Source organism: Pseudochaenichthys georgianus, chromosome 15 (genome assembly GCF_902827115.2).
Source record: "Pseudochaenichthys georgianus chromosome 15, fPseGeo1.2, whole genome shotgun sequence".
Taxonomy (NCBI): Eukaryota; Metazoa; Chordata; class Actinopteri; order Perciformes; family Channichthyidae; genus Pseudochaenichthys; species Pseudochaenichthys georgianus.
In genome coordinates this window covers 13,520,603-13,589,606 of record NC_047517.1, presented here as the reverse complement: position 1 = coordinate 13,589,606, position 69,004 = coordinate 13,520,603, and the positions used below count along the sequence as shown (strand labels likewise).

The following is a 69,004-nucleotide window of genomic DNA, read 5'->3' as shown; positions in this document are numbered from 1 at the left end:
GGTGCCATCTCCTGGGTCCCAGATGTAACGGTGGATTCGGGAGGGCCCGGCTGACTCCCACTCCTGCTTCCAAGCTGCTGCCAACCATGCACCTCTGGAGATGTCCTCAGAGGTGGAGTTGAGCATCTCTTGAGCTGCTATGTTGTAGGGGTGGCGGGACTTGAGTCTGTTTGGAGGTGCTGGAGTTATTGTGGTGTTGTGCAGGATGTGCCAGTCATACTTTTGTGCCTTCCTGGCCAGGGCGAGGGTGGCAGCCTCCCGTCGGAGGCCGGCCGGTGCTATTCCCGCGAGGACTGGCAAGAGGGACACAGGGGTAGGCTTTAAGTATCCAGTTATTATTCTGAGGGAGGTATTGATAGCCACGTCGACCTTTCTCGCATGAGGGCTTCTGCTCCAGACTGGGGCGCAGTATTCCGCTACAGAGAAGACCAGGGCTTGAGTGGATATTCGCAGCGTCTTAGCGGAGGCTCCCCAGGTTGTTCCAGCGAGGCGGCGGATCAGCGCGACCCTGGATGTCACCTTGGCCTTGACTTCTTCCAGGTGTTTTTTAAAGGACAATGCCCGATCCAGACGCACTCCAAGATACTTCGGGGCTTGCTGGACCTCCAGACATTTGTTGTCGACGCGCACCTCAAGTTCCCTCCTGGCTTCTCTGGTGCTAAGGTGGTATGCCGCTGCGACTGTTTTCCCGACGCTGAGCTGTAGGCGCCACCTTCGGAGGTATGCTACTAGTGTGCCCATGTCTTCGTTAAGACCCTCTTCCATCGCCTTCCACGTTGGTCGGCTCAGCATGATGGCAAGATCGTCTGCGTAGCCATACTTTCTGGATGCTGTATCAGGTAGGTCGTGGATGTAAACATTGAACAGCATCGGCGAGAGAACAGACCCCTGCGGTACCCCGTTCTTCAGTCTTCTGAGCCTACTGCACTGGCCACTGCTGGTCTGCAGGATGAAGCTACGGTTGGAAAGTGTCTCCATGATGAACTTCACCATGTGGCGGTCCGGTATTGTCCTCAGCAGCTTCAGGTGGAGTCCCTGGAGCCACACAGTGTCATATGCAGCAGTCAGATCTAAATACAGGCGGGACCTGCTGCCTCCGAACTTGAAGTAAACAGAGCTAGCTCAGGCTAAGAAGCTAACATGAAATACATGCATACCAAGTTACTGCTAACAGTGTAGTTTCCCTATATAAACGTTACATTCATAATCAAATGAGACAATCTGCAAGAGAATTAGCTATATTTTGTTATTCTTAATGCTTGTCATTCACACGTTGAGAAAAGACGGACTCCACCGCCCGGACCTAACGGAGCCGCAGTGGGCTAGCTCCGGGACGCCGGCTGGAGCTAGCCCCCTGCGGCTCCGTTAGCTCCGGCAGCCACCACTGGGATAATTGAGTCCCCTATTAACATTTGCTCCCGTTTAGCATTATGGGCGTCATAGCCATCGACTATAAAAGTCTTACCCAAGGCTGAATCATAAACTAAAATGTATATGTATGCATAAAGGGTTACGTCCTTAGCTGGCTAATAAGTAACAAGCTAAGCTACCAAGCACACAAACACCTGCGAACGGCGTTAACATGTATAATATTATCATTTTAGACTTCTTGGAAGTTCTGTTAGTACATTCAAGCGCACAGCACGACATTTTAATTGTCTGGTATTTGTAACAATATTCCCTAAAAGGCACAATCACCACAAACACGGCTAAAGCTAAAGGGTCAAGTACAGTACTATGACTAACTAACGTTGTAGCCTCTATGGTTGTAGCCTAGCAGAGTGGACAAGTTGCTGTTAGCTGACAGTGAGGCATGTGTGTCCATCAACGTGACCACGCCCTAATTTATGAAAAAACGTTAAGACCTAATATAAATAAAAGGGTCGTGTTAGAAAACAATTCACTCACAGATTCATAATCATGAAGGTGGAATCTAACTATATCGATAATAATATTTATTGCATCCATGAGTAGAAACATGTTTTTTTCTGCTGTAAAGTTGCGCATTTTAACATGGGGGTCTATGGAAATTGCTCCTTTCTGCAGCCAGTCCCTAGCGGCCCATGTATGAACTGCAGTGTGTGGCACTTCCTTATTGGCTTCCCGGCTGTTCCCCAGAGTTTGCCGCTTGCTAAATTCACCTTGTTTCCCTTTGTTTATAATATTATCACCGCTTTGTTTTGAAATCACTTCCGTGAGTTTCGCCCCGCCCCTCGCTCCAATGACCATTAGACCATTTAGTAAGGTAAAAAGCAAAAAGGCCTCTCAAACGCTCTTCCGTTTACGTGTTTAATAAAGAAAAACAATTGGACGGTAGATACACGGATTTCAGTGTATGCTTTGGTCATTGGATTTTCTTTTCACAAAAGTATATTCAAAAACAAAAAACGACTGGATATTTCATTTTCGGCGTTTTTCTTTATCATGGTCAAAAAGGGATTTACTAAACTTAAAACATGGGATGATTTTCATTTTCTACTTCTCAAAACAAAAAATAAATCATTAGAAAACAGAAACAAAAAAACTACCGTTTTTTCAGATCCTGCTACCGGAAGTTACCTTACAAAATAAGAGCGCAGATGAGGTCAGAATCCGTGTATCTACGGTCCATTTGTTTTTCTTTATTAAACAAGTAAACGGAAGAGCCAGCGCCGTATAGATAGCATTTCTATTATAGGGATCTGCCTATACCTATGGCCTATACCCTACCCTTAACAATCCTGTATGTTTTTCAAACTTGATTAGTTCACCCTGGATGGTTAAACAATTAAATGCACTTTTCATCTTTGTCCAGCAGGGGGCACTGTGATACCTCACAAAACTGTCTGTATACTTTATAGTTATACATATAACATAAATATAACATAAATATAATATATATATATATATATACATATATATATACACAGTCTATGAGTTATACATACACATATTGCGGATAAAAGGAGAAGACGGATTTCATTAGTGATATTGATATATTGATATTTCGTCACATTGACAGTAATCAATCTCAAGTGGTTTGCTAAAACAGAAACAGAAGTTTGGATTTCATTATCTACCCAACTGCCCAACCTTCAGGAAGCCGGGATTTAAAACGTTAGCTGAATAAACAGACTACTACTAGGAAGTAAACATGACACACACACTATGCTCCTATATATAATTCCTCTTCATTATAAGATGCTTCTGTTGAAACGTGGCTGAGTTCTGCTTGTTATACTCTAAATAATAACATTACTATAGAGACATGCTTACAAGGATGCATGTTTACAAAATAACTGTAAAATAAGTGATCAATTCAAAAATATTAATAAAATGCATTTAATTGGAAATTCAATACAACTTTACTGTTAAACAATGGCGGCGCCAGTGATTTTATTTTGGGGGTGCTGTGGGGTAGCTTGACGTTTCATAGAGGGTGCTCAAACATTTAGGGTTTCCCATTAATGTCCCGGGCGCTACAGTTGCATTTTCTAATGCAACACTCCCCACACGCACAGTATACCCACGACTGTTACAACGAAGGCTCGATAATCAGCTCACATATTCGTAAGCAGGGGTAAAGTGCAATTTTTTTTTACAAGTAGGGGGTGGACCTAATATCCTCTAGGGGGGTGCGGGGGCATGCTCCTCCGGGAAGATTTTTTTTTTTAAATATTGAACTTAAATGCATCAATCTGGTGCACGTTGAGAGCAAAATCAAGAGATCTATGGATACATCTCTCAACACTATGAAACAGAACTGTAAACAGATTTTCTATTTCTTTATGGATATTTTACAAATCACTCCCCTTTGAAACTGTATTCTTGTTTTACTGTCATATAGTATTTCATACCTGTTTTTCTTTTATGCTCTTATTTTTTTATATCTATAATGATCATATAAACGTGTGCCTCAGAAATACTTATTTACATTAATCGTGACCAAACCGTTTTGAGACCCATTGAGATAACTTAGACTAAAGTTAACTATCTAAACACTCAGTCCTTTAGTTCACCTGAGCTGAGGTTATCTGAGACTCTCAGTCTGACAGGAGAGAGTTCTCCCTCCACCTTGTTGTTGAAAAAGCTCCTTATATTCGTTAGCGTAGCTAGCACCAGATGCTAACCACAACGATCTCCGGTACCAGTGCGTGCTCTCTCTCTCGCTTGCTCGCGCACGCACACAAAATGGCTCGTGCCACACACACACAGAGCAGAGCTTGAATGAAACACAGAGGCCCAGAAGTAGGCTACTTGTACTGGACTGTAGCATATTATTTTCGAATCAATCCTTTTTCAAATTATGAATTTCACACATAAAAAAGAAAAATACATACATTTCTTGGGGGTGTTTAGGGGGTGCTATGGCTATCCTAGCGCCCCCCTGGTGCCGCCACTGCTGTTAAGCTGTTACTTATAAATTAAATAGGCTTTATTTAACTTTAAAATACAACTACTATTACTATTATTCATTAATCACATGTATATACTTTTAAAGGTAGGGTATAGGTAAGAATGGAGAAACCAGCTCGAGTGCGCTAGAATTTGAAAGTACGCAGCCGAAAAAAACCTGCCCCTTCCTTCAGACTTCCTTACAGAGCCCCTCCTCCAACACACCCGAACGCGCACATGACCAATGAGGGCACAAGATAAGTTTGTGCACAGATGGAAGGCTGACAGGCAGGTAGGCCATCCAGTTATTTTAGCCGGGCCGGCTCAAATGATTGGTCGTGCTTTTTACAGCGCCACGGCTTCCACAGAGGAATTTGTTTATGTATTTATTGTCAAAGCATTTAATATATTCATTGCTATCGGGATGTTAAGAGCATTCCATGGAATATAACAAAAAGTGTTTCTGAAGTGAATTACCTACCCCACCTTTAATATAAAGTATAATTGTATTATTTTATTGAAGTAGGCCTATATGGGGATTAGACCGTTTTACTGTGGACATTTCAGTTGACCAGGAGCTTATTTAGCGCCTTGAAGTTCCACATTTTGTTTAAAATTAAAGAATTTATTCTAACAGGTTCTTTATATTCATTATGATACAGTATGTTTTGCATTCATAAAGAAAACGTGGGGGTGTGTAGCCTAAAAAGGGGGGAGCATTAAGGGAGGCAGTGGGGACTTTTTGCAGAGATGGGAAGTAGATACATTTACTCAAGTACTGTACTTAAGTACAATTTTGAGGTACTTGTACTTTACTTGAGTATTACCATTTTATACTACTTTATACTTTTACTCCTCTAAAATCCAGAGGTAGATCGTGTACTTTTATTCCACTACATTTCTTTAATACCTTTAGTTACTTTGCAGAATTGGATTGACAATGTGAAATATAATCAAGTGTTAAATCAGACTTTAGTTCCACCTGGAGTAAATTCACAAGCTACCCTGTGTATAGCAGTATACACAGTCATTCAAACTAGCTGCACCTTTACCAGCTTTGAGAACACTTTCATGATCAATCATTATAAAACACATCATATATTATTCTGAAATGGACCAATCTGCACAATCACTACTTTTACTTTTGGTACTTTAACTATATTTTGATGCTAATACTTTTGTACTTTTACCTAAGTAACATTTTGAATACAAGATCTGAGTACTTCTCCCACCTCTTTGCTAGTTTAAGCAACTTTTGGAGCTAGTGTTGCTAGCTCCTTTCATTGCAAAAATAATGCCACATTGGGCTTGTTTTAAAAACAATTCTAATATGTAACATTGTATTTAACTTTCAATTATTTTTTACATCCACCCTTTACATTAGTTTGTCACATGGGACACTAATAAGTATTTTCTATATATTTCTCCTTTTATTGGTGACATAGCAGCTCTGAGATTTTACCTATATGACGTGTCAACTTGGTTTTGGATGGATTCCCCTTGTAGCTTTCAGCATCAAATTAGGTGTTGAGTGTTGCATTAACCCTGTAGTATGGTTAGGGTGGAGGGGGTTGACTCCGCTGCTCTGAGTGTAAAGAATGCTGCTATGAGCGAAGCAGTGGGTACAGAGGTGTGTGCTGTGGCTTGAGGAGGGAATCCTGTGATGTCAAGATAGTGTGTGTGTGTGTGTGTGTGTGTGTGTGTGTGTGTGTGTGTGTGTGTGTGTGTGTGTGTGTGTGTGTGTGTGTGTGTGTGTGTGTGTGTGTGTGTGTGTGTGTGTGTGTGTGTGTGTGTGTGTGTGTGTGTGTGTGTGTGTGTGTGTGTGTGTGTGTGTGTGTGTGTGTGTGTGTGTGTGTGTGTGTGTGTGTGTGGGTGGGTGGAGAGCTGTTGCAGAGCTATTTCATTAGATTCACTGGGGGTAGGATGACGGAAGATGCCTGTGTGATGCCACAATGTAGGTGTGTGTGAGTGGGGCTGCCGTTTGTGGCATGACGGTGTCAGGATCCCAGGCGAAAGGTGGGGATCTGAAGCCTGTGATGTCGAAGTGGGTGGGAAGGCGCTCAAGCTGATGAGGGTCCTGGTATTTTTGTGGTTTGTGACCTTTTGTACTGTGTGGTATAACAAGGTCAAAGAATATTAAAGATCACATTAAGCAAATCTATACAAATGAGCTTGAGAAATACATTACATGGTCGAAATCATGAGAATCAATCAATGTTTATTTATATAGCCCAATATCACAAATGTTACATTTGTCTCAGTGGACTTCACAGTTTGTACAGAATATCAGTATGACAATACGACACCCTCTGTCCTTAGACCCTCACATCGTACAAGGAAAAACTTCCAGAGAAACCCCACAGTTTAAAGGGGAAAATGGGAGAAACCTCAGGGAGAGCAACAGAGGAGGGATCCCTCTCCCAGGACAAACAGACGTGCAATAGATGCCGTGTGTAAATTGAAAAGATAATACATTTGCAACATAGGTAGTCCAAATGTTTGGAAATGAAGTGTGTATAATAGGAAGATGAATCCACGACGGTATCCATCCAGGACTTATGATCCAGGACCACAGCCACGACTCAAGATCCAGGGCTCGCGATCCAGGACACAGGACCGCAGCAACAGGATCATCCATGACTCCGGATCCCGGCGTATATAGACACCAAAAAGAAAGACATTTGGGGAAGCTGGGTTAATCGGAATATGAGAGTACACAGGTATAGACAGAGAGAAGGAAGAAGTAAGATGTCCCCCGAGAAACTAAGCCTATATCAGCAAAACTAGGGGCTGAATCTAATCAGCCCTAACTATAAGCTTTATCAAAAAGGAAGGTCTTAAGCGCACCCTTAAAAACGGATAGGGTGTCTGCCGCCCGAACACAAACTGGAAGCTGATTCCACAAATGTGGAGCTTGATAAGAAAAGGCTCTGGCTCCCATTGTACTTTTACAGACTCTAGGAACAACCAACAACCCTGCATTCTTGGAACGCAATGCCCTAGTAGGGCAGTAGGGTATAATGAGTTATTTAAGGTAAGATGGCGCCTGCACATTAAGGGCTTTGTAGGCGAGAAGAAGAATTTTAAATTCTATCCTGTGTTCTATAGGGAGCCAGTGTAAGGCAGCCAGAACAGGAGTAATGTGGTCCCTTTTCCTAACTCTGGTTAGTACACGAGCTGCAGCATTTTGAATCAGCTGAAGCAACTTGACTGACTTCTTGGTACACCCTGATAATAAGGAGTTACACTAATCCAGCCTTGAAGTAACAAATGCATGGACTAGTTTCTCTGCATCGTTTTGAGGCAAGATATGCCTGATTTTTGCAATGTTACGTAGATGGAAGTAGGCGGTCCTTGAAATTGATTTTATGTGGGCGATTAAAAGGATAAATCATGATCAAATATAACACCAAGATTCCTTACAGTCTCACTGGAGGCCAAATTAATGCCAGTTAGTATATCGTTAGATAATTTGTTTCGTAGATTCTTCGGGCCAAGTACAATAACTTCAGTTTTGGTCGTGTTTAACATCAAAAAGTTTAAGGTCATCCACGTTTTTAAGTCCTTGAGGCAGTCTTGAATTGTATTTAGATGATTAATTTCATCAGGCTTGATTGATAAATATAGTTGAGTATCATCCGCATAATAATGAAAATTTACAGAATGATTCCTTATAATATTGCCTAACGGAAGCATATATAATGTGAACAAAATAGGTCCGAGCACTGAGCCCTGTGGCACTCCATGGCTAACTTTGGTTTGCGTGGAAGATTCATCGTTGACACGTACAAACTGAGAGCGTTCAGATAGATAGGACCTAAACCAGCCTAAAGCAGTTCCCTGTATGCCAACTAAGTGCTCTAGTCTTTGCAATAGAATATCATGGTCGATAGTATCAAATGCAGCACTGAGATCGAGCAAAACAAGAATAGAGACAAGTCCCTTGTCTGAGGCTATTAGAATATCATTTGTGACTTTAACCAGAGCTGTCTCTGTGCTATGATGTGTTCTAAAGCCAGACTGAAAATCTTCAAATAAATCATTGTTTTTTAAGTAATCACACAACTGTTTTGCGACTGCTTTCTCAAGAATTTTTGAGAGGAACGGAAGATTAGAAATAGGTCTATAGTTGGTGTTACGTGCCAGGCAGGCTGTACATGTGTGGTTTTCTTTCCCTCCTGTGTTTCTCTCTTCTCCCTGTCTTCTGCACAGCTAATCAGCAGCTGATCGGTATCTGCCTGTGCACCTGAGTCTGATGGCTGATCACCCTCAGCTGGCCTATCAGCAACCAGGGCCGACCATAAAGGAGGCACCCAGGAAGTCTTCTCTCTCTCACTCTGGGCCTGTTGCTGAGGAAGGAACACGGCTGTGTTTAGCAACTAAAGCTATTTGAATAATCTGAACTTTGCTAATGTGTGTGTGTTGAGAGGTGGAGGAGTTAGGTAAGTCTGGGGTACCCTGTACATTTCTCACCACCGAGCTAACTATTGTTTAGACACACTAGGTAAGCGGATTGTTGCCACCCCTGTATATTGTTTTGTCAAATTCTTTGTAGTTAGTTAGTGAGGGTTTTTGTTTGAGTTTGGTTTCAAAGGATAGTTGTAGAGATAGGCCTGGTTTTGTTATGCTTGTTTCTTTTGTTTGGCACAATCCTTTGACTCCTCCTCCTCCTCCTCCTCACAAACAGAGTTTCTGTTTAATTGTATTATATGATAGGTTACAAGGAATAAACCTTTTGTCAACCTTTACTCTGACTCTCTCATAATTATTGGTTGTACGTTATTGTCTCCAGGTCCCCTAGACCTTAGTGGGGACGTAACAGTTGGCTAAAACCTCTGGATCCAGGTTGTGCTTTTTAAGAAGCGGTTTTATCACTGCTACTTTGAATGATTGTGGAACATAGCCTGATAAGACATATTCATAATATTTAATAAAGAAGTGCTAATTAATGGAAAAACTTCCTTTCAACAGCTTAGTTGGAATTGGGTCTAACATGCACGTTGATGGTTTAGAAGAGAGAATCATTTAATTTAATTGTTCAAGGTTTATGGCTGAAAAGCATTCTAGTTTACTATCTAGTGTAATATTAGAACTTACGTTTCCGGGAGCTGTTGATAACACTATACTGGTCAAAGGCAAGAGGTCATTAATTTTGTTTCTAAGAATAACAATTTTATCGTTAAAAAAGCACATTAAATCATTACTACTGAGTGCTATGGGAATAGAAGGCTCAATCGAGCTATGGCTCTCTGTCAGCCTGGCTACAGTGCTGAAAAGAAATGTTGCATTATTCTTATTCTCATCTATTAATGAAGAGTAGTAGGCTGCTCTCGCTTTACGCAGTGCTTTCTTATATTCATTGAGAGTAATATGCCAAATTAAACAAGATTCTTCAAGTTTAGTGGAACGCCATATCCTTTCAAGTTGTCTCGACTTTTGCTTTATTTTGCGGGTTTCGGCATTATTCCATGGAGCTAATCTATGTTTTATTTTCTTCTTTTTCAAAGGAGCAACGGAGTCTAATTTTATTCACAGCGCATCTGTAGCACTATCAACAACATGATCAATTTGGGGTGGTGTACATTTTGTATAAGTTTCCTCCCTTACATGCAGACATACTATCGAGTTAAGTATTGGTGGAATCTCTTCCTTAAATTTGGCTATAGCACTAACAGATAGGTTTCTGCTGCAGGAGCTTTTAGTCTAGTAACAGTACTTCAAAAGTTACAAAAGTTACTAAGAAATGGTCGGATAAAGCAGGATTATGCTGTTCGACTAATAGTTGCTCAATTTCAATACCATAAGTCAGAACAAGGTCGAGAGGGTGATTATAGCAGTGGGTTGGTTTATTTACACAGAAACCAACAGAATCTAATATAGAGTTAAATGCAACAGTAAGGCTATTTTTATCATCGTCAACATGAATATTAAAGTCACCTACGATAATTACTTTGTCTGTTTTAAGAACCAAAGTTGATAAAAACTCAGAGAATTCTGATAAGAATTCTGAATAAGGACCTGGTGCACGGTACACTGTAACAAATAAGATTGGCTGCAAAGTTTTCCAGGTCGGATGCGTAAGACTAAAAACGAGGCTTTCAAAGGAGGTATAATTTAATTTTAGTTTAGTATTGATAATTAAACTTGAGTCAAAGATTGCTGCAACTCCACCTCCTCGGCCCGTGCCTCGAGCAATATGAGTGTTGATATGGCTGGGTGGAGTGGCCTCATTTATGCTGACATATTCTTCATGTCTCAACCAAGTTTCAGTGAGACAGCATATATCAATATTATAATCTGATATTAAATCATTTACCAATATTGCTTTAGATGCTAGAGATCTTATGTTTAAGAGACATCATTTAATCTTCCTGTTTTGTTGCACTGTAGTAGTTGTTACATTTACTTTTATTAGGTTATTATGTATGACACCTCTATTAGGTTTTACCTTAAATTGTCCTTGGGCAGACACACACACCGTTAATATTGGGTATTTCATTGGGTTCGGTATTCCTATGGATGACTGCCTAGGAGAGAGCGCGGAGAGAGCGCGGAGAAGCGTGTAAGACTGCGACTCCGCCTCCTGGTCTCAACTCCAGTTTGTCATGGATTAAGTCCACAAAGCCCTGAAATGTTTGCCGAAATGAGATTTGCACCTTTCAAAGTAGGGTGAATGCCGTCTCTCTTAATCAGACCAGGTTTTCCCCAGAAGGCTGTCCAATTATTTACGAAGCCCACATTGTTTGCTGGGCACCACCAAGACAACCAGTGCTGAAATTATGACATGCGTCAATACATGTCGTCATTGATCAGATTGGGGAGGGGACCAGAGAAGATTACGGTGTCCGACATTGTTTTAGCATAACTACACACCGACTCCACATTAAGAACACTCCTCTTCGATTGTTGGATGCAAATATTCTCCACTGCTTTGGTTTGAAGCTTTCCAACAGTTTTTGGAACCATTCATGGCCACAGAGGTTTTGCTCCCATCATGAATATTAAAAAGTATACATGGTAACCGTCAGTTTGCAAAGATAAAGTTAGGCATTGACCTCAAATGGTCATGTTTCCCATTAGGACCCTCACAAGAGTTTTCAACAGCCCCAGACAAAGAGGACTTCAAATATCTGTAGATACTTTCGGACAAATAGTTCAAGAAAGATGTCTTCAAAGTCTTTCAGGTCAATGACCCCTTAGCTAAAAGATAGACAGAGCAGGGACCCCCTACTAAATGTGTAACAAATTGGGTTTCATTGAACTAAGTCTTTATCAATTGACACATTTGTAATTGCTAACAATAAGCTATTAAAATAATAATTTGTAGCTGTAAATGACGGAGACTGGTTCTCCCCACAAATCTGCATTTGAAGGCTCATGGTTCATGTATATATTGATATTGATTTAGGATAAGTTAAGGCATAGAATGGATGGAGTTTTCAGTATAAACTCTTAAATTAAAATAATCTGATGACCTCGTGTTGAAACTAGAGGCCAGTGCACCAGTATTCTTTCAGTATTCTCTCTATCTATCTAACAATCAAAGGGCAGTCTGACATTTGTATGTGGCAGCCTAAAACATACCCTGTATATTCTTAAATAGTTTAAACCACAATAGATGGTAAACACAAAAGTGACGCGATAAAATAGTTTAAGAATCCCTAAAATGTCCTTTATGCTCTTAATCCATCTTACATTTATTTTCCTTAGCACAGATTGAACTAACAGGTCCAACCTGACCTATGACTTAATTGAACGCAGCATTCCTTTACTCGCTCTGAAGTTCCACTGTTCCTGACTGGTTATGGTGTAGTTTTTCTGGGCAGCACGCTGGATTGGCCTCAAAGTGTTGTGGGTGCTTTTAACAAACAGTGGTTCCTCCTTTCTCTCCGTGTGTGTGTGTGTTTGGGCCGTCTCTGTGACAGACAGGAAGATGGAGGCTCATAAAAAAAGTGGAACTGTCAAGAGAAAATATTGGTGGAACATACAGAACTACGTTTTGTGTATTTAACATGCATGTGTTGGCTACGTTGGAGTATGTAGACGTGCAGCTGTTCATAAAAAAGGGAAATTCAGTGACTGACCCTATCAAAATACTGCTATATAGTCATTTTATCTGAGATGTGAACGTAAAAATGCAGAAAAAAGCAGTACCTACAGGAACTATAAAGTATCTAGAGTTTAAAGGCTACTTGTACAATGTGTGCAATTTTGAAAACATTATTTTTGTTCCGTATAACATCAAATTCTGTTCAGGCAACATGAAACACTAGCGTTAAAGTTATAAATATGGTGTACACCAGAAGTAAAAAAACAACTCACTTGTGACTAAATATGTAGCATACAGTGTTAGCTTTGTACAGCTCAGCATATCAGTGCAGAGTAAATGAAAACAGTGGTCTTTCAGCTTCTTTCTACCCACATTAGTTTACATTAGCAAGGAGTGAGCTTTGGTTACTCACTTGAGTTGTTCACATTTGGTATATGATGTCTAAAACAATGACACTAACCTGCTGAACACCCAGGAACACACAGGTACACACTGCTCTGGTCAAACATTCACAGTGAAAGCTTTGTGGGATTTTCCCGGCTCCGAAACATGAGTTAGGTCTTGCACGAGGAGCCTTTCTAGCTACACATAAGGTACTATACCTATAATTAAAATGTGCTGCAGGAAGTTTGCAAATTGTAGGATCAGGGAAATTGCTCTCAGAGAATGAAAGTAATAACTGCTCTCCATATTTCATAGAGAGGTTTCAACTCAGTGATCTTACAGGTGGAAAAGATGACTATATGCTTTTATGACATAGTTTGGGCATCATTCCATGATCTGATTCAGAAAAATACCTTTTGTGTTCCTAAAAAAGGTAAATAACTTTATGCAGATTGGCACGTGAACTTTATTCCTTTAGAAAAATGTAAAAAAATGCAAATGTGGTTTTTCTTGGGGCAGATATTGTGCCATCTTCATTGTGTTTTTTGTTATAGCAAACAAATATCAAATATGTATAAAATGCAATGGTCCAGAATTCATAATTTGAGTAAGAAATCTGCATTCAAAAAGTCAAAACTAATTATGATTATCTATATATTTGTGGGTATATGTGCTAAGAAAACAACCAAGATTGTTTTTAACTTGGTAACATTTTATATGAATATATTGTATATACAAAATAACTTAGACTTAATGTGTGTATAAGCGTCAGATCTAAACACCACTTATATTTTCATTTTTGGTTATCCAAACCAAAAAATCAAGCTGCAAATAAACATAAATAAGTGAATAAATACTATCAAAATTAATCTTTTGTATTAAGATTACTCTGTGCAAACTCCTCTGAGTGTTGCTTCCAATGACAAGCGTGCCCTGTGGTAACCCCGGCCTGATTTCGTGAGATAAAGGGGCGCTCACTCAGGTGTAGTGTGAGCGGATGCCGGTGTCGTCAGCAACCATTTGCAGTGAGAGAGTCTCTGCAGGCTTCACAGGAAGGGGGAGATGGGGGAGGAGACAGAGCAGCAGAGGAGGGGCTTTACTGGAAATAGGTGGTTAAACAGGTCTAGCTTGCCTTTTCCAGGATATGGTAAGGACATATTGAAAGAGACACCCAGCATCTATGTGTGCACAGGATGACGCAACATGCAGTACAAGCATGTGCACCAACACAATCCTGCTTTGTGAGATCTTTTTGTTCACTCAAATACTAATGCAGATTTTTGCAGAAGTGAAATATCCTGACTGTCAAATAATGACTTCTTCAATGTCTATGTTAGGACATTTGATCCTCTGAATATTAAACAACACTAGATTTGATGGTGCAATACTTTGCAATATGTTCTTAATTCACACCTTAACAGTTAGATTGCTTGCAAAATATATATATTTTATTAACATCCATCTCTCTTTCTTAAATAAAAACATTTAAAGGTCCGCTTCTTAATGTTTTCAAGTGAACAGTTTGGTGAATTGACTCATGTATACATCATATGGTACTTTGAATGGATTTTAATAATGTAAAAGGTGTTGCTTCCAATAAAATACACAGAATTATAATGATCTATTTTCAGCTCATTGTGTTTTTTATGACCTGCAACTTTACTATTTTGGTTAAGTGTCCTATTTCTAAACAAATATAATGAACCCACTGTGCCTTCCTGCCCTTGAAACAGTTGAAAGACAAAGTAAGCAACAAGCTGGTCAACATAGTGGAGCATTTAGCTAATAGCATCCAGCACTCGAAAAGAAAAGCTTAAGGCAAAAGGAGGAGGGCTGCTAGGTGGCCATAAACATGACAGTGTAGGGTGTCTCAGATCACAATAATTGTTCTAATTTTACCATAGTATTAGTTTGCTAACACGTAGCTTTAAACAAAAAATAATCAAATGCTGTCTGCGAATTAGTTGGGGCGAACGAATTAAAACCAAAAGCCTGTGAGCTAAATTGTTGAGAGTGTTCTGTGCTCTGAGGTTAAATCAAGATGCACTGTGGTTACGTACAATAAAACAGGAAGGAAGCTACATACAGCATTTCACCTCAGCCTCCCAATACAAGAGAAAACAAAATGATCTCCAATGTACATCCTGGATTCCTTGGTAATGACGCTTCAGGACTTACTGCTAAGAATCGAAATGTTTGTATTGAAATGAAAACGTGAATGAAACGGATGTAGTTATGAAATCGCACAACACAGAGTCTGTATTGTCTATATAGCATTCGTGCTAACAAATGATGTCAAGGCTGTGATCAATGATTTTCTCATCAATTGAATTTAAGGGCCAAATATAATACTTCCCTAAAGGATGAAGCCATGACTTTAGTGATCTCCTGATGTTTCCTTGAGCACTTAATTCTAATAAAATCTTAAAATGTAGCCTTCAATACGTTTTTCATGGCTCAATAAACTAAGATAATCTGGTGGTGTCTTGAAGTTAATCCTTGATTTGCGGTGACCGTCAAAAACTCTTGTGAAACCCACTGCTCAAACTATCTTAACCCTCAACCAGGGTCAGATCAGTGCCTGAAATCAAACATGTGCAATACATCCTGATATGAACTCTGCTTACAGGTCAATATAGCACGCACTAGGAATTATTTGCATCAGTTTACTACATTTACCATTGAAACAGGTCGACAGTAGCTCAGTCCGTGGGGTTAGGGTATAAGAACATAATTACGGAGCTTGGACTGTTAGTTTAGAAAGTATACCTTTCAATCTGTGTTATTTTTGCACCTGTATCAGCAAACATCTGCCCTCGTTGAGTGCCACTAAGCACTGGCAGGTGACAGCTGAACATGAATGGATTCATTTTAAATGCATATCCAGTAGATATATCTTAGACTCTTGACACCTGATTGAAACCTCAAGGTCACATAATAAAGAGCACTGCATAAAAATGTGTGACCAAAATTAAAGTGTGTTTCTCAGACACACAGCGTAATTGTGCTGTATGTTTAAACCATAAAAACATGTTGAACTATAATTATGTTTAGGATTTAGTTAGCAAATGTTATTTTGCCAATCAGTACATTTGTTATATAGTTAGATGAGAAGATGAATAATAATCTCATAAATAACTGTTAAAAGCCACATCAGGAATATTGTTAGCTTAGCAAAGCATAAACACTGAAAGCAGGGGGAAACAGCCAGTTTAGCTCTGCTCAAAGGCAACCAAATTCACCTACCAGCACCTCTAAGTTGACTAATTAATACATTATATCTCTTTTGTGATAACAAAACCTAAGTATATGAGTTAGTCAGACTATGTTAGCTTCAGACATGAGCCATGCTGTTTTCTCTGCTTCTCTTTATGCTAAACTAAGCTAGCAGTCTCCTGGCTGTTGCAGATCAAGTTCAATAGCTTAGTTTGGATTTTTGTTTTTGTTTTGAATGATTGAAAAAAAAAAAGAGGGAAGAAAATGTTTTGTCCATGACCAAAATCATGATAACGGTTAGTTGCGGACAGGCTCACGATAGCACAAAATGAAAGTGCTAAGTCATGTGGTTCAGTCTACTCATCACTTTGTTGTTGAAACATGCTTTAGTCAGAGTAACAAAGACATGCTCACTGTCAGGCTGTCACCCTATGATCTCTACCAGAGCAGCGATACAGCCTTACACACTCATGTCTATCACCTGATTGAAGCCCAGTGCATGGTATCTTATGCTCCATTGATTGATTATATTAAGGTAATTGACACTCAAGGCATAAGCGAGGAAGAAATCTGGGGATTTTATGCACAATTGTAGATTTGAACAAAGTTGGGGAGCAAAAGCTTTAGAAAGTCTGAATATACCATGACCATGTAAAAAAACATGTGTTTCTGATTTGCTGGCAGGAGCAAATGAACCCATCTTCTAAACTATAACTCTGGTTATATTAAAGTACAGTTAACTGCAGTAACACTGATGCGACGTGTGTCACTTCTTCTTCCATGTACCCCTGTTCCCATTCTTTGTGCTAAATGGCTGCAGGCACTAGTTTCATATTTACCAAACAGACATATTTCTGAGAATAGTATAGATCTTTTAACATAATTCTTGGCCAGATAACAAATGTTAAGTGTACCTATAACTGTCCATGTAATAAGTGTGATAACTCTGTCGTGTACCAATACAACAAAATAATGTATATAATACTTGTTCTCCTCTTCCTTTCTGATCATATATCAGGGCACCTGGTCATACTTTACCACATATGCTTGTATATGAAGATGATGTGAATAATAGCATATACAATCCAAAATAAGTGGAACAAGACAGACTCTGTTTATTAAGAAATTATTTAGTAGAAAAATCCAAAAACAGCAAATCATACAAAGTCCTGGCTTGGTTTGACAGTTTGTGTCTATTCACAATGTCCTCTAGCAAGGCAAACTTTGAACTTCAGCTGAATTAATGAAACAGCAATACAAAAACACAATTGACATCCGTATATATAAAACTTTTAGTAGAAATTCTCTGAGAACTCTGGAAAACACATGTGATCACTGTTATGACATAGTCATTACAAAGGAAAGACAACACTAAATGTGTTTCCAACCACTTCCTCAATGGAAATTTCAGTACCTTGCCAGTTCTTGAGCGTTTCAGCATGGTTTTTGCTTTCACTCTCTATGGCTAACATATATGTACAGAGTGCATAACAAAGCAAAGATTTGCTAAAAAGAAAAATCGATACAATATGTAAGCATCCTTTACAAATCAATAAAAAGAGTAAACACATAATAATAAGCTGTACAAATTCAACCGACATCCATTTCCCCTCGTTTTTTCTTTCAAGATTCAACACTCCAACAAAACATTAAAAAACAATACAGTATGTTAACAGTGAATCCAGCTTCACCTGAGAAAGACAAAACAAAGAAAGTAGTACATTCACTTCTGCGAAAATAGAACTTTTGCTTGGAAACCATCGGCATTGTATGGTTGTCCTTACAACCTTCAGGTCTCTGGCTTGCAGAAGCCACATTTCATTTGAGGTAAGTTGTATTGACTAGTTTGGAGAATATCTACTGAACAACATCAGTTGTAAACCAATCAGTGAATTAGGTGGAGTGACTAAAAGGACACTGAAACAGCGATGGCACACCCCACCAGTTCAGAGCTACAAGTTGAGGTGGAATCGTACCAAACTTTAACTAGGGTTTTTGAAAAAGGCAGCATTGATATAAATGTCATATCAACAGCACTACTATTTCTTTTCTCAAATATACGAAGAAATAATGTTTTTGTAAATCAGTTTAATAGTGTCTTTTCAGATTAATAATGGGAAGCAAAGACACTTTTGCCCCTTTTCCACCAAACCAGTTCCAGTTCTAGCTCCGTGCTAGTGCTCTTCTGGTTCTGAACGTTCTTCTTTTTAGCCCAAGTTGTGTTTCCACCGCCCAGAGCCCGACTGGTGCTGCGTCATCACATCATCGTTTACGGCGCTGATTTTCTCCCAAACGCCGCTCACAACAGCAGCAATGGGGGACAAAAAATCTACTGCGTCGGGTCGATGATCGTGTTACTTTTAATCATACAAAGCCAGATTAAATAATAGAACTACTTCTACAACCTTATACTTTTCTCCAGAGCGCCGTGGTTCATTGTTTATTAATGTGTTTTAGCGGCATTTACCGACCACTGCAGGGCTGCTCGTCCACCGGAGTTTATTCTCCCGTTAACTCACGGCAGCGGCCGCTGTAAAGTCTTCACTGTCTGACTGTCACACAAGCAGCTGATACATATCCTCCATCCCATAAGTGAATGTGTTTCAGTATGAATTGACGCTGTTTGGCATCACAAAGCTATTATGAAAGTTTCTCTGGTATAAAATGGGTGATGTTAGCATAGCAACCGAAGCTAATCTGACAATCTTCACTACTTGTTGCTATCCTATTGTGGCATAAGCCGTTTTCTACAGGCACATTTTACCGGCGTATGTTTCATTATGATCCTTCTTGTGATAGTCGGACATGGCAACCTGTGTAGCCCATGTATTGATTCACTCCGATAGCTGCTATAATAAAATAACCGGTTTTTGGTGCTTAGGTGGAAACAGAAAGACCCAGAGCTAAATCAGGCTCTAGCCGGAACCGGCCCTGGAACTGGTTTGGTGGAAAAAGGGCATCAATCAATCAATCAATCAATCAATGTTTATTTATATAGCCCAATATCACAAATGTTACATTTGTCTCAGTGGTCTTCACAGTGTGTACAGAATATCAGTATGACAATACGACACCCTCTGTCCTTAGACCCTCACATCGTACAAGGAAAAACTTCCAAAGTTTAAAGGGAAAAATGGGAGAAACCTCAGGGAGAGCAACAGAGGAGGGATCCCTCTCCCAGGACGGACAGACGTGCAATAGATGCCGTGTGTAAATTGAAAAGATAATACATTTGCAACATAGGTAGTCCAAATGTTTGGAAATGCATGTGTGTATAATAGGAAGATGAATCCACGAGGATATCCATCCAGGACCTATGATCCAGGACCACAGCCACGACTCAAGATCCAGCGCTCGCGATCCAGGACACAGGACCGCAGGATCATCCATGACTCCGGATCCCAGCGTATATAGACACCAAAAAGAAAGACATTTGGGGAAGCTGGGTTAATCGGAACATGAGTGTACACGGGTATAGACAGAGAGAAGGAAGAAGTAAGATGTCCCCCGACAAACTAAGCCTATATCAGCAAAACTAGGGGCTGAATCTAATCAGCCCTAACTATAAGCTTTATCAAAAAGGAAGGTCTTAAGCGCACTCTTAAAAACGGATAGGGTGTCTGCCGCCCGAACACAAACTGGAAGCTGATTCCACAAATGTGGAGCTTGATAAGAAAAGGCTCTGGCTCCCATTGTACTTTTAAAGATTCTAGGAACAACCAACAACCCTGCATTCTTGGAACGCAATGCCCTAGTAGGACAGTAGGGTATAATGAGTTCTTTAAGGTAAGATGGCGCCTGCCCATTAAGGGCTTTGTAGGCGAGAAGAAGAATTTTAAATTCTATCCTGTGTTCTATAGGGAGCCAGTGTAAGGCAGCCAGAACAGGAGTAATGTGGTCCCTTTTCCTAACTCTGGTTAGTACACGAGCCGCAGCATTTTGAATCAGCTGAAGCGACTTGATTGACTTCTTGGTACTCCCTGATAATAAAGAGTTACAATAATCCAGCCTAGAAGTAACAAATGCATGGACTAGTTTCTCTGCATCGTTTTGAGGCAAGATATGCCTGATTTTTGCAATGTTACGTAGATGGAAGTAGGCGGTCCTTGAAATTGATTTTATGTGGGCGTTAAAGGATAAATCCTGATCAAATATAACACCAAGATTCCTTACAGTCTCACTGGAGGCCAAATTAATGCCATCCATAGTTAGTATGTCTTTAGATAATTTGTTTCGTAGATTCTTCGGGCCAAGTACAATAACTTCAGTTTTGGTCGTGTTTAACATCAAAAAGTTTAAGGTCATCCACGTTTTTAAGTCCTTAAGGCAGTCTTGAATTTTATTTAGATGATTAATTTCATCAGGCTTGATTGATAAATATAGTTGAGTATCATCCGCATAACAATGAAAGTTTACAGAATGATTCCTTATAATATTGCCTAACGGAAGCATATATAATGTGAACAAAATAGGTCCGAGCACTGAGCCCTGTGGCACTCCATGGCTAACTTTGGTTTGCGTGGAAGATTCATCGTTAACACGTACAAACTGAGAGCGTTCAGATAGATAGGACCTAAACCAGCCTAAAGCAGTTCCCTGTATGCCAACTAAGTGCTCTAGTCTTTGCAATAGGATATCATGGTCGATAGTATCAAATGCAGCACTAAGATCGAGCAAAACAAGAATAGAGACAAGTCCCTTGTCTGAGGCTATTAGAATATCATTTGTGACTTTAACCAGAGCTGTCTCTGTGCTATGATGTGTTCTAAAGCCAGACTGAAAATCTTCAAATAAATCATTGTTTTTTAAGTAATCACACAACTGTTTTGCGACCGCTTTCTCAAGAATTTTTGAGAGGAACGGAAGATTAGAAATAGGTCTATAGTTGGCTAAAACCTCTGGATCGAGGTTGTGCTTTTTAAGAAGCGGTTTTATCACTGCTACTTTGAATGATTGTGGAACATAGCCTGATAATAAAGACATATTCATAATATTTAATAAAGAAGTGCTAATTAATGGAAAAACTTCCTTCAACAGCTTAGTTGGAATTGGGTCTAACATACACGTTGATGGTTTAGAAGAGAGAATCATTGAATGTAATTGTTCAAGGTTAATGGCTGAAAAGCATTCTAGTTTACTATCTAGTGTAATATTAGAACTTACGATTCCGGGAGCTGTTGATAACACTATACTGGTCGAAGGCAAGAGGTCATTAATTTTGTTTCTAAGAGTAACAATTTTATCGTTAAAAAAGCACATAAAATCATTACTACTGAGTGCTAAGGGAATAGAAGGCTCAATCGAGCTGTGGCTCTCTGTCAGCCTGGCTACAGTGCTGAAAAGAAATCTTGCATTATTCTTATTCTCATCTATTAATGAAGAGTAGTAGGCTGCTCTCGCTTTACGCAGTGCTTTCTTATATTCATTGAGAGTAATATGCCAAATTAAACGAGATTCTTCAAGTTTAGTGGAACGCCATATCCTTTCAAGTTGTCTAGACTTTTGCTTTATTTTGCGGGTTTCGGCATTATGCCATGGAGCTAATCTATGTTGTTTTATTTTCTTCTTTTTCAAAGGAGCAACAGAATCTAATTTTATTCGCAGCGCATCTATAGCACTATCAACAACATGATCAATTTGGGGTGGTGTACATTTTGTATAAGTTTCCTCCCCTACATGCAGACATGCTATCGAGTTAAGTATTGGTTGAATCTCTTCCTTAAATGTGGCTATAGCACTAACAGATAGGTTTCTGCTGCAAGAGCTTTTGACTAATGCTTTGTAGTCTAGTAACAGTACTTCAAAAGTTACTAAGAAATGGTCGGATAAAGCAGGATTATGCGGTTCGACTAATAGTTGCTCAATTTCAATACCATAAGTCAGAACAAGGTCGAGAGTGTGATTATAACAGTGGGTTGGTTTATTTACACTCTGACAGAAACCAACAGAATCTAATATAGAGTTAAATGCAACAGTAAGGCTACAGTAAGGCATGTGACAAGCGGCACTGCTGGCGGTTAAGATGTAGGTATGAAACATTCTGGGTGGTATCTTTACCATTTTTTTTAATGGAACATTTTCCTAATTAAGTGTACCGCATAGACAATGCTTTTGCCTGGTTAGAGATTCCAAACAGCCTCCAATCATTTCTCTCTTGTGCCCACTGATGTAACATCCCAAGCACCGAGCCCTAATGGGCCCGAATAGGTGAAGCAAATTGTCTGGCTTTGCAAGACTAAACAAGACCAATGCACCGCTGGAACTGCTTTTTTTGTTTATATATTATTATCAAATAAATGTCACTCCTTTTAGTCAGCTTGCCGGGATTGTTTTAACCAGTCATCCAGAGTTGAGAAGTGGCCTTCTGAGGCCATGCTGTTGCTTGAGTATGGATTTTGCTGATTCTTAAGAGGATGAATGTTGCCACCATCGCCTTGCCTCATTGGATCCATGTCGATGCCATTGCTCATACGAGGAAGCAAGTTGGTGTAAGTATTTTCTTGGCTTGGGGAATGCATCAGAGAAGCATGGGTCTCTTGTGCCACTGTGATCTGTGGCTCCTGCTTCAGCTGGAAGCCAGTGTGAGATCTTCCTCCTACAAAGCCCTTCAGAAACTCTTCCCCTTCCATTCCCCCTACAAAGGGGAAAGTGGCCAGCCCCTGTGACCCCCCTCCACCTCCGGGTACTGCACCGCTAAAGGGGCTCTGGATTGGATTAAGGTTATTGAAATTGGGCCACGCAGTTTGGAGACCCTGGTTCTGGTTGCCTAGATTGTTCTGGGCTTGAGTATCAGACACATGCTCTTCCCTTTGTTGCTGCAGGTTGTAGAGCGACTGTGAATCTAACTGACTCAGTACAGGGGCCTGGGGAACTGTTTCCAAACACTGCAAGTCCCTGTCAGAGAGCTGAGGGAGGGTGTTATTCTCGAAGCGGCTAGGAGCCACTCTCTGGGGGTAACCAGATCCACGGTTCTGCTGCTGTTGCCTATTGATATTAGGACGTGGCAGATTGCACATGGCACCTGACTGGTTTACGGTGACCGTATCCATTGAGAGTGCTGGGTTGGGATTTGCCCATAAATGGCTCACAGGCACATTAGGAGCTTGAGGATTCATCATTACATTCTGAGCACCGTGTTGGTAGGCCCGGCTGAATACAGGCGCTTGTTGCTGCATCGGAGGTGTGGGCTGTTGCCTCGGGTACAGGTTGTTGAGGTCTGGAAAAGATATGGTAAATGTCAAATGGACTCCATGTATATAGCACATTTGTAGTGTTCACCTAAAGCGCTTTGCAACACACACACACACACACACACACACACACACACACACACACACACACACACACACACACACACACACACACACACACACACACACACACACACACACACACACACACACACACACACACACACACACACACACACACACACACACACACACACACACACACACACACACACACACACACACACACACACACACACACACACACACACACACAGTAAGCCTTGCATCTTGCGATCTAGCATTGCTTTTTGAGAGAAATTAGTTACCTTTCCGCATGTGGCTCAAAGTACTCGTTGGCACTGCCTTTGGCCTGTTCATTGTCAAACCAGTGAAAGGACCACCTAAAGAAAGGCCAGAAACCTTTGTTAGAATGCATACATGTATAGTGACATACAAAATACATGTAGATATATCAGATGTTTGTACAGAAAAACGTACCGGATAATCCTGAGATCCTCATCAAGTGCTCTATTTTGCGCTTTTTCTCATTGTAGCCGTAAGGATCTAAAGCAAACATAAAATGTCCACGTAAATCACTTGATTCAGACTGAAACCAGTTCCTTGACACTATTGTCAGGCACAGAGGAATATGTTTGAATACCTGAGTTGTTACTTCTAAGGGTACCGACCAATAACGTCAGTAGTACCGTTCACGATGAAACAAACAGTGTTAATATTCTAGTGGGAAATGCAAAGCTGAACAGGGCAACGCTTTCCACATGTGCTTTCTACGAGAATGATTGTGTGTCCCACTATGCCTTGTTGACGGACTTAAAAACAATACGGTTCAAATTAGGAGATTTTGACTTATTTTTTAGGACTGAATTGAATGGTACCAGTATTGGTTCAAATGAACTGTAGCCAACCCTAGAGTGGAATGACGAGAGTTTGAGTTTAGTAACAAGAAGTTGATCCATGCTTACCTTTGTCGTCAGGCAGATATCTGAAATCCATTGCTTCACTGACTTCCTGATCGGAAGGCCGGCGCAACTGCATCTGCACGGTGACCGACTCTAATATGGAGGTGTTATAGTAGGGTGGAGTCTTGAAGACGATGGCGACTTGGCGATGAACATCGGCCTGGGAGAAGGAGCCTTTGGCCTCCCAGCCTTCGGAGCAGAAGAATCGCACCTCAATGTCATCTAGAGGAATAGTGGGATGATGGGAAAACAAGAATGGAGACTAAATGATCATGCAAATAGATGGGCATTACGGCTAGAAGGATTGATTTATTGAGAGTGAATGCAAATGGAGAGAAAATAGATGCAAGCTATGTGAAAAACAAACATTATACTGAAAAGTATATAACGCTGATTTACTGATCATATGTACCTTTCTGTACTTTGTCACACAGTAAGAAGATCTCATCCCCTCCCTTGACACTGCCACTGTTCCTGTTTACCCGACAGATCCTCAGCTCTGCAGTGTTCGGGGCCCCTGATGATGCAGAAACAAGTTGTAGGAATAGAATGCAATGGACGCAACACATCTAACAAGTCAGACTGCAATCTACAAGCGAGACAACATTTGTATTTCTAAGAGTGATACAGTCACAATCTGCCTTTACTTGATCCAGTCTTTGTCCTGTGGCTCAGTGAAACTTGTTTAGCGTTTAGCCTCAGTTTAGAGACAGACCACAGTTGACTGTTGAAGCCTCAGCAGGTTGAGTCACATGTCACATGCCTGCTGTCAGAAGAGGAAGTGCTCCATGGTAACAGTGCTGTTTGAGGGTAAGTATGTATAAAGAAGACCATTCCTTTCTCAAAACTCAACTTGTCCACTGAAGTGCAACACTCAAAAACACATTAAAAGAATATATATAGGACACACATATGCAGGTTTTGCAACAAACTCTACACAGCTACAGGTATTATGTAGCTGTATCTAATTGTGCAACCACGGCTCCTTGTGCAACTTATCAATTATTGCAAAAATATTATTACTTCAGTAAGTCAATAATGCAATTCTAGGCAATGGAAGGAACTGAAGTGAAAATAAGGACAACATATTTCCAGCTGTAATTAGCTCTATCAAATTAACTCCAAGGTGAACACGCCTAAACTAAGGGAGTCGTTATTCCCGTAAGAACAATTATATGACAATGTAAACAGGTTCTCGTAACTTGCATTTGCCAGATATGATGTCAGCATGAAAACGCTTTGACGCAGACATGGATCAGACACTCACTGTTGTCGTAGATGGGGTTTGTGACGATGGGACTGAGCTGCCGGGTGTATTGGCCGCTCTCGTCCTGTAGGGAAACCTGGATACACAGGCGGACCACGTTCAAGTCGTACTCCTCCGTCTGCAGCAGCTGCTCTCGTGGCACTGAGGTCACACACACACACACACACACACACACACACACACACACACACACACAAATGCAATGTAAGCAATATGAGAAATGTATACCTGTGTGAAGTGAAATTATTTGACCAACATGAACAAATGACTGCATAAGTGTCAAAGGTACATAATCCAGTTATGACATCCTTGCAAAAAAGATTGTAGTAATTAAAAAAAAAACATAGCTGTAATACATTATCATCTTTTTTAAATGACATACATAATGCTGTATAATTAAGTATAATCAAAAACGTTTGCAGGTTTATCATACAACACATTTGAAGTATGTTTATCGTGCATTAGACAAGGTTTTGCAAATAATATCATGGAGCAATGAGCTATTACGACTATAAGTCATTACAAAATGCTTTATCATTTGTTATGATTATTGTTTTGAAGCATCATAAATATTTAAAGGTGCCTACAACGATAAATATACATCGGTGTATGCACATTTTAATGCATTCTTAATAGTTTTATATTGCATTCTGTAATTTGGATGCAATTGCAATGTATTCATTATAATCACAGAATGATGAAAATAAACCAAATATGCAAAATGAATCATGTGTTGAATACTTATTGACAAATGTGTCAAAGCATTAAAAGCATAGATAGACAGATATGTGTTCTCATGCTTCTCACATCTGTAGGCTGTCCCCAAAACCTCAACTGTGGATAAACGCAGACACGTCACAGATAATCCTTTTATTTTCAAGCAGCCTACTCTTTTATACACACACATACAATCAAGCGTCACACATACCGCCCCCGGAGACAAATACAAACACACACCTTGCTTTGACTGAGAGACGCCCACACACCGACACACACACAGCAGACTTTCACATCTGCCTACCTTCTCTTCCACCATCTCTCAATTTCTATCTTTCGCACTCATGCCGAGGCCATACCCGCCTACAACTTGTGGCCAAGGTGACGCTCGGTGACGTCACCTCAGGGTGGAAAGAAGTGTGTGTGTGTGCCTTTGCGACTCCCTGCACGAGTGACCATGGGGCCTACTGCCTCCTGACGTGTGAAAGTGGTGGGACAAAAGTCTTAAACACATTGGTATACAACCAAGACACAGATTTAGGGAAACTCCTCATCCTTACTGAATGTGTCAATTGGACATGCTCAGTTCTAACAGCTAATTATTTTACAGCTCTGCCTCGACATGCGCTGTTGGCATCAGCCATTATCTTTTTCAAGGCTCAATTCCAAATGAAGTCACAAGGCATCAGCTCATTTACAATTACAAGTCTGTTTGATTTGAGCTAAGTCATCAAATTGTGACTTGTATCTGGAGTCCTGTGTAATTAACAAGCAGCGCACAAAAGGGAAAAACAACTGTCACTCCAAGTGTTATCAGAATGTTTAGTTAGACATGATGCAGTAAACATGTCGACACCAGTTTTGTTGGTTTGCTGTCGATATGAAGCTTCAAGCTTTGTTAAAAAAATTCCGAAATTTGATATCAGATTTGACCAAAACATGACAGCCTTGCTCTTAATGTTCTATGTTAGATGGCATTTAACTTTCACACTCTGACCTACTTTATCAACTGCAATTTTACTTTGATACAGCAGTAGAGAAATTGTTTGACATTTCGGGAAACACGCTCATTGCGTTGGGTCCGAGAATTAGATGAAAAGATCAATGCCAGTTTCATAAATGTCCATTACATATGAATTAATTATATAACATCCAGGAGGTTAGCTTATCAAAACAACTGGATACAAGGGGAAACATATAGCCTTGCTTTATCCAAAGCATCATCAAGCGTCTACCATCACTCTGGAGCTCACTCATTCACAATTCATATTTAATTGTGTCAACCGCACAAAACACAAAGTGTACAACAAGACAAAATGTGATACGTTTAAAGAAATCTGTTATACTATACTGATACTTAAAGCTAATTTCAACTTCCCTGAATATAATAGATTCAGTTTAACTTGCATTGTGCTGGTTTACAAGCAGACGTAACTTTGCTACTTTGTGTCTCGTACATTTGACATTGAATACGGTGTTCCTCAAGGAAGCATTGTAGGTCCTATTCTTTTTTCTTTACACATGCTCTCTCTGGGTACTGCAGGTCAATATATGGATATTATATCGATATCAACATATGAGGGTAGATTAAGACTTATATTTTGGATGTTCCATTATTGCTTAAAGGGCCCATGTCATGCTTTTCCAGTTATTACCCGCCCCCTTGTGTGTTATGTAGCAGTTTCTGCATGTAAACGGTCTGCAGAGTCACAAACCCTCAAAGTACACCCTGTAGCGAGTAGAACTCTAACACAGAAAAGAGCTGTCTATGCTGCCCCAGAACGCCTCGTTGGAGAGGCAGGAGCTCCAACAAGCCGTTTAGGACAGAGAGTGAATACACATACAGTACTATGCAGAGATGCTGTATGAGAAACCAATGTGATTTTGGAACATTGAACAATGTAAATCTATTGTAGTAGACCTCAACAATGGTATTATGATCAGTAGAAATGACCATGTCATGGGACCTTTAAGTGTCTTGACTCTTTACTTGACTTTGAATGCTGCAATAAAGTAAAGTGATGTCATTTTCAGAATTGACCAGACTGTTCAAGCTTAACTATTCTTTGCATTTACCCAGTTAGTCATTTTATGACTTAACTCATTATTATTTATCATTCCAAAAATCTTATTGTTTGAATATTTTGCATATACTGTATATCGTCACAATATTTATATTGAGGTATTTGATATTGTCTGTATCAGCAAGTACTACTTCTGGGCAAAATGTATAGTCACCATATGTTCAAATATCACTGCCATGCTGATGATACACTAACAACAACAAAATGAACAACAGTGACACTGTGGTAATCAACCTCTGGGTGCTGAATGGTCTCCGGAACACAAATGTTGTGGGTGGCAGAGAAAGACAGACAGTGGAGAAACTGAAGAAGGGAGAAATGAAGAATTGCTTGTGTATGAAATCGGAACTGTTGTATCAAATATTGATGGAACATAAAAAGTTGGTGTGTGTTTGAGATGCTGGACAGATGCAATAAAGTGACTCAGAGGTTAAAGCAGTGGTGAGTGAACATGTGTGGTGGAACAAGGCCCGGAGTTAGTGGGCATCCCGGCTGCACAACGCTGCAGCTGCAGAGGGACGAGGTTATCGGCTGCGATGCTGACGGGGACGGTAACGGAGGGGGTCGGTGATGGGTGGGAAGTGGGGTAAGTGGTTAAGAGTCAATGTGGGAGCAGAATATGAGAGTATGAAAGAAGGGGCGGCAGGTGCCAAATCTCACCGCAAACAGTGTCTCCATTGCATGACTCACAATTTCATCAAGTTTCATGACATGCATCGCTAGTTCTTGTGTCTTAATGAGATGGAAGTCTGATGTTTTGTCAGTCCAACTCAAAGATATTCAGCTTATTATGATATAAAGCAGAGAAAACAGAAAATCCCCATATTTGAGAGTCTGAAATACGAATGTACTGTCTATACTTGCATGAAAAATGTAATAACTTCAATGATTCATTGATTATTGAACTAGTTGGCCGTGTTTTTCTGTTGAGTATAACTGGATAACTAAACTAAACGTTGCAGTTTTATTGGATACAAACATAGAAAAGGATTGAAAAAGACCAAATGGAAAATATATATATATATTTGTTCTCCTCAGGAAAACAATCTAATCTATATCCACGCCTATAACTTGTCAATCATTTGGAAATATGTGAAACAATTTACTAGGTATATCCCCCAATGTTAAACGGGAAGACATACTAATACAGAAACATGTTACACCATCACACACAGACATTATTCACTTCTGTGTCAACACTACTTCAGCTGAGGTGACCTTTTGGCTAAAACACATTAACACAAACATTAATGTAGCACAAACAACATTTCACATGCATGACATGAGTTGCGGTCAGGGGGTTTGTGTGTATGTGTTTTTTGTTAGAGTGGGGGGAGTGCATGGGGCATATCTCCCCGTCACAGGAAGCAGCTGAGTTTCAAAGCAGAAGTGAGCTGAAGAGAACGCAAGGTTAAAGTCATGTGAAAAAGAAATCCAGCTGCCCATAGTACCGTCTGTAGTAATCAACACATTGCACCTGTGTTTAGGTCTAGCTACCTGAAGTCTACAGTAACAACAATGTGTTTATTGGCAAGGCTTTGTCTGTAGAGTAGCCTACTGTACATATCATGATACAGGGACTACTAGGCATTTCACGGTAATTACTTTACAGTAAACTACCTATCATACGATATATGGACAGGACCTCCATTCATGTTATGTTATCGGCTTATCGTACCATTCGTACCACTAGTTTCAGCATCTTTACGTTATCAACTTATCCAACAGTAAATGGAAACTACCTCACTATTCTTTATGTTATTGAACGATGCAAAAACACAACCTCAATAATCCTTTTGTAAAATATGTGGTCATGACCTCCAATATCTTAAAGAATTGGTTTATCATACCATTTAGTGACATTAGTTCCATATGACGTCACTTTTTTTGTGTCTTGGACCTATCTTACAATATATGTACATGACTTCAGGAATCAAATGTTTTTGGTTTATTATTACAGAATTTTGTAATATATCTTTCACATTTGAGAGAGTGAAAACAGCATGTTCTGCTACTTTGAAAGAAAAATATTATTTTCATCTATTAATTGATTTTTTCAAATATTTGGCAGTAACATTTTGTCCATTGACCAGTCCCTTAGTCAACCAATCAGTGAAGTTCAAATACAAACTATTTTGCAAACATGAAAAGTAATAAATCAAAGCATTAGAGTAAATTATAAATCTGTCATATGTGTGGTCAGCTGCATATCTGGTTAAATCAAATTAATTCAGTCAACAGTTATCGCAACTCGCAAACATGGAACACTAAAACACATTTATGTGCAACTGCTTGTAAACCCTCCATTCCCTCTCTGATTTTACAGACCTGTAAAGCACCATACCCTACTTTTATCATCATCTCCGAGAGCTGGGGAAGCCCCTCGGTCCACCCTCCCCTTTAATGGATCCTGCATTCCCAGATCTCACGTGGCATCCTGCACTGTGCTGAATTGAGCAACTGTGACTAAGAATGGGGAAGTAGCTCAACGCCTGTTTGTACACGAGAAGTGCTGCCTGTCTGCAGTGGAGCACCGCAGAATGAAAGTACATTGAGGAAACAGCACGACTGTACACAGTGTGGTAGCAGGAGAGCGGAATTATGAGTTGATGTTAGAAAAATCATCACCGTTGCTTGAGAATTGGGTCAATCAGCATTCGAAAGAAATTCTTTTGAATTGTTTTGAACCGGTTTAACAGTAACTGCAGCAGCAAAAGCAACAGCAGCATCGACAGTGAGCAGTCACAGTCACAGTTAGTAACTAAAATAACACTCTTAGCTTTGTATAATGGCGATATGCCATATAAATACCTTTTAGTAAAACATTTTAATCTATTCGACCCTTATTTTGTTTTTCCCCATGTTGCTTGAGTTGACTCAGCAATATCTGTTACACAGTACACTACAATCACTACACACCATAAGCTACTGGTCATTTTAGACAAAGTAGCAGCCAAAAAAATCCACGGTATGTCAATCTAAGATGCAGAGTGGAAACACCAACAATTCTGAAAATCTTGATATGTTGTAAAACAAATGTTATGCTTGGCTGAGGTGAAAGAGTTGGTCTATCAATAAAATATCTCAAACTTGGATGAATTGCTATTGCTTTTTGTACATGTGCATTATCATTGACGGCCTGTTAGCATGCTGACATTAGCAATAAGCTCGAAGTGATGCTAGCACAACCTTAAAGTGGACCTATCATGCAAAATGCACCTTTGTCTTTTATACATGAATATGTGTCCCCGGTGTGTCAGGGAACTCACCAAGTGTCAGAAAATACAACCCTCTCTCTTCCTCCATACCCAAATCTTTTATAAACGGGGCTACAACGAGCGGATACAGATTCCATCCGACCCGACGTCAGCCCGGAATAGTGCGCGGTGACTAGGGATGGGTATCGTTTGAAATGTATCGATTCCGATTCTTCTTATCGATTCCCCATTTCGATTCCAAAATTGTAAAAGAAAGAGGTCAAACGTTTAGATAACAAAAATATCTTTATTCTTTTAAGCTTTAACTGAATTTGTTACAAATAGAAAATATACATGCAATACAAATGTATTGCACAATAGCTGTGCTTTATTTTAACTGAGCTATGCCTGTGGCAAGCTATGAACAGGCATTACACTGTGCCTTGTCTTTTTCTTTTTTAGTGTAGTGGCGCCTCACTTCAGAGCGTTTACCGCGACCCATCTTTGGTGTTATGAAGTGACTGAGCTCGTGAACTGTCAACTGGAGGGCGGGGGGAGCCTCGCTGCGGGGCAACTGTGGACCTCTGTGGACCTCTGTGGACCTCTGTCGCCCATCAGCGCAACTTACATGATGCCATTTAAAAAAATTAAGGGCGGTGCCGGCCGTCAGCGTACCGAGCCGGCCATCAACGGCCCGCTGACGACCGGCCGTTCTGTGATTCTCCAGGTCCGCCCGCTGGAATACAGGGTCTACCGCGTTTAGGAACCGTTAAGCAGAACCGAAAAGGTGTATTTTGTACGGGTACCCGGTACCCGGCATTTTCTTATCGGTTCTCATCTGGAACTGAGTTTCGGTTCCCAACCCTAGCGGTGACGCTCCGCCTATCAGGGGAATGAGAGGTTGCTGTGGCATGGTGACAGCATGGTGACAGCATGGTAACAGCATGGTAACGGCATGGTAACATGACGCTCGTGCCGAGGCCTCCTTTGCAGGGCGGCGTGGTCAGCTGCAGCTCATTTGCCACAGAATCAGCACTCGCAAAAACAGGGCTGGAATACAGCAAATAGAGCGAAAATGCATGATCTGTTTGGTATTTTGAAAAAAAAACTTCACAGACATGTTTTATATGGGTATGGCTAGTGCTGCGTACCGGTACGCCGAACCGGTACTGGACTTGTAAAAAGTTTCGGTTCAAGTCCGGTTAAAACCGGAACGTCGGGAACCGGTACTTACGTATATTCTCCTTTTTGTTCTAAACCATCTAAAACCTTCCATAGATCGAGATATTTGCGCTGAGAAAAGACGAAAAACATTGTTTTGGTTTCTGATATGGCGGCCATTACTGAAGTCTCGCAAAATATCGCAACTGCTCGCGAGATCTGTGTGGCGTCAAGGGAAGCTGGCTTAGACATAGTGGACACTGACAGCGTGGGATGCTAGTTGCCATATTTGGTAGTGTAGCTTACTGACAGCGTGGGATACTGGTTGCCATATATGGTAGTGTAGCTAAGCTAACTCCTAAACACAATGCCGCGGTGCTTTAAATCCAGTAAGGTGTGGGACCATGTGACGAAACTGCCGCTAGATACTGCGAAGTGTAACCTGTGCGGGAACGTGATCAAGTGCGCTGGGGGAACATCGAACATAGCGAGGCACTTGAGGAGAAACCACAACATTGAAACAACTCCACATGCGGCCTCAGCCACATTGGCGGCGATGTTTGGCGACCAAAATAACAACGATCGAGGTAAGCTGAACAATACTTTTTGGAGGATTTTCAGTTCAGGAAATAGGCATTCTTAGCATTATAGCAAGATATACTAAATCAAATCAAGTTTTATTTATATAGCACATTTATAAACGATTTTTGGTCGAGCCAAAGTGCTGTACATAAAATAAAAATAGCCTACAGTAGAGACACTTTACAGCAAATACAACAGCACAGATTGTTCAGAATATCAGTATGAGAAAAACGACACCCTCTATCCTATTACATACTAGTAGTAGCATCGGTCCGACTAGCCGACTAGGGCGTTTATTCAGCGTCATCTTTTATTATTATATATATATATATATATATATATATATGTATATATATATATTATATATTAGTATTATCAACTGATTCTTAAATACAACATTTTTTTTAAATCATGGCAAGTTTGCAACGATAGGTATTATGAAATCTATGATAGTCTTATTTATTTTGCATGATCACCTGGCAAGATAACTAATAAACAAGTAATAATATATTAAAGATTGCTTATTTCCTTTATTATTTACACAGTAACCCTGAGAAAGTAGGACTATGCTTTGGTTCAATTGGTTAATCAATTTTATTTTGCTTTCAGCCCAGGCCCAACCTCCACGTGCCCCACAGCCCCCACCTGCGTCCCACACTGCCACTACTGGGACACCTGCCTTACCATCACTAGATTCATTACCGTCAAGTTCCACTTCCACTGTGGCCAGCACTAGTACTACTGTAACGCCTTTCACCTTGGCAAAGCTTACCAAGATGCCTGCAGAGAAACAGCATAAGATAACCGGCAGATTGTGTCATTACATTGTAAAATCACTGCGCCCATTCTCCATCGTGGAAGACACATACTTTCGGGCATTCCTAAGCGAGCTGAACACATCCTACAAAGTCCCAAGTCGTGGAGAAGTATCAGAGAGGTTCCTCCCCGAGATGTACGAAGCAGCCCTTCTCAATCTCAAGACTGAGCTGCAAGAGGTGGAGTACGCGGCCTTGACTGGAGATGGTTGGACATCTAGGGTGGCTGACCATTACTTAACACTGACTGTCCACTACATGAAAGGCTGGGAGATGAAAGTAAGAGTCCTACAAACATTGAAGGCAGAAGTTTCCCAGACAGGGGACAACATCGCGGCCGAGATTGGACAGTGTTTGGAAGACTTCAGCCTCAAGGGCAAAGTAGAGGTAATGACCACTGACAATGCAAAAGCCATGGTCAATGCTACTACCAGTGCAGGGATTCCACTGTCTCTAGGATGTTTTGCCCACACTCTGAATCTTTCCACACAGAAGGCCATGAATGTGCCAACTGTAGGCACAATGCTAGCTGTCATCAGACCTCCCATCATATTTTTCCGCAACTCATATGTTGGCAAGATTGTGCTAAAGGAGAAACAGAAAGCGCTGGACAGACCATCTCACAACCTAATCCTGGATTGCAAAACCCGCTGGAACAGCTCTTACATGATGGTCGAGAGATTTGTGGAACAGTACCCAGCAATAGTGGCTGCATCATTCGATGAGAGACTTAAGAAGAAAGACAGCTTTAAGAAGCTGCAACGATGCACAGAAAAGGACATTGAGAGGATGGAACACTTCCTGGAGGTGATGAAGCTCCCTTACATGATAACTGTGGCCATGTCATCTGAGAAACGCCCAACATCAGGACAGGTGCTCCCCATGATTGACAAACTAGAAGTCCATCTGGCTGTAAAAGAAGAAGATGAGAAGTTCATCAAAGACATCAAATCAGCAATCAGGAATGATCTATCTACCCGGTACCAGGATAATGCAAGGAGAGAATTCCTTCAAGAGGCTACCGCCCTAGACCCCAGGTTCAAGGGTTCCCCTGTTGTGACTGTGGATGTGTGGGATCGGATAACAAACAAAATCGAAGTTGCCCAGGCCCAAGTACAGGTGAAGAAGGAAGCTGAGGAGGGGGGTGCTATGCCACAGTTGCCACTACAGGTCAAACAGGATGGTCTTCGTGACACTGACACACCTCCTCCTGCTAAGAAGGCAAAGCTAACAGCCATGGAGGAAATATTCCAAGATGAAGACGATGTCATGGTGAACCACGTTGAGCCACCCCTGCCTGTCCAACTACGTATTCAACATGAGATCCTGAAGTTCAAATGCATGCCAAAGCTGAAATCAACAGATGATATTATTGCTTTCTGGGGGGGGAAATCTGATGAGCTACCATTGCTCAGTAAATTGGCAAGGAAGTACCTGATTGTTCCTGGTACGAGTGTACCAAGCGAGCGTGTCTTTAGCACTGCTGGTGATATAGTGTCTGCCGAAAGAGCAACACTTCACCCAGACAATGTCAATATGCTGTTGTTCTTGAACAAGAACACATAGACTTGTACTACTCTTGCATATTGAGTCTTGTATGTACATCACTATGTATGTAGTTGTGTTGTGTAGTTAGTAACACATGTAGAGTTGTAAAAAATACATGGTGTAGACACAAGTTGGAAGGGATCACAATAAACCTGACGAGTTTGAATTTGAGTTGATTATGAGTTTATTTTCAATTGATAATTAGCTCACAATAAGTTCACTTTGGTCACACAACTTGACACAAGTCCGGACTTATAAGTCCGGACTTGAACCTGAACCTCTGGACTTGAGTCCGGACCTGAACCTGAATGGGAGTCCAGGTACACAGCATATGGCCCTACAATATATGTTTCAAATATAGCATGATAGGTCCACTTTAAAGAGCAGCTAGCATGGCTGTAGTCTCAGTCAGGTTCTAATGCACACAAGTGGGTTGAAACTACTGCTCTCAGTCAGTGTGATGATGTAAGATAAAACAGAAGCAGAGGATGTGACATTGGAAGAAGGACTCACCAGTGAAGGGGTTGATCCCTCTGGTCATCCTCTGTACGATCGCATCTTTCACTTCCCTCCTTCTCACACACTGGATACCCAGATTCTGGAAGCTGTGGGGATAATAAAGCAACAGGGCTGTGACAAACTGGCAGACTCTTACTATGCTGCAACTTAGAATACAAACAACAAACACATGGGGCCACACCTGAGTGGAATGACATCAACAAATATAATGTTGTTGTGCTCTGGGGGAAAGGTAATAGCAATCTTGCAATTACTCCAACCTGTCTGACTCTACTTTTAAAAGACTTCAACTATTTATTTAATGTTCTTTTATTACTTTTTTTTTTAATGTTAATGTGGGAATATTTGTAAAAATTACATTTGTATTGCTCTTTGGGAGAGTGTACTTCATAAGTGTGCCATTATGTTACAATAACATCTGAACATTTTGTTTATTGCAATTATTTCTTGGACCATATGCCGCCCAATAAAAGTGGTTATTGTGACAGGCATTATTTATCTACATAGGAGTTAAAAGTTGAAAGTAATCTAAATGTACTACACACATCAATGGAGGATTTGCAAATTATACACAACAAAATAAACTGACTCATTCAAACACACAACCTCTATTTTCTCTCTGACACACAGCAAATATGGGTGATGTCACTCGGGGAATTCCCATATTACAATCCTCATCACAGACATGGTTTGACAAAAATGCTCTGCTTGTGATTCCCAGCGCTCTCCCTCTGTATCTGCGAGGTCACCAATCAACACTCAATGTCTTCTGAAACCACCAAGTAAAAAATGAAGTTCTACTAATAGAGAGCAAATTGATTATGTTGTGTTTGTTTGTTTACTTATATTGATGATTAAGACTGAGACAATGTGGCTATAATTGTTGTGATGACGTCAGTGACAGTGAGGTCATTGAATACTCTATAGAGAGTGCTGATGGAGGTTACTGTGGGAGGAGGACTCACGCGATCACTTTGCGGTCTGGACCAAACTCAGCCTCGTAGAACCCTTCTTTGCAGTCCTTGCCCACCAGGTCGTGTGGATGCGGTCGGTACGGCTCGTTCTTCGTCACCAAGTAAACGCGTACTTTCCCTTTACCGCAGTAATTCAGGATCTGCGGAGGAATCAAATAATTAATAGACAATCGTATAGAAAGATGCATGCAGAGGTGTAAAGAAGAGAGACGGAGGAATAAACCAGATGCTTTGAGGGTGTTTTTCTGTAAAAACCAATAAAGCCATGCTCGATATGTGTTTTTACAACTCACCATTGGTCATTGGCCCTATGCCTTAAAATATGACACTACATTTACCCCACTAGCGTCAGTTTGGCACATGAACTGCTGCCTCTAGTGGTCGTAGTAATTATAAAGGGTGTAAAGAGAACTGGATTCAGCGTTGGAGGCGGGACCCCGTTCATTAGTGTGAAAATTCCTGAATGGCCCATGAAGCCAAAATGGCCTGATCTATGGTGATCTTCCGCACCCATAGAGTATGAGCAATTGCGTGTTCATTAATCGCCGCCTCCCAGCCGCTGTGTCATAGAAGCATCATGGAGGGTCTCAGGTCAGTCAAATGAATAGAGGAAGGATAATATCTCTGGATTCGGCTATAAGGGCATTTTAAAATGTACGAACTTAATGATTGAAATATGGTCTATTCAAGTCTTCAACTAAATAAATATATATATATATATATATAAATAAGAGGAAACGAACAAAGGAACTGCTGTTCGTGCCCTGGTGGGAAACCACAACTCAACATTGACTTTTTTAGGTTAACTATGTAAAGCTTCCAAACTTTCAAATGTGATTTAAGTAACGGGGGAAACAAGTACTTATTTTAACACAAACCTTAATATTTTTGCGAAACCTAATCAAGTATAAACAATAAGTACTTAAGTTTGGAACCTATATACACGTGACAAACTGAACTTATGTAACATTAACCACTTGTTGCCCAATATGTTGAAACATGCTGGAAATGCGTTGGAAAGTGACATCAAAGGCTTTCTGTATGATGGTTCGGGAGTGAACTCTTCTTGGTTTTATGCAAAATAAACATGTAAATCTCTCGATTGAGGAAATTAAAGTTGTACCGACTGACCTGCAGACTGGGGTAGGTCCTGTTGTTGTCAGAGCTCTTCTCTCCGGGGATGCTTCCCGCTGAGCGACCCTCACACTTGTACCTGAAGCGCATTCCCCTCTGCTTCGGCTGCTCGAAGATCTGGACAGAAGGCTCGGCCACTAGAGAGAACGCGTGATTTAAACAGTCAATAAAGGGATGAAGATACTTCCCCCAATTGTTTGAATATACATGGCTGCTAAAGAGTGTTGACACAAGTTACAGGATCAATACATAAAGTATACTTGGTTATTGACTATGTTTCTAATAAGTAATAACCCAGGGGGCATTGACTTTGCAGGTCAAAAGTAATCTAGATTTTAAGACTTTGACAAATTGACTTTAAAATGTCCTTGAGGAAAAAGGCCTATAAATCAGAGAGAAACAAAAATGCCCATCAGAATTTTACAAAGCCATGTGTTTTAGTGTTGATGTTTATTATTTTGGAGAAAGATTTGTGAAAAAGAGATTTAAAACCCAAATTGTCTGCTGAAATATACAGTTTGCAGTCTACACATCTTGGTTTAAAGTAGAATTTGTTTGAAAAAAGAACGTTTTTAACGGTTTCAGAAAGGTGTGACCAAGATGAAATTACCAATAAAATGTATAGGCTTCTTTTAAACTGAAAATCATTGTGTTTGCTAAAAAAAAGAAATCAGCATTCAAAACATTGCATGAAAAAAACTGTCTCTACTAACTTGACCTATTGCATGATACAAAGCCTGCCACACTTGATGCCCGAGAGAGAGAGAGGAACTAAAACTGATCAGGGAAGTGTCTCTTTACAACACCAACATGTGTTTCTGTGGTCATTACAGCTGAGACGCTGAGACACACACACACACACACACACACACACACACACACACACACACACACACACACACACACACACACACACACACACACACACACACACACACACACACACACACACACACACACACACACACACACACACACACACACACACACACACACACACACACACACACACACACACACACACACACACACACACACACACACACACACACACACACACACACACACACACACACACACACACACACACACACACACACACACACACACACACACACACACCAGAATAAAACTAGTCCAGTTACATTTCTGACATGATTAAGAAATCTACGTTTGTCAAATATTGGCTCAGCCATGTCCTGCCTTCCTTATTTTGAGAGAAGTGAGAGATGATGTAGCTCACACGCAGACATGTATATCACACTATATAAACTCAGAGACCACAACCCATATACACAAGGATTAAAACAACCTCTGTTTCTCAGACACTCCTAGCACAGGTCTGAAAAAAAGCAATGCTTACCAATAAAGCTAAATGAGGAAGTGAAAGACACTGCATTGCATTTACAGATTGTTTGACTTGTAGATACAGGCAGCTCATTTTGACAAGAGGTTTTAAAAGTCTACTTACTTAGATGTGAATCGTCCCCTAGCATCATAAGAACTGAGGAGGTAAATGTGACAAATAAGAAATAATCAGGCAAATGTTGATGCAAATGAGATACAAAATCACACTAAAAGGTTGTCATAACATAATAAAATGAAAATAACAATATTTTACTTAAGGGGGTTTGTGTAGTTCTGCTAAAGCTATCATGTAATTATTCACACTGTAAATCATTGCAACAAGGAGGAAGTTTCACTGTGCTGTTAGACTTACAACAGTGGCAACAAGTGTTTAAATTAAGAATTAAATACTTAGGCTGCAATCTCACATTTGTCTTAATATAGCTAGGAAATAAAACGTACACTTATAGATGTTCTTGAACGTCAAAGTCATGATAATTATTGGTCAATATTACATTTAGTCCAACCCTCTTATTCTACGAGTTACTATTATAATTCTACAGTAAATAAAATAGTTGCCGCTCACCATCCATAATGCAGGAACACTCTGTCGTATCAAACGTTGTTGTCTCTTGGAGAAGCCCGAGCGAATGAGTGACAGTGGACAGGAAAGTGATATTTGTTAGAAAAGAGGCGACGCGGGGAATTCCCCTCCGTCACCGCCCCCTTCATCTGAACTGACCAATTAGAGGCCGCGCGAGTCGGAGCAGAGAGCAGAACGTGCGTAGTGAGGTCACTCCTCTCCACGCTGCCTATCTGAGACTGTGTTGATAGGTGAGACTCAGGCCCAATCCCAAACCACTCCCTCAACCCTACCCCTCAGTGATGGAGTGAACTCCGTCTGCAGCCACACTCGCAGCTCAACGAGGCTCCCTCCTGTCAGATGGAGGGAGTAAACACAGCAGCAAGCTTTGGGACGGCCTCCCCTCTCTCCGGCAGAAACAGGAAATGCCGTAACTGTATCTAACAACGGTTTCAAATCAGCATCTCTTAGACAAAAAGTTTAAGCGAATAACTCAAATAAAACTCCAAACATCTTTCATTGTGTTTCAAAGCTCTTTTAGTTTTAAACCTGATGTTTATAAGCTTCTTAGTTTTTGCAACGGTCTGTAAATATACACAACTTTATAATAAAATGCACACATTTACCTTTTTCTAGACTAAACACAGGTTTGATCCTAAGTTAAAAACATATGAGGTCATCATGAGATTGTTAACATCGCAGTTCATCAGTGGATGTTTGCTGGAACTACTTGTACACAGCGTGTTTCCTGACGGACACACACAGCGTGACTCCGGTCAGGCAGAGACCTGACTCAAGTCAGCACCGCTGCAGACTCGCTGTTTGAGGGATTGATAGCCCACTCCCCCTCCACACCGCTCCACACTCGTTGCTTTGGAACAGCCCTCAATATGGCGGACCCTCCGCGTGAACGCGCAAACGGAGGGGTAGGGTGTAGGGGGCGGTTTGGGAATGGGCCTCAGCTGAGGTGGGAGAAGTACACAGTTCTTGTACTTGAGTAAAAGTAGAAGTACCAGAGTGTAGGAATACTCTGTTACAAGTAAAAGTACTGCAATCTAAACGTTAATCAAGTAAAGTACAAAAGTATGACCATCAAAAATATGTACCAAAAGTACTCATTTGGTCCAATTCAGAAATACATATATTTTATATTTTGATTATAATGATTGATCATTAAAGTGTTCTCAAAGCTGGTAAAGGTGCAGCTAGTTTAAATTACTTTGTATACTGCAGGGTAGCTTGTGAATTTACTCCAGTCTTATTTAAGTGTTGATTATAATTCACATTATTAACTCAAGTTTGTAAAGCAACTAAAGGTATTAAATAAATGTAGTGGAGTAAAAGTACATGATTTACCTCTGAATTGTAGTGGGGTTAAAGTATCTCCGAATTGTACTTAATTAAAGTACTTATGTAAACCCACCTCTGAGATTCAGTGATAAGAGACAAAATGGAGGAAAGGCCATGAAAAGAATAAAGCAAATGAAAAAATATAGTATCAGAATACCCTTATTCGTCCCACAAAGGGGACATTTACATTGTTACAGCAAAAGTGAAGATGAAATAAAAAAACACTTAGATAATACTGTTAGTAGTACTGCAGACATGTCACCACATGCATCAGAAAGCACCATACTCACTGTGCAGCCTCGTGCATGGCTGGATGCCTGATGGTAGCAGACACCCCATTAATATGACTAGCATTACATTCACAGGTAACCATACTGCTCTTATGAAAGAAAATAGACGATCTTTGAAAGACCTGAGTTGTTGAATAGTGCAACAGGCTATGGGTTTGTTGTCATAATATTGTTGACTCAAACAGCGTCCAGTTTTCCCATAAAGGCCCACCAGTAGTGCACTGCATAACATTAGCTCCACTGGATTAAAGAGCATTTCATGTTTTCTCCACTGGATGGGCACTTGATCTTTCTTTCTCCAACTGAAGGGCACCTTGGAGTGTGTTGGATGGCATTTCAAGAAACAAATCCCTTTAGACAGAGCCATGCAGATGAGTTGTATCAATCTCAAATTTCCCAAACTTTATAATCAGACAATTGTGTATTTTTCTTAAAAGATAGTTTGTTAAAATGTTCTTGTGTTGTAGAAAAGCAGCCAAAAAGGATAATGGAATTCATATCCCTGGAAATGCTTGCTGAGAAATGGGTAATTAACTATATTCTTTGCTTGACCTTTGAAACTGTTATTGACAAAACGGTATTCAATAGTCTAAGTCTTTTTAGTTTAATCTTCAGCTCTGTTGTATCAGACAAACGTCCTTTGCTTATAGAATGAGCCCAGTACCTAAATCAGCTTTTGACGAAACAATCTCAACACAGACCGGTTAGTAGATTTAACTTATTTTTATTGTTTTATACATAAAATGTATTGCACTCCAAAAATATCATGGACTTTTTTGGGTGATGTAAAGTAATATTAAAAAAAAAAATACACTTATTTTTAAAAATCTTCCAATGATGAATACAGCACAGATGCCCTATCTCGCAATATTGAGAATTAAACAATGCGTGTCCGCCCCGTGATTCGGATCAGCTCCATTAAGAAATGGGTTCTTCCCAGAGACTGTATATATAAATGTTCTTCCTAGGGGCCATGTTACACCCTTCCACTATCAACATTGGGCCAGTAGTTTTGTTCTTTTGTTTGTAGCCTTTATTTAACCAGGTGAAAGCCCCTTGAGATCAAAAGATCTCATTTTCAAGGGTGACCTGCAGGACATTAGTTACACATGTAACATAAAAACAACAATAAGGATGACATACAACATAATGTACAGGGTACAGTTTACAAAACTCTATTTACAGTGACAGGTACCATGAGTATCAAACAGCATGTCACCCAGCCGAGTTTTAAAATAATGCAGGGGAACCAAAGTGCTCAGTTTTAAACAGGTTTGCAGACTGTTCCAATTTAGTGGAGCTGCACAACTAAAAGCTTTCTTCCCTAAGACAGTCCTAGCACTTGGCACATTTAATAAAACAACATCATGAGATCTCAGGCAATACGTACTTTCAATTCGCAGAGAGATCAGATATAAAAAGGTAGTTTACCCAACATGGCTTTATAAATGAACATGTACCAATGACTGAGCCTCCGTACAGTTAGTGAAGGCAGACCTGCCTTGGCATACAGGGTACAGTGATGAGTAAGGGCTTTACAGTTAGAAACACATCTCAGAGCACTGTGATACGCAGCATCTAACTTTTACAGGCAATGGGCCGGTGCATTCATATATATCAAATCACCATAGTCCAGCACAGGTAAAGAGGTCACAGTGACTAGCCTTTTCCTGGCTTCAAATGAGAAACAGGACTTGTTCCTGTAGAAGAAACCTAGTCTAACCCTCAGTTTTTTAAGCAGATAGTGACCTGAAGTTTAAAAGTAAGACAATCATCAAGCCAGATACCAAGGTATTTGTAACAGGCAACAACATCAAGTTTTGTTCCTTGCGTAGTTACAATATCTAAAACAGGCTCTGGTGTATTTTTTGCTTTTGAAAAGAGCATTACCTTGGTTTTATCCACATTTAAAAGAAGCTTTAATTCAGAGAGCTGAGTCTGAATAGTGTTAAAAACAGCCTGTAATTTAACACCAGCCTCCTGAATGGACGGACCTGCACAATACATCACAGTATCATCCGCATTAAAAATGTAAAGTAGCTTCATTCACATTATCACCTACGCTGTTAATATATATGGCGAATAAAAGTGGTCCTAAAACAGAACCTTGTGGTACACCATTAGAAATGTTTAACCACTCAGAAGACAGTCCATCAAAATGAACACATTGGGACCTTTCAGAGAGGTAGTTCACAAACCACCCCACTGCAAGGCTGGATAGGCCAATACTGAGTAGCCTCTGCTTTAAGATGAGATGATCAACGGTGTCAAACGCTTTGGAAAGGTCAATAAACAGAGCTGCACAACTCTGCTTATTATCTAAAATACTAGTAATGTCATTTACCACTTTCATTGTCGCAGTGATGGTGCTGTGTTTCTTTCTGAATCCTGACTGATGTTTAGACAGGATATCATTTATACATAAAAACTCGTTTATTCACAAGTCGTTCGAGCACCTTAGCCAGAACTGACAATTTAGAGATTGGCCTATAGTTATTTAAAATAGTTGCCTCCCCTCCTTTCAGTAAAGGCAAGACATAAGCAGACTTCCATACTTTTGGAATTGTATTTGTGCTGAGGGAGAGGTTAAAAAGAGAAGTAAGAGGTGGAGCAATAAAGTCTGCAGCTATCTTTAAAAAGAAAGGTTCTACGTTGTCCGGGCCGGCTGGTTTCCTAGGATCTAGCTTAGATAAGGCTTCATGAACAACATTGACAGTAAAAGGAGTAAAACTGAAAGGGTTTTCCAGACCACATTGTTCAGAGTCACGGATTGGGGTGTTCACAGAAGCAGAGTTAGTGACAGAATCAAACATAGAACCGCAGGACACAAAATGCTCATTAAAGCAATTTAGCATAGTGGCCCTGTCCGATATAGGGCCAGATGCTGTGGTAAGGCACAGAGGTAGCTCATTACGGATCTCACCGGTGGATATCGATTTTTATTGCTTTCCAAAATGTCCTAGGATTATTTAAGTTTTCTGTGGTAACTGACAAATAGTACTTCGACTTTGCACTTTTGACATTTGAAGTGAAGCTATTCCTTAGCTGCATGAAACGCAGCCATTCTCTGAGCCTGATTGCCTAGAGCCCTAGCCTTTGCCCAGGCCTTGTTTCTCTCATGAAGGAGACTAGACAGCTCAGCAGAAAACCAAGGATTGTCTCGTCCCTTTACTCTAAATTTAAACCTGATGACAAACAAAAAAAGACAAACCAAGCTGTAAACATACCCTCCTTGGCGGGAGGTAACAAAGAACACAGACATGGCATTGTTTTTAGGGGTTTAATGGGTGTACGGATTCATTTAAAGGAAGTGATAAACACATACAAAAATACCCTTTCAATACATTTTAGAAACAAACATCTAAATGAACTGTTTTGTTAAATTTGTCCAAACAGCAGAACATGAGTTGTCTGAAACAGAGTGGTGCAGATTTCATTAAAAAGAGACCTACCGGCTATGAATGCTATTAAAAAAAAGATCACATGGTACAAATATGCAAATATAAATAAAGTGATAAGAAAAAACCCCAATAATGAAGAATATGCCTTTTGAAAAAAACAGTTCTCTGTACATTGAAGGGGAAACTGATGCTGGAAAAAGAGCCTGTGTCCCTGTGTGTCTAACTGCTCTGAAGGAGAGGGCGCCTCGTCAGCATCGCTTTATACTTTGTTATAGTATATCTTCTGTTCTGAAATCAAACAGTCACCGAGTTTCAGACCGGAAAGATGGAAGGTCGGGGCCTAAGGCAGGAACAGAGTTGTCTCCTCACCCCCCCCCCCCACCCGTGGCCTCAGGAGATGCCTTCTTAAGAACCTCCACAGGAGGCGCAGAGGGGTTAACACCCAAAACGAAGGGAATTCCGTCTTTCTCCAACACATTAACAACCATCGATGCATGCACGCTCACACACGGTCAACCACATGCACACAAGCGCCAACCAGCTCAAATCGTCAAAAAGCTTCAAACCATTGTTTTTTTTAACAAAGCACGACAAACTCTTCCATAGATGCAAAAACAACCAGAACTTCGCTTTACTAGCAGACCAAGGTAAACTGGTGAGGGTGTAGGGGGGGTCAAGCAGTATCAGCCGTTTAGCCTTCCCGACGGACAGGAAATTCGTTTTTAGTTTGGACAATCACTGGTAGGCCTACGTACATAAAACTGATATTCAAACACTTTCTTGTGACCGTCTAAAGTGTCCAGCACTCGCTTGTTTGTGTCAACCTCGCCTATCCCGACATCCAATAGCTTGAACACACCAGGAGAAGTAGGCAGAAAAACTTGTCAACCTTTTAATCCAAGACATACAATTGGCGTTTGACACTTAAACTACACTGAAAATAATGATTAGCGTGGCATCATCGACATGGTTCTGTGCTAATCCTTTAGAGAACTAACCAATAACCGAAAAGCTTCAGAACCAATTTCACCACTTCAAGGAAATTGTTCCTGTTGTTGTAAGGGAGGTTTTTTTACGGACACCTGAGGAGCACTCGGCGTCTACGATCACCTACACACTGCAAATCCAATACCAACCTGGAGTCCTCTTTGGGCGGTCGTGGTGCTTCCAAAGAGTCGTAGTTGTGATATCCTTCATATCCAAGCAAACCCTCAATAAAGCCTCCCCCGCAACTGTATCCAAACCTATACAGTGTTTACAAAAAAATATCCAGGGGCTGGGAGAGGTCTTTTTTGGACAAGCAATAGAGAAAAACAAAACACAATTTTTTTAGAACTTTTTTTTTTTTAGACATTTTTAGATAAAACTACAATAGAATGGTCAAAAGACTTAATGGGGATCTTTTGCTTTTTTTTAAGACAAAAAAAGTTATGTACATCAACATTTACTGTACAGGTTTCTGTTCAGGAGAAAAGAAAAGGAAAATAAATCAGCATACACTAGAAGTGTGTGTAGCAAGCGTTCGATAAAGGCTCTGGGCTGTTTTAAAACGCAAAAGAAAGAAAATGAAAAAAAGAACAGCTACATTTTCATCTGTTCTGTGTACTTTTTTTAAACACAGAGGGGAGAAGACTAGTAAAAAAAAAACGGTCGCTTAAGGTCTTCGATAGTGTTGTGTTTAAATGCCCTCCGGCTGTGAGCGTGATAGAGGGCGCTCACAACATCTGGTTTGACCAAAATCACCTATCCTGGCAAATCTGTAACCTCTGAAGAGTGGAGGTGAGCTGTCCGTTCTGCTGCTTCACACATGAGATGTGACCTGAACACACTCCCGGCCCCCGTGTGAAGTCATCTTCTCGCTGTTTTGACTTAACGTTAAAGCCCCGACTCTGTATGTATATGAATCCAGTCTATAGTTGTTGTGTTCAAGCTATGTGGATTCTGGCCTTTTCTGTTTCTTTCAGCCTCTTGGCCTGCTCCTCCAGCGTGGGGGAGTGGGCTCTCTTGGCGGTTGCTCCGTTCAGGGGGTCGGCCCCCCGGCTCACTAATGTTGGGATGGAGCTGCCAACGGGGGTCACCGCCTGTTTGGCTGCCACGTGTTCTACAGAGGGAAAAAGATGGACTGTTAATTTGGAGCCTTCAGTCAAAACATATAAGTTTACCATGGTAACATGTCTTTAATAATGAAATTACCGTAAGAGTGTCACCGGCCAATATTTGACATTGTCAAATCTGGTCAATGCTTGCCTATCAGAGACAGATTGTCAAAAAAAACTTTTTTTTTTTTTCCCTCCTTGATCCCTGTTCAGCTTTATTCGTCTATAGAAAGAATTTGAATAGTGAAAAAACGGGATGGGCATCAAAATCCACTTCCTAGTTAGGTTTGATTAACTGTACTGATCCTAATTTTTGAAAAAACATTTGTCACAGCAACACGTAACAAAGGCATTGCGCATGAATACGTATAAATGTAAAAGTTGTGTGATTCATTGGAGATGTATGCTTTTGTGATAATTGAGTCCTATAATTGAATATCTCCAACAGTTTTGTATGCACAATGATGAAACCCCCACCACACACTGTATTATATGTTTCGCCCCACCTTTTTTCCTGATAATGCTACATTGTGAACAACGCTAGCTAATGTCGCTGTTGGCAGATGGTGGGCAGCAAAGTCTTGTTTGACAAAAAAGAATTAACAGAATTTCCAATATGTTCTATTTCGTAAAAAAAGACTGTTGGGTGAAGGACAATTATAATTTTGAACATTTGTATTTAATCAGCACAAAGAACATCTGACTGAAAGTGGTATTAACTTTACAACCACATGCTATATGGACGATTCAAACGATTATTTTGTATGATTCCCTGAACAAAGTGAATAGCACCTTGATAAATGAACAGAACTGATAATTGACTGTAAGGGCAGTTATACACTCACTTGAGCCAATGACAGGAATGGACATGCCCTTCTCTTCGCCGGCAGGGGGAGCGTCAGTGGTGAGGGTGCCCTCGAACACTGGGGGCTTGGGAGGTGTGATGCTACAATACAATGAAACACACAAGGAAAGAATATAAGTGTTAAACATCAGAAAGTCAGACTTGATTGCTGTGATTATGTTGGAAAGAAATGTGAACGCTCACTTGTGGCGGTTGAGAGCCAGTTTGATGGAATTCTTCACGACGCGACAACTGTTGCTCGCTGGGAGAGGCGACGAGGCGTCTGGCAGCTCCATGCTGGGAAGTCTCTGAGGGAGGAAATAACGTCATTAGAATTCAAAATATACATTTATTTTAAAAGTATTTAATATCTGCTTTAACAGAACACATGTCCAGATAGAGAAATCATTATCCAACGTTAAGAAAATATAAAAAGAGCCGCTACCTGTGTTCTTGAGGTATCAATGGTTGGAATGGGCTTAGCCTTTGATCCAGTTTGCTAAAGGTGAAGAGAGACAACATTTTAAAGTGTTCATTTTCTTAGCCATTACACATGCAATAGAAGCAGGCACAGTAAATGACACCTACAGCATTGGGTCCTTCTCCGTGTGAGTCAGAGGACGGTGGATATGGCTCTTTAAATGCTGAGTCATCATTGGGCACCACCTGCAAAAGAAAATGTCACAATTTTAATCTGGCAAAAAGTTTAAATCCAGCAACAAATACATTCCACACACACGCTCCTTACCTCTGCTTCTTTGGGCCTCTTGGCCAGGTCCTCTTGTGTCGGGGAGTGGGGTCTCTTGGCAGCGGCAGCGGCTCCGTTGGGGGAGTCCTCCAGGCCGTTGTTGGGCTCCTCTCGGGGGCTGCTGGTGGCGTCGGGCAGCACATCCTCCATCAGCGCCGCAGAGACGGAGCTGCTAGGGGGGGGAGAGGCAGGCTTTGCTTTAACCGCAGGCTCTGCAGAAAAGAAGAAGACGGAGAAATTAGATCAGGATGATATGTTTGCGTTTTTGACATCCATTTAGGATGCTTTGAACATACCTGTGCTTATTTAAGACTGTTCACTCACTTGAAAGACTTTGTTTGGTATGTGATATTATTATATACTGGCTGGGTAATGGGAATGTCAATTATGCCTTAGGACTCTCACTAATTAAGGGATGGGCAATATCATTAATAAATAAATAATAAAAAGATCCTAAAAAAGCCCAAATGCCTGCTCACAGTCATTTCGAGATTTAAAAAAGATGCGTGAATAATTATTACATTTGAATAAAAATAAATACATTTCCAAAGAGAAATGACTTCAAACATCAAAGGGGTTAAAATAAACAGTTATATTATTTTAGAGAATATTGAAAGAAGTATATTATATATTATTGTTTAAAAGCAGTATAGCCCAGCCCTGATTATAGTGAGTATCTGTGTAATTGTCAATGGGGAAGAAGTACTCACTTGAGCCAATGACAGGAATGGACATCCCTTGGTCTGTAGCAACAGTTGCCGTTGCGGTTGCAGTTGCGGCTGCAGTTGCCGTTGGAGTTGCTGCTGCCGCTGCTGCGGTTGCCACTGGCGCTGTAGGTGTTGCTAGTGATGCTGTCGCTGCGGTCGCTGCACTGGGAGCTGGAGAGCCCTCCACGAAAAGCTGCTTTGGGGGGCTTACGCTGCAAAATCAACAAGACAGAAAACATTTGATCAGCATCATATTGTGTCTTTCAGCCTGTAAAAAGCATTGATTGCAATTGAAAAGACTAAATGGCATGAGATAAAACATAACAATAAACTGTGCTAGAAGTGAAGAGCTGCGTCATACCCATCATCTGTGTCAGACGCAGGCTTGGCGGGCTTGCTGCTGGGGGAGGTGAAGGGGGTCCCCGAGTCCGTGTCTCTGGAGCTGTCCAGGTGGCTGCTGTCCAGAGAGAGGCGCTTAGAGCTGCCCCCGTTAGAGCTGCGGTTCAACTCCGCTATGCTCTGCAGAGGAAAATAATAATACAGTCAATGATGATGATAGTTCAAATGATGATTATGGGTTTGTCTCAACATGCACAGGAAGATAAATCACCCTCTTCTTCTTCTGCACCAGTTCTGGGGGAAGGTACTGATGGAGCTGTTTCTTCTTCACGTGTGTCGCTTCAATCTTCATCCCATCCTTCAGCATGTTGATGTTGTTGGCCTGTCTGTACACTGCAGAGAACAACATGTTGTGGTATGGGTTATTATTTACTGGCATGAAACTATACATACGTTTGACTTTTTATTCAAGCAATTTCTGCCAATTTCTTGGTGTTGTGATACTACAGGACCTACCGGTGTCTGTGAAGGACTGGATGTCGTACGTCAGGTCAATGTTCACACTCTCCGCATTCTCCACTTTCTTGAAGATGATCCCGATGAACCACATGGACACAAAGTCGTTCCTGTTACAGAAACACACAAGCAGTTAGTCATACCTATTTTGTTGCATCAGTGCTCCCGTCCATGAATATGCAAGCATTATAAAATGATATTGATGTACATCTAAAGATACATTTTTACAGATAAAAAGAAACCGCTCGTGTAAAAGAATGTATTTTTACGATAGGAATAAATCGTGAATATTCCAAGTGAGACACAGACACGTGTCATATGAGAGGTTAACAAATCGTATTAGATTGTTAGTTTTGGCCTTTAAATTAATATTTATAGTAGAGGTGAGTTGGTCATGTTTATTTTGAACTGATTTTAGATTATACTATTAAAGATGATTGTGATGCCAGAGCAAAGTAATGCATCTCAGCCAATAGACTCCATGACTCATTGAAAAATAACTCCCATAAAACAGGCAACATGGTCTGTTCACTTAAGGGCTAAAAGAAACGTGCCAATTGACCGTAGCTTTGATTCATGACTGGCAGGATTTGCCTTCACTCATACATTCATATTCACAGAGCAGTTTGCATGTATGGATTAGATCTGAACTCACTCGTTGCGGTTCTCCTTGGACCCGGGGAAGGACTGGGGGTTGACATGAGCCAGGGTGATGTACTCGTTCCTCTCCAGGTTTCCCACCAGAACGCGGATCTTTGACTCCACCAGACCGATCCTGAGGGGAATAACATCAGGGTGTATTTACAGAGTTAGCGATAACAAAACCAGTTATCCTCACAGCGTTGCGGTACAGTCTCACTCTGACACTTACCATTCCAAGTGGTTTTCTTCTGTGGAGGCACTGGCAGTCAGAACGATGTAATGCCTGCAGAACACGACAGAAAATCAGACAAGATGCAGAGTAACTGAACACAACACCCTCTAAGACATAACAATGAGTATATATGGACTTGCAGCACCATGGGAATGTTTGCTATATCCTATGCTAATGTAGTGGAGTAAAATGTTAAAGTAGAAAGTCTTTGAGTAAATGTACTTGGGGGCTTTCCACAACTGTCCATACAAAACAAATAAACTTCACTAAATACAATACATTTTTGCGTCTTGTATAATTCTACATATCAGCAGTATTTCTTCTTTAAAACTTTTCAATTCGATGTGCCACACCAGTACTCAGGTAATGTAGCTGCAATGGTGAAGCAGCAGCACCAACACAACATGGCAGTTGTGGTTCTTGTGTGGGAAGAAACTCTCATAAACAAACTTTACTGACCACAGTTCGGATGAGTCAAATGTGCCCAAACCCAAAAAGTGAAAACAATAAGTTGCATCATCCAATTTTTGTTCGAACTGCATAGTATGGTAGGGCGCTGCAATTGATTGAAACGTTATCAAAATTGCAATATAGTGCTCTGGAAAATGTTTTGCTACGACTGCAGCATTATCAGTTTCTCTGGTTTTACCATTGATAGGTATGCGTTTGAGTAAAGAAATGTATTCTATTAATTACTGACAACATTTCTCCGTGTTGGAATTTGACAGACACTGGAATGGAATAGCCGTGTGGTTTCTTCATTTTTTTCCAGAGCTGTAAACTACGGAAATATCTAAATGTAAGTAAAATATTTGTTAAAGGCTAAATAAGCTTTCAAATACTTTTATTGAATCAAGTTTTGTGCTCGTCCTACTACAACATCGTTTTACAGACTTATCAAAACATGTTTTTTGGTACAGATTCTCTTGAAAAGCATACCATAATCATGATAATGTATACATTTCTAAAGACCGGGATAATTATGTTTAACAAATGATCAGTATTCGCAAAAATAGTCAAAACAATAGCATTTACGTTTTTTTTTTAAAACTATGGCTTGCCAAATAATATCCACATAACTTAAAGGACACCTATCATGCTATATTTGAACAATATATTGTAGGGCCATACCTATATAAAGTATATAAATTAGTGCTGTCAAAATTATCGCGTTAACGGCGGTAATTAATTTTTTGAATTAATTGCGTTAAAATATTTAACGCATTTAACGCATGTGCAGAATGGCCCGCCCCATACGTGCCACCAGTGGCAGCGCCAGGGTATGGCTGGGGTAGGCTACACCCATACCAAGAAATGGCTTAGCCCCACCATGAAAAATGATGTTAAAGTAAGCAAAATAAAGTCTGCCAACTCGCGGAGTAAATTGCACAGACAGCAGTTAGTAAGACTGATTTCAGTAGCCACGGTTTTGAAAACTTTTGTCACGTAGTGATCGTCTTCTCAATAGAACATCTTTGATAACGGCGTGGTGTTGTTGCAGGAAGTCCAGACGCAGAATACGTTTGCTGTAGTACAGGGCAGAGCCATATCATAGTAATAATATGGCTCTGGTACAGGGGTGCACATAACTGGTACGCAGGTTATGTGCGTAATCTGAAATGCGTACCGTCACTTGTGTCACAAAGCGCATTTGCGTACCGACGTACTTGTGAAGCTTTTCCAGAAGGCGGTTAGATCACCGGACGACAGAGTCGGTCTCCGTGTGCACAGACAGGCTGCTGTTAACGTCGGTCTGTACAACGGAACTGTGCCAAAACTACGCCAACCGGCTGCGGAGGGAGACTCCCCCCTTCACTTGAGAACTGCGCTAAAACAGCTGATCACAACGTTCACACTCTGTGGTCACGAAGTACTCCACTAGCGCCCCCCCCCCCTCTGTCGACTTTCCTGAAGTACTCCCCCGTTGATAGAAATCAACACGTAATGAATTAAGACCCCACGGTTTGATGATTGATAGGTGTGTGGGTTGTCTTTCATTTTGACATGCAGAAAAATGTTATAATAAACATAGATACTGTATGTTAAATTGATATATCCGCCTTCTTTCATTTATCTTTCCATTCCCACAACAATATACATAAATAAATGGCATATTTTGGACATAGTTCGAATGGTGATTAATCATGATTAATTAATTTTTAAGCTGTGATTAATCTGATTAAAATTTGTAATCGTTTGACAGCCCTAATATAAATATAGTTTTTTGTTTTCGAATAACCAAAAAGATCCTGCATTTTAGCCATGCCTCATTTCGCTCCATTTGCTCTTTCCAGCCCTGTTTTTGCAGGGGGCAGATTCTGTGAGCTGCAGCTGACCACGCCCCCCTGCAGGAGAGGAGAGCGTGCTTTGAGATCAGCTGCTAGGCTGCAGTGGGGAGAAGAGGGGGAGAAAAAGAGATCTCCGTCCTGCGTGTTTTATTCTTATAGAAGTAAGAAAATAAGTAACGGGCAGAAACCGTCCTTTTTTCGCAGCGGTCCAGACATAGACATCAAACGGCGACACATATTCAGTTGGCAGTTACTTTGGCATTAGGGCAGGGATATCGAGATACTTTCCAAGGTTTGACATAATGAATTGTGCTACTTTTAAAGCAAGCAATGATGTTTTCAAATCTGTAATCAAAAAGCTCCTCAAAAAAACACTATAGAAGCAGTTCCTGCCGTTGCTACGTTAGTTCAAACAGTAACAACGGACTATTTTTCTTAGCGGATGCATGTCAATTTAAATCAATACAACTATTTTTTAAATCATTTTCTAAATCCATTTCAATTAATATTGGGAGTCATGTCGTTACTTTGTCGAGAATGTGGCCATGTAATAAGCGGGATAATGTGCACATTGCATAATGTGCCTTCATGCCGATCTAGATCCCTCTGCTTGGCGTCGGGCTCCTGATTAGCCTGTCGGTGTTCTTTTCCCCATAATGACCGCGTCGCTGCACATTATTCCTTACATATGATTATATAGAGTAATTATTCATTTGTTTTAAAGCAGGAGGCGCAAACACTTGCCTCGGGGAGGGAGAAAAAGAGCCACAGTGGAGAATAAACAGAAGGGCAACCATGCAAGGGAAATCTTCTTCACTGCTTTTGTGGCAGACTACAGCGCCACTTACAGGCCTGGCATATGTACTACAACGTCTCCAGCGCTTTCGAGCAGCAATGGCCGGCCGTGGCCCAACCTCTCATTCCCCTGATAGGTGGAGAATTTACCAATAGCCGTAGCGCCACTTTACTGACGTCAGTAAAGTGTTCAAATCTGGATCAGTCTGTATCAGATCCGTTGCAGCCCCTTTTTTAGAGATTTGGGTATGGAGGAAAATAGAGAGGGTTGTGTTTTCTGACACTTGGTGAGTTCCCTGGAACACCGGGGACACATATTCATGTATAAAAGATGTACAAAAGTGCATTTTGCATGATAGGTCCCCTTTAATGCTTGCTTTTTTCAATACGTGAACAAATGCAGACATGTTAAAGACTTTTTACCCATGCCATATGAGACACATGTAGCTCTGTTAGCTTGGCTTGCTGTTGTAGATACAATATTCCATCAACACATCCTTTATGTGAAAAGAATAAACACCTACTTGTACTTTTGGAAGAAGTTGGGAGGCTCAAAGAGTTTGGACCATTCAGTTTTTCCCTGAAGAATCTCATCTGTGACGCTGAGGCCTGTTAATGTCAGACACGTGGGAGAAAGATATCAAAGTGACACTATTACTCAAAGGAACCTAATTGTACAGTTACAATTAGGCAAGATATGAGATTTTCAGAACTGGTAGAGTAGGTAGATATTTTATGTGTTGTCTGTATTACCGTATTTGAATTCCTCGCTCATGATGGTGCGCGTTGACGAGGAAACGTTGTAGGTGGAGTTCTGCTGGGGGTAGGCGGGGGTGATGATGGGCATCAGGTGGTATCTGTCAGACGGGTTCACCTAAAACCACAGGGATTGATTTGGCTGCAGACATGAGAGACTTCTCCAACACCACCCACCACTTTCAATGTGTAGGGAAACTCTACACCCACACACTGAAAAGCACCAGACACATCCCAATCCACCTTTATGCTCTTCATGTTTCCCTTTATTTGCATTTTTCCAAACAAAACAAGGAGAATTTAAGGAAACTTGACGTGACGTGCTTCCCTTTAAAACATTATGTAAAAGGATCTGTCAAATTGGATTTTGGATATGTAGCTTGTAACGGAGCTTTAGCCTCTTACCTTGAAGTACCTTCTTAACAGATATGCAAGCCAAATTACCCAATTTAGCCATTTGATTATGAAGTCATCCAATTGGTCCAAAACTATTTGAACTGCATGATCACATTGAGCTTTAACATCACGAGAAAACATCTATATCAAACCTGTTTTAAACTGTGTACTGGCCAATTACAAGCTTATTTGTATTTATCTTAATAATAAATCCAGGCTCGGTTTTAAAAACAAGGGACAATTTGAGAATGCCTTTTCACTAGACTTTATTTTGAAGGGCTTTTTGACAGCAACTTTACATGCGTTTTAAAATCATGTTTGCCAGCAGCAAAAGCCTTTACCATGCAATGATGTATTTCCTCACTTGAAGATCATGTTGAGCATGATTAAGAAAGTAGGTATGGAAGCCTAAACATGAAGGAAACTATTACATTTGATATGAACTACTTTCTGCCCAATGCACGATAATGGTTGGCAGTACTGTGACTGAACGGAAACAACAATAGATCATTCAAACGTGTTTATTGCTTAATAGACACAGCAAACTTGACACAGCATTTAAATGTTTTATATTAAGGATATAGATTAATTAGTTTAGGATAAATGTATGATATTGTAAAAAAAAAAAAGTAAAAGCAAAACTAATGTATCAATGCACTAGCATAGGAGAAAATATTTAAACAAATATCCTGCATAAGATAGTGTATTCATATGTGCAGGCTGCATGGACTGCAGTGTTTATTACGGGATTTGAACACAATTTTAGATCTTTTTTGTTTCTCAATTACTAAAGCACTTTTGAAGAAGTGTATCTGATAAAAGACGTCCATGTAGGAAATCTTCCTCGCTCCAAGCTGCTCTTGGAAGCCTCCTCCGAGGACAACATTGGAACTCATGGTAGAGGAAACATTTGCATGATGACAGAGGAATAACGGCCCGTCCACACTACAGCTTCAAAAAAAGCTTGGAGCTGGGCGTGTCTGAAGCTCGACCAACAACCAATCACATGAATCTCCCGCCCCTGACACACAAGCAGCGGTTTGATTGGCTAGAGCTTGTACTGGCATATGACTTGATTGGCTGACGCTTCCACCGAAAGCTTCAGAAGCTTCAAAAGTTGAACATTGCTCAACTTTTGCAGCCTGAAACGCCAGGAAAGCTCCGCTCTGCTTCCCACAATGCAGTTCGGCGAAAAGTGACGTCACCCCATTCAAAGTGAATGGGCAGACGCGTTGGAAAACGTTTTTGAAGCTGTCGAAGCTGTAGTGTGGAGTGTAAGGATACTTGAAATAGGATAAAAAAGGTTTTTACCTATGCTTTGTCTGTTGATGTAACACTAAAAAAACCTCTTATTTAGCAGAATAAGTCCAGGTTGTGTGTCCTACGACTACACAGGAGTACACATACAAAAAAAAAGGCGTCATACTCACTCTAGGATCCCACACAGGTAAATTCAGATTACTGTCCTCAGGCTGTTTCAAAAGCACAGGATTTGGCCACTCCCTAGGATGCAAATGAAAATAGTAAAGTGTGTAAATAGTCAAAACACACTGATGACTAGACAGGGCTATGAAACACTGCCATCAAGTGGAAAGCTACACACAGGGTTCTTACACCTTTTCCAAAGTCAAATTCAAGCATTTTCAAGGTGCATTTTCAAGCATCTTACAGCTGTTGTAAATTACATATTTATATACACATACTTATACTCAAATGATTATTTCCCTACCTCACATTAAATCAGATGTTCTTTATGCTATAAAAAAACAAATGTGTGTTTCGTAATAGCATTCTACACGAGGATGAATAATTAAAAGAAAAGAAAACTAAGTTTAATATTTCAAAATGAGTGGCCCATCTGTACGTAGACTGGGCATCCCATATAACCTGAGCAAAATAACTTTTCTATACATTATTGATTACTATTTTTGAGGTACTTTTAGGTTGGCAGTAAACATAAGTCAGAGGTAAATGGTGTACTTTTCCTCCACTACATGTATTTAACACCTTTAGTTACTTTACAGATGTAGATGAATTATGTGAAATATAAGTCTTAAATCAGACTTTAGTTCCACCTGGAGTAAATTCACAAGCTACCCTGCAGTATACAAAGTCATTCAGACTAGCTTCACCTTCACCAGCTTTGAGAACACTTTCATGATCAATCATTAGAAAACACATCATATATATTATTATGAAATGGACCAATCTGCACAACGACTACTTTCACTGTCACTACTTTCACTATATTTTGATGAGAATACTTTTCTACTTTTACTTGAGGAACATTTTGAATGCAGGACTTTTACTGTAACAGAGTATTCCTACACTCTGGTACTTCTACTTTTACTAAGTACAAGATCTGAGTACTTCTACTTTTACTCAAGTACAAGACCTGAGTACTTTTACTGAAGTACAACATAGACTCACAATGGTAACTAAGTTAAGTGGAAAGTGGAAAATAATATTTACAAATGTGTACAATGACTTTAGGTAATGTTGACTACTCAAGACTCCTGACTTATCCATCTTCAAAGGAAGACTGTTCATTCTACAATTACATGGGATTAAAGCTAAATGTAGTTTTACTTGTATAATACTTCAATTTTATATAAAAGACAGTTTGTTTTCATCTGTTTTCAAATAAACAAAGTATTGGCTTTCAGAATATTAAACTTGTTTCGGCAAATTCAGATGATAAATACAACTTTGAAGCTTGTAACGGCATAATTACAAACAGAGAACGGACTAATGTAACGTCACAGCAAGCATAACAACAGCCGGTGTTTCTTGTGAGTGTTTCCCCGGTACACAAACGCAAAAATACACAAACACACTCGCGAGCTTCCCCCAGACCAGTAATACAAACGAAAATGTGTCTTCGGGTCAATGTGACTGATTTCGATAGAGAAAGTCACATTTGGTTTAGGCACGAAACATACTACCAGTAGAAATACATTGCTTTTAAAATCGCTCTGTGTCGAATCAATAGATTATATTTCGTGACTATAACATGAAGTGCCGTGAGACTGGGTTGAATTACAACAGTGAGTGCTTCATCCTCTGAACACCACAGGATGGCGACTGTAACGCACATAACATCCTCTGAAATGATTGTCCCCTGCGATTATTAACCCTCATGGAGTTCGCTATTCAGCTCGCTAACGTTAGCTTAAACAAACGTAACATGCAACGTTAGCCTAATCTAAAATGCTCTACTACGGCGTACCTTTGTTGTGGCTCGTCAGCGCAGACTCTCGCATCGTTATTTTTGCAAACTTTGCAGGAGGCTACTCATGGGCTTGACCCTCGTCTTAGCCATGGCTTGTATTTGTCTTCTGCTAGCCAACGCTCGTTGAAACGGCAACCATCTATCACTCATCAGAATGCCCAGGTCACACGTAACAAAAACACTTGCCGGTCACGCGCATAGCGCGGGAAGGCCGGAGCGGAGCGGTTTTATGTAAAAGCGAAGCAATAAAGCGCGCTCCGACTTCTTTATTTTCTTTTAATCTAAAAAGCGAAGTAAAGCATTTACAATTTCAAGCACTTTATCCCAAATTCAAGCACCATTCCCCAAATTCAAGCACTTTACAAACCTTGAAAACACCTCGTACAATTTCAAGCATTTCCAGCACCCGTACGAGCCCTGTACACACTCACCACTTGGAAAACACCAAGAAGAACTTGTGGACCAGCGTGGCGGCCACGGCGTTGGGGTAGAGCTGGCAGGTCCTGGCCACCAGCATGGCCCACGACACTCCACCCAGGAACCCCAGCATGTTCGAGTAGATCCCACGACCTGCAGGCGAAGGTGGAGACCATTTATACTTTTTGGTGTTACCCCAAAAGATAAGCGGCGGTTTGTCAAGTATACACTCAAATAGAACCAGAACATTTGAATGCACTCACGTTTTGCCCAGAGTTTAATGGCTCTCAATGTCAGTCTGAAGTTCTCTTTGTTTGGCACCAGGTACAGTATTTCATCAGTCACACGACAACCTGCAGAAAAAGCATTAGAAAACTAAATAGATAGAAGTATTACACTCCTGCATACATTGTGTTTATGCCAAGTATGGAAAGTGTTAAAAGGGTCCAAACCACCTGCCGCAAGTGTGATGCACTATAAGCTTAATCTACTTTTGCAACAGCATCAGTCCTCAATTCATTATCATCTCTTCTCTTTTGAATGCAATAGAGTCCATGTAGCGTACCATTAAGGCTGCGGATGCACCGTATGTCCAGGTTTCTCAGGATGGAGTCCCCCCTCAGGTCCAGGTTGTCTGGAATGGACTGTAAGGCCAGTCTGGCAAAAAGCAGATCAATCTGCACAGAGAGGAACATATTAAAGTATTAAGGACTTTAAATTGCCCAACTCGTATCTAGACACACTGGGTAGTACAAATATGTAACAGCACTGTCTTGCCAATGTCTTTACTACACATCTATAAAAGCTTTGCCAGAATGGTAATTTCTGAGAAGTATGCCTGTAGTTATGCAATACCCCTGTTCAACAGTCGCATCTCAAAGTGACTTACCTCTATTCCGTCAAATTTGAATTTTATCACCGGTACAAAGGCATCCTCGACAGCCTTGAGAAAGCAACACAAAAGACAATATTAACAACACATCTGAGAGAATGTATAGTCGACTGACATCAACATGACCAACAAGTGAAAATCAAAGTCGAGAAAACAGAGCTTGTAAAAAGACATGTCAAATAACTAGGTGACATCAAGATGTCTTTGGGGATCTGGGTGTGTTCAAATCAATCATCAACTCCTTCTTACAATATCCAATAAACACATGTGTACTCCCTTTTTCACCAAAGGCTCTAACAGCTTTCATTTTGGGATAGCAAATTAGAATAGTTTTTACTTTAAACTGCACGTTAACACTTTGGTTGTTCGAATAAAAAATGAATTTAGTGTCATAACAAATACAAACTGAAAGGGGTGTACATATTGTTTCATCATTTATATTGATGCCAATTAAGACACACACCTTGGGAAATTAACATTAGGAGCAGACCTTACAACAACAAGGCTAATGCTCCTGGGTATTGCGCTCTGCTGAGGGTTCATTCATTATAACGCTCCAATGTATTCAGCCAAAATAAAGTGTCTCGGCTTTCAGGATATAATTGAGGAATATTAAGCAATGTTAGGTTTTGTTATGGATTTTGAATTCCACATTTCTCCCTCGGGAGCGGTGATGTAAGTAGGCAAGTTGCTTTTGCACTATTTACAATTAATGTTTTGAACTTGGGAATGAAACATGGGTTTCCTCCACAAGGAAACGGTCAGACATGCGACAGAAACTTACCCTCAGGTCTTTGATCTCTTCGTGCTGTTTGAATTTCTCAAAGAAAGATGAGAAAAAGTCACTTCTTTCTACATGGCGTGGAGCCACACACAAGGCATCAATATCAGCTCCTGTAAGAAACAGTCACTTTCAGAAGAGTATTCGACGCTGCCCACTACCAGTAGGTTAAAGGGATTATGAATTCCATATAACAATCTGATAAATAAACTGATTAAAGTTTCGACAGTCAAGGTTAAAGAGAGTTTGTGTTATAAAACAACATGAAGAGTAGCTCAAGTGAAGTGCAGCAACCTTAGAATTTAGTAATGTGCCTGGCCTTGCTTTGTACAGTCAAAGCTGACAATGTTTCAAGGACTCGATTTTTTTTTATTAAATAAATGACAGATGTTTATTTCTAGACAATGATATCCTTGAGTACACCCTGTAAAAAGGCAGGTAAATAGGAACAATACAAAACCTTTTTAAGATGTGTGTAAGAGTACAGGTGAGTGTCTATCTTCCACCTTTTGTGCCGCCAACATATCCATTTCTCTACACTAAAGCTTGTACATCTTCAATGGTCTCAAATTCTGCTTTGATGAAAGAAATCCTGACAAATCCAAAAATAATTGAGAAGTCAAATCAATGTAGTAAGGGTCCTTATAATTAGGTTTTAGTATTTACTGTTAAATATATATTTATATTCTGCAATCAATGACATTTTTTGAAATGCTTAACATAGGCTGATCTGTACAAAACCAGGGAAAGGTATGAATTACATTTGCTCACTAACTTGTAACATGTTTGAATCAATTACGCCATAAAAAGCGTACATAATTTTGAATAACTGACTTTTCTTTTAACCTCGTGCTTTAGTGTGGTCTTGACAAGACTGAACTGCTTTTCCTTCCGGGAAAAGCTTGTCCCACTCCTGACCTAACAATCACCATCGGCCCCTCTATTGTTTCTCAGACTGCAAGGAATCTGGGTGTGATCCTAGATAACAACCTGTCCTTCACTGCAAACATCGCTGCTACAACCCGTTGCTTCAGATACACGCTTTACAACATCAGGAAGATACGTCCCCAGCTGACCCAGAAAGCGACGCAGGTTCTGGTCCAGGCTCTCGTCACCTCACGCCTAGACTACTGCAACTCCCTCCTGGCTGGTCTACCTGCATGTGCCATCCGACCTCTGCAGCTCATCCAGAATGCAGCGGCTCGTCTGGTCTTCAACCTTCCTAAATGTTCCCACACCACTCCGCTCCTCCGCTCCCTCCACTGGCTTCCGGTAACTGCTATAATCCACTTCAAGACAATGGTACTTGCGTACCATGCTGCGAATGGATCTGGCCCTTCCTACATCCAGGACATGGTTAAACCGTACACCCCAGCACGTGCACTTCGCTCTGCATCAGCCAAACGGCTCGCTGCACCCTCGCTGCGAGGGGGACCCAAGTTCCCATCAGCAAAAACACGTGGGTTTGCAATCCTGGCTCCAAAATGGTGGAATGAGCTCCCCATTGACATCAGGACAGCAGAAAGCTTACACACCTTCCGGCGCAGACTGAAAACTCATCTCTTTCGACTCCACTTCGAGCGATAGAACTATTAACAAAGCACTTATATACTAATAAAGGGCTGGCTTATCTAAAGCTCGTTGAGTAGCACTTGAAATGTTTTGGCTCTATGAAGCCTGATGTACTTATATGATTCTGTTTTCTTCAAGTTTGTATCTCCTTATTGTAAGTCGCTTTGGATAAAAGCGTCAGCTAAATGCAATGTAATGTGGTCAGGGTGAACTGAGCTTTTCAAAAACAAACAGATACGCCTAGACGGGGGTTGAATACTGTGTCACAGTTATGTTCTGATAACTCAATCTCTCTTTGCTCCTTTTGAATACCAATATAGCCAAGCATAGTACAAATGTTGTAATCAAAGTTGATGGATGATGTCTCCGCAATGACTTGACATACCTTTTGTGTGCACTCCAAGTCTGTATGAACCAAATGTAAATATCTTGCCCCCAACACAGCTTATAGCTGATGGTGGGAGGTTCTGTGGAGAGAAGGATAAACATTGAAATCAGTATGATGTCGTTTGGTCATTAGGGCAAAACCATGGATAGCTTTGGTGTCTCTGAATTAATAGTCACCTTTAAGCTAAAAGACTCCATAATACAACATAAATCATATATTTTACTTGGAAGGCATTCGACAGAACCCACCTTTAGTTCACTGATCTCTGATATCCATTCTTTAACAAAGTTATTCAACTTCCCAAGAACTGCAAGTCTAAAAAAGAATAATAACATTTTAGTGGGGGCAATCATATAGTGAGAAGGAAAATGATATAATTATACCACAACTTCACTAATTAATTTGGCCTAAACATGTAGATTCAAACATAATACTATGAAATGTATGCACTCAAGATGCCTAGTAGTTTTGTTATGGCTAAAATAAAATGACTTTTTTTTCTTACCTATGGTTCAACTCCTCCTCATCTTCAAACACCCCAAATGGTTTCATAGCATCACAGAGCTTCTTGGTGTACTGGTGGTCTATTTCTCGTGGGGGTGCAAGGCTGATGGCAGAGGTGATGCCATAATGTTTCTGAGGCTGCTGCCCACCAGGCATGGCGCTGCAAAAGAGGGAAGAGGAGTCAAAACATGAAATGACAGCTACTACACGACACTGTCCATGTTCGTTTTTTCATGCCATTGTTTCTTGATTTCCATCTCAAGTAAATAACAAGGTTTGAAAGTTAAGACGAAGGAATGCATCATTCACATATTGTGAGTGCAATGCTTTGCTAGTTTATGTTCCCCTGCTTTATATCATTACCGCGAACCTGTGTAAACGTACTGCAGCAATGTGCTTAACTTTGAAGTCAAAAGGGGAGCACGTTATCAGAGGAAGACATATCCATGTTATCTGAACAAAGACTTGGAATTAGTCTGCAAAGCAAAACTGGGTGGATTCAGATAACAGTTCGTTGTACACAATATTGAATGATAATGTAAACTTCACGCAACAATAACAGTTGAGTGTCGTTTAATAATCTGTTCTTCATTCGACCCTAGTCTCGTTTAGGCATTGGATTAAAACATAGGATATGGTATTTTTAGTTTATTCAATAATGTCAGGACCGTCCTGAACCTGTATTAACTTAACGAGTTTAGCATTTTAGTGTTTACTTAAAGAATCCCAAATCCAACACTACTAAACGACCGATTTAAATGAAGTATCCACCCCGGATTGCCCACCACAATAACATAACACCACGCGTGTTAATGATAGCATAGTAGTGAGCAATTCCAAATCTGAAAAGTGAGTTTACTGAAAATACAGGAATGAGTTTGAAGTGATTTACGTTAATGTTGGTATTCAGGCTGGCGGCGAACGAGCATTAGCCGAGAGGCTACAAACAGGTTGCAGGCGCTAACAAATTAGCTAATTTAGCAAGTTAGCAAACGTTAGCTTGCTGCTACGGAAGAATTTGTCTAACTAACGACTCGCTTTCCGGTTAGTCCTAATTAAGGGTTGACATTTTATCAAACAAAAACACGTGCAATCCGTTCATTTTGATGGTCATAGTGCCACCATAGTTAAGAAACAACAAACAAGCGCGCTAGCCAACAAATGGTGGCTGCAGGCCTTGTTTGGTTGTTGTGACAGTTGGCTAACGTTAGCCTTTAGCCTATTCTTTAGGACTCTCTTAAACGCGAACAAAGATGCTCATGAAAGGAAAATGTACCGTATGCATGACTTACCTTGACATTTCTTTCATGACACTCTAAAAAGCTTGCACTGTTTTTCTGCTGTAAACCCGTAAAAAACTAAGAAAGCCAGCAAGTGGAAATGATAACAGCCTCGACCTGATTACAACAATGGTCACTTTGGAGCAGTTCAAACCTTCCCACTGAACCGGAATCACTTCTTATAAAATAATGTATGAGCAGCACGCAATCCTGCGGGGATATTCATATCAAATTCATTAACAAAACGCACAGTATTTTTTGGAAGGTAGCACCTGACATGCGTTTAATAGCTATTGTAGACTTTTTCTTTACTCAAAACTACAAATGTAACGGCATTTGTGTTCGCGCAGCACGCTGAGCAACCATCGTCAGAAGGCAAGCATCTCCTATCACGTGACCACCGAGGCCTCCCTCAACACAAGCTCTATACAAGCTAGCTGCTCTGCGCCGTGTTACACGCCTGTAAACACGCTGGGTTTGAAGAAGCTAAATACAACATATGTCGAAACAATTATAATAAATAACTTAACATAAACGCTTACGTTGAATACTTAGCTGAGAGGATGTGTTGGCCAAATGTAGCAATATAATGAGAATGTCTGTCTGTTAGCTTGTGACAATTCAAATATGTTGTGTATTTTAAACATTGGAACTGTCCAAGTCATACCATTGTTAAAATGCATAGATATGTTACATTTTCTTTGAATCCTGTCCCTGATACCTGTAAATAATAAGGAAAGATTGTAAGGCCCACATATGTTTTCTCTCCATGTTTTTTTGTGAGAATATGTGGGTTTGGTCTTAAATGTCTGACTATCATTTACTTTATCAGCAATGTTTATCAGTAAAGATAAAAAAGGAGTTGGCACTAGAAAGTTTGTGACATAGTGACACAGTGGAATGCATTTTACAATTAAGGTGCAAACAATAACTTAACAACAATATTAATCTATTTGTGGTAACAATACGTATAACAATATTGAAAACAAATTATTGGATAAAATGTCAATATTAGTTTTGAGGACAAAAAGCACACACACACACACACACACACACACACACACACACACACACACACACACACACACACACACACACACACACACACACACACACACACACACACACACACACACACACACACACACACACACACACACACACACACACGCACACACACACATTCCCCCAGTCCCCGCCAAATAAAACTTATAATACTTTACAGAGGCTATTATACGATAAAATACGATCAAATTGACCTTTATTAATTAAATTCAGTAGTTCAAACAGCAATAGGGTAAGAATGAAAAACAGGACAGCACAGATTCACACAGATTGGAGATTAATACCATTAAAGATACAATCAAAGATACAAATACAAGTATATACAGTTAAGTAACTTTAAAATAAGAAATTAATTAAAATGAACATTTATACATATTTGGGTCCTATATATATGTACATGTATGTGTGCAAACAGTGTTAATTTTATGTCCAGTATTTGTACTTATTATGATATTCTTTACTCCACAACATTTATTTTATTTTATTTATTTATACTTAATAGGTATAAATAATGAATGCAAAAACATTTTGGATAAACTTTATTTGTACCCCTGATTCTGATTGTTGCTTACACTCAATTTGGAATGCAGGACTTTACATTTTAACACAATATTTCTACACTATGGGATTACTACTTGTGAAAGATCTGCGTACTTCGTCCAACATTGTTGGCAATTTACATTCAAAGGACTCTATATTTATAAAAACTCTTGCCTGAATACTGCAGCTATTTTGGTTCATGTGATCTTAGTACATTGTCGATTCTACCATGGAGGCGTGGATCCTACAGATCCCGCCTACCTTTAATTTGGCGGGAAGGCCCTGCTAAAGTTTCCGGTTTTCTGAAGAATACACAGCTTTCATCTAATTTTACCAGAGAAAACAGCACCACCTAGTGGGCATTTCGAGGAATTACACTAGGTGTCAAAAATAACTTAAAACGTTTTGATCACCAACCTTAGTGACTTCAGTGTGACTGTGAACAGACAATGTTCATAAAGGGAGTCATGGTTGGCTCAGGAAATAGTATTGTACACATTGTATCTGTGTGTTTTATTGCCCAATGTCAAAGTATGTAAACTGTAGTCGCTGTAAATATGCTGTATGATGTCCTTTTTGTTTTTCTGTTATGTTTATATGTATTCATGTGGAACCTACTTGCAGCAGGTCACCCTTGAAAAAGAGATCAATGATCTCAATGGGATTCACCTGCATAAATAAAGGTTTGAAATGAAATGAAAGTGTTGATGTTCTTGTCTAACAGGAATCACCCGTGACTCAAGAGCCCTGTGTTAAACTATGTAGCCTATTGGCTTTTCCAATTTTAATTCATGACTGTTACAATGGATTCCTATAGGTCTCCAGAGTCACTGCAGAACAAGGCTAAGTTACTTATTATGAAAGTGCAAGCAACCCTTCTTCTGTCCAGGGAATAGAAACCCCCACCTTTGGACTTTTCCAGCTTCTACATTTGAAAGTCTTGTATCAGTCACATTGTTTACATTCCTCGTCAAATATAACGCATTATAAAAGATAAATCAATATAACACTGTGTTTTGAATCGCTTTCCGTGTCTTTGCTCATCATGATTTCATACCCAAATATCTAACTAAATGTGGTAAAAACATGGATGTACTCTATGCATTTACACCTAAAGGTTTATGTTTCGCCAAGTAGAAAATATTGTGCAATTATTATTATTTTTGTTTGTTTCTCAATGTTACATTTGTAATGTTGAATTTGACTTCATGGATTCTGCCTGCAGAGTCACTGCAGGACAAATCCAAGTTACTGATTATGAAAGAGCAAGCAACCTTTCATCTGTCTGAACAGAGCTCCTCCCCTTTGGTTTACTTGAACTTCTGTATTATGGACTACTGGTATCAGTCACATTGTTTATACTAGTCGAGGCAGCTGATTATAAGAGAAGCTTAACACTTTAGCACAAAGCACAATTAGTTTTAAAAATGAGCAGCAGTCCTCCTCTTGTGAATGTGAGAAACTGGATCACACAGAATGAGAATGCCTTTCTGCCACCAGTGTGCAACAAGCTCATGTGAGTAATTTTACTTTTATTAAAGCCACATTGTTATGTGTGTGTATGTTTTAACCACTTGTGGAGTTCTATTGTCTCTTTGAGGGTATTCAGTATAAACTTGTCTTTAATACCCTTTTCTTCAGGCATTTCTCCCAGTTGATTATCATGTTTGTTGGAGGTCCAAATACAAGGAAGGATTATCATATTGAGGAAGGAGAGGAGGTAACTGCTTTTGTATTCTGCATACATTTTCTATTTCATACATAGATGATTGGATGCTAACTTCAAAATCATTTGAGCATCACTGGTCCCAGCCATTCCATATACTCAGTAGTGGGAGATAAGAGAGTAAATAGAACATTTTAGCCTTTGGTTGTGCTTCAAAAAGCTTCTGCCACAAAGGGCAAACTCCACCAGCCACTGTTGTTTTTGGTTGAAGTTTACAGAATCAAAGTACAGATAGCCATCTAATGCCCATCTAACGAATTCCAGCCAGAAACCTAACCAATCCCAGTGGCTGATCTATTAATGTGGACCGGAGGGAGAGGGTGACCATAGATATATATAGTGTTTATATATATATATATATATCTATGTGGGTGACGAGCATAAGTTTCACTTTCCTTTTTTATTTCAATTCCAACTTTGGTCATGAAGAATATATTTCTCGGTTGTCCACGTTCATAAAGCATAAAACAACAGCATCAGAGCACGGTGCAGAGTCTCTAGATGAGTTTACAGTAGTCCGCAGCAGACGCGTATTCACAGTGGCGTTTTTATATGTACAAAAGTGGTGGGGCACAAAAAACTTAGATGTCTATAAGCTTCTGCAGTGAGGTATATTTTGACCTAAATCAAAATATAATATTATTTTCAAAAGCTTTTTTTGTCTGATGCTTCAATTAATTTTAAACAGACAGTTCAACAGAAGGATATTGAATTGTTCTCTCTTTGTAAGATCCCATTTTCAATAAAATTGCAGTCTTACCTTGACATTAAGATGAAGTCCATTTGCCTATCCCTCTGGACAAAAATCTCTATTACTTTTTTGTAAAAGTCCTCCTTATGTTCTTGTAGTTTCAAAAGTCTATCATAAATCTAATCTAATCAATAGATTTATGATTCGAAAATGATAAAAGTAGGGTAGACATGTGGATATTATCCGGCTGAACAAAACGTGCATTTATCTAACAGGTTTGTTTCCCACAGATCTTATTTGGAGCTATTTTCTAAAATCCTATGGAGAAATCTCATTGCTTTTTTGTCGAGGG

The 69,004-nt window shown here is 40.2% G+C and overlaps 4 protein-coding genes across 6 annotated transcripts in view; 2 read left to right on the top strand and 2 right to left on the bottom strand.

Moving 5' to 3' along the window:
• Window positions 1–17,115: 17,115 nt before the first annotated feature.
• On the bottom strand, window positions 17,116–40,257 carry rel (v-rel avian reticuloendotheliosis viral oncogene homolog). Its single transcript, XM_034100173.2, has 11 exons — window positions 40,168–40,257; window positions 39,706–39,738; window positions 38,232–38,371; window positions 37,092–37,240; window positions 36,121–36,212; window positions 25,504–25,644; window positions 24,649–24,753; window positions 24,240–24,458; window positions 23,755–23,820; window positions 23,583–23,657; window positions 17,116–23,240 (listed from the first exon to the last, which is right to left on the bottom strand). The coding sequence occupies exons 1-11, from the start codon at window positions 40,172–40,174 to the stop codon at window positions 22,333–22,335; spliced, it is 1,935 nt and encodes a 644-aa protein (XP_033956064.2). The 5' UTR covers window positions 40,175–40,257; the 3' UTR covers window positions 17,116–22,332.
• LOC117459773 (E3 SUMO-protein ligase ZBED1-like) lies at window positions 32,657–36,114 on the top strand. Its single transcript, XM_034100870.2, has 2 exons — window positions 32,657–33,249; window positions 33,854–36,114. Exons 1-2 carry the CDS (start codon window positions 33,030–33,032, stop codon window positions 35,623–35,625), a joined length of 1,992 nt encoding a protein of 663 aa, XP_033956761.1. The 5' UTR covers window positions 32,657–33,029; the 3' UTR covers window positions 35,626–36,114.
• Window positions 40,258–45,070: 4,813 nt separating the features above from the next.
• On the bottom strand, window positions 45,071–65,153 carry papolg (poly(A) polymerase gamma). 3 transcript variants are annotated; one of them, XM_034100649.2, is made up of 24 exons: window positions 64,643–65,104; window positions 63,352–63,510; window positions 63,095–63,161; window positions 62,844–62,925; window positions 60,890–60,999; window positions 60,103–60,156; window positions 59,779–59,890; window positions 59,477–59,566; window positions 59,228–59,366; window positions 56,995–57,067; window positions 55,166–55,286; window positions 54,937–55,021; window positions 51,327–51,380; window positions 51,111–51,230; window positions 50,456–50,565; window positions 50,211–50,332; window positions 49,962–50,119; window positions 49,604–49,812; window positions 48,894–49,105; window positions 48,734–48,811; window positions 48,591–48,644; window positions 48,350–48,453; window positions 48,147–48,247; window positions 45,071–47,306 (listed from the first exon to the last, which is right to left on the bottom strand). In XM_034100649.2, exons 1-24 carry the CDS (start codon window positions 64,657–64,659, stop codon window positions 47,131–47,133), a joined length of 2,607 nt encoding a protein of 868 aa, XP_033956540.1. In that variant the 5' UTR covers window positions 64,660–65,104; the 3' UTR covers window positions 45,071–47,130. The 3 variants fall into 3 exon arrangements, with proteins under 3 accessions (XP_033956540.1, XP_033956542.1, XP_033956545.1); XM_034100651.2 differs by lacking the exons at window positions 45,071–47,306; window positions 48,147–48,247; window positions 48,350–48,453; ... (7 more) ...; window positions 51,111–51,230; window positions 51,327–51,380 and having other exon boundaries at window positions 54,933–55,021; window positions 64,643–65,142; XM_034100654.2 differs by lacking the exons at window positions 45,071–47,306; window positions 48,147–48,247; window positions 48,350–48,453; ... (10 more) ...; window positions 55,166–55,286; window positions 56,995–57,067 and having other exon boundaries at window positions 59,224–59,366; window positions 64,643–65,153.
• A 2,414-nt stretch (window positions 65,154–67,567) lies between these two features.
• Window positions 67,568–69,004, top strand: part of haao (3-hydroxyanthranilate 3,4-dioxygenase) — a 19,434-nt gene continuing 17,997 nt past the window's right edge. The window contains exons 1-2 of the mRNA XM_034100149.2: window positions 67,568–67,751; window positions 67,877–67,955. Coding sequence (XP_033956040.1) covers window positions 67,663–67,751; window positions 67,877–67,955 — 168 coding nt within the window. The 5' untranslated portion in view covers window positions 67,568–67,662. The remainder of the gene's footprint in view (window positions 67,752–67,876; window positions 67,956–69,004) is intronic.

Excerpts from the sequence above, each read along its gene's own strand:
- LOC117459773 (XM_034100870.2), top strand. The coding sequence starts at position 33,030 with ATGCCGCGGTGCTTTAAATCCAGTAAGGTGTGGGACCATGTGACGAAA. Across the intron at positions 33,250-33,853 it reads CCAAAATAACAACGATCGAG|CCCAGGCCCAACCTCCACGT; the intron begins GTAAGCTGAACA and ends TTTTGCTTTCAG.
- rel (XM_034100173.2), bottom strand. Across the intron at positions 38,372-39,705 it reads AGGGGACGATTCACATCTAA|TGGCCGAGCCTTCTGTCCAG; the intron begins GTAAGTAGACTT and ends CGTTCTCTCTAG. Across the intron at positions 23,658-23,754 it reads GAGGATCTCAGGATTATCCG|GTGGTCCTTTCACTGGTTTG; the intron begins GTACGTTTTTCT and ends GCCTTTCTTTAG.
- papolg (XM_034100649.2), bottom strand. Across the intron at positions 51,381-54,936 it reads AACTTCTTCCAAAAGTACAA|GCATTACATCGTTCTGACTG; the intron begins GTAGGTGTTTAT and ends CGTGTTCTGCAG. Across the intron at positions 47,307-48,146 it reads CATTCCTGTCATTGGCTCAA|AACACGTGGCAGCCAAACAG; the intron begins GTGAGTGTATAA and ends TTCCCTCTGTAG.